Source organism: Nicotiana tabacum, chromosome 19, assembly GCF_000715075.1.
Source record: "Nicotiana tabacum cultivar K326 chromosome 19, ASM71507v2, whole genome shotgun sequence".
Lineage (NCBI taxonomy): Eukaryota > Viridiplantae > Streptophyta > Magnoliopsida > Solanales > Solanaceae > Nicotiana > Nicotiana tabacum.
In genome coordinates, this window is record NC_134098.1 from 46,444,155 (window position 1) to 46,516,243 (window position 72,089).

Here is a 72,089-nt window from a genome sequence, read left to right on the forward strand (position 1 = left end):
TAATTGTAGAAATCAGAGAGAAAATAGGCAATTTAATTTCTTAAACCTTTAAATTTTTAGTTTCCGTTAAATGCCGATAATTTGAGTTAGGGACCTTCGAATTCGATTCCGGGCATACGCCCAAGTCCCAAATCACGATACGGACCTACCGGAACTGTCAAAATACTAATCCGGGACTGTTGGCTTAAAACGTTGACCGAAGTCAACTCAGTTGAGTTTTAAAGCTCTATTTCACATTTTAATCAATTTTTCATATAAAAACTTTTCGGAAAAATTTACGGATTGCGCATGCAAGTCGAGGAATGCTGAATAGTGCTTTTCAAGGTCTCAGAACACAGAAATGAATATTTAAAATTAAAGATGACATATTGGGTCATCACAGATGATTTCAAGGTGCAATATATTCATTTAAGTTAATATGGCTGATTTATTTATCAAATCTCTACCAACGATCTTTTAAAGATGGTGCACAAGATTGGGATGTGAATGCTTAAAGATGTGAATTGATGCTCTCATTAGGAGGAGTTAATACGCGTTGTACTCTTTTTCCCTTACAAAGTTTTGTTCCACTGGGTTTTCCTTGCAAGGTTTTTAACGAGGCAATCAAAAGGCGTATTGTTAGATATGTGTACTCTTTTTCCTTCAATAGAATTTTTTTCCACTGGGTTTTATTTTAGTTAAGGTTTTAACGAGGTACATTATCTATTGAATGGATATTCAAGGGGGAGTGTTATAAATAGAATTGTATTTAAGGTGAATGTCTATATTTTAGAGAGATTTAGGATTTGTTACTTGGTGGCTAAGTCACTCTTTCCCTATAAATAGAGAGTTCTATTCCATTGTAATTCATCTCATATCAATAAGTATTCTCTCTCTACTTTTCTCTGTAATATTCTTTTTCTTCTTTTATTGTTTTATAACAGTATACATTTTGATAGTCTCATTTTCTATTTAGCATTGTCTAAGAGAAAGTTAATATAAATGAAGTGCTAACGTTGTTGACTACAGGTATAAAAGTTGCATTTTTAATTATATTGAATTTATATTCAAATTGTCTTTCTAAATAACTTGTTCACCCTCAATACACAAATTACATAAAACCCTAAGAAGCTCCTGCAAAAGTATCTAGAAATTTGCAGTCGAGATAACTGAAACTATCCAAATTAATTTTGAAGATCAGGTATTTTTATTTTATCAGTCAACCATTAGAATTTATTTTCTTTCTTGCACATCGCATGAAACCATAATTAAGGTAATATATTACGCGGAACATTTGAAATTTTCGCAATACTTATATGCCAAACCTGCTAACGTAGAGTAAAAAAAAAAAAAGAAACTGCTAACGTCAAACCAGCTTTAATACCAACCTGCGTCAATGTGAAAATTGAATTTAAATTATAGACAATAACAAAGTAAAGAGTTTTTCATTATCACTAAATATAGTTGTTAGAAATTTTCCGTCTCTTTTAGAGACTTCTAGTATGACCCACATATAAAATAATAAATTATTGACCTTATCTCCCAAAGGAAATAATATATCAAATAATATTCTATAATTATGCATATATGATAGTTTCTTTGATGGAAAGAAATTACTATATATTAGTAGTCCCTACTGTAATTATAATTTAAGGAGAAATCATTAGGGCTAAAGTATTTGCCTAAGAGTCCTTAGCCTACCTATAAATACGTCTGTGACTCCATCAGTCTGGCATTCAACGATAGACACATATTAGAAGGCTCTCTAGGTTTCTGCTAAAGGTATTCCCTACAACGTTTGAACAACAATGGCTGAAGGTATGTTCCTTGTATAATTTCCGCTGCGTTGGCTCTGTGTATGTGCTTAAATTTCAACAATAGTATCTTAATTTATTTTCTATGTTGCATATTATATTTGTTATGAAAAACTATTTCTTGTTACAAGTAAACGGACGTGAAAAATCTATGCACCGTCAAAGCATAAATTTATATTGTTTGAAAATTTAGTCTATAGTTGACAAATCTTTGAGTCTGATACTTGCATATTAAAATAGATATTAGATGATTCCTTAGGAGCAACGGATGGTACACAATTTTGGACATAATCAAACATTCTTATCTCTAACTATCCGATTACGTTGTCCCTCTTTTTGTCTGCTAAAGTGGTCTTGGCATTCATCTTGACTTTAAATTTGTATGGTACTCAACATAATATGAGGCATTAATCACGAGCTATGTATGGCGTTGAGTTTATTTTAGTTTATCAATTATTATTGTCAGCTATAGAATAGCCTTATACAGCAGCCTCTAATTGATTTCTTTCTTACATTCGCAGTTTCATTGTGTTAATCATTTACCACAGTTTTTTAATTAAGTTAACTCAAGAGATGACAGATCTAACATTTTATTTTAAGTCGGAAGGCTCGGGCTCGCCGGTCCATTGCACCACCAAGCCTTCTGTATAATAAGTGAAAATAGAACGGGCTAGTCAGTTTTCGGACTGGTAATTAAAAAATAGATGGCATTTGCAAAGTCATTGAAAAATAGCCATTATTTTGCTGCAACGCGGAAAGTTCTAGCATAATATACTGGAGATTGGTGCACCTGTGTATGAACTTCCAACATATTATGCTGAAGCTCCATTATATTATGTTGGAACTCCAGTATATTATGCTGAAACTCCAGTATATTATGCTGGAGCTCCAGTATATTATGCTGGAAATTCACATGTAAAAAATTCGAACTCCAGTATATTATGCTGGAATATTTTCCGGATTTTAAACAGTATTTTCGTTCAGATTTATCTTTACATGAAAAGTGGCTAAATTTCGATTATGACTATTTTTCAATTACCACTTATAAATATGACTATTTTTGAAATTCACCCAAGTATTTAACTATATGTACTGTTTTTTATAAGAATAGCGTTCGGATTAATTCGTGCACACTTCAATTGTTTCACCACTAGGATATTAATCATATTCCGGTCGTCAGCTCCATATCTTAAATTTATTAATATAAGATGATTAATCAGGCAATGCAATATTTACTCTCCTAAAATTGGAGAATATGACCTCCCTGGCCCAATGTGCATCAGAAAAAGCGAGAAGTTTGATTTGATGAGTACTATCTGGTGTAACCATAATGCAGATTACTGAAAGTGACATCCTAATTTGATCCTCAAATAACTCCCCCACACCAAGAACATGACTTAATTTTTAAGTCAGCAGATATATATACATACAAGATGAATGTTTGATGAATGCTGATAACCATGCGTTAACTTACCAGTGCCTACCTAAAAATTATTGTGTCAACATTTTAATACTAACATTCGAGAAACCATGAAAAAAATATGGCAAAATCCAGTATTGAATATAGAAAGAGGAAGTATGACGAAAAGGATATAAAATAGGTTGCTTGTAGTAATTGCCATTGCCAGCTTACTTGCTTAATCAAAGTAAAAATAAAAAAGGGAAAGTTCTCGTCAATTGCTACATGTCCACACAAATTGAAGAATCCTCCTACCTTCGATTTGACCTCTAATGAACATAAACTTTGATATTAAAACTGTATTTGTAAAATAATTCTGGAGGAGATAAAATAACATATAAACAAAAATGTAAAAGAAACAGAATTTAATCCGAACCCACTGAATTCACAGTATTTTCTTAAGGAATTTAATCCCCTCCTAGTACCTAAGGTTGTGGATTATTTCCTCCCAGGATAGAACGAATTACACACTGGTGTAGCGATACTTCAAACACCAATGTTTCAGCGAACACAAAGATCGGTAGCAAATCACACTTACTGATATTTTGTTTGTAGTTAAAACAATGCAGAATAAAAGAGGAGAAGTTAGAAATTCGTATGGAAAATCTGAGAGAATGGACTGGTATTTATAGCCAATGTTGAGCTCAAACTGAAGAGGTGCAACTCTTCAAAACTTAAGAAGTGCAACTCTTCAAATCCGAAGAGGTGCAAACTGTTTCTTCAAATCTGAAGAGGTGCAAACTGTTCTTCAAATCCGAAGAGGTGCAAACTGTTTCGGCAAGGTTTTGTAATTGATATGACCCAAACGTATATGCCACAATTCATTTGACTCAAGTAAGTAAGAAGAAGCTGAAATTTTATTATTATCCTCAATAACCATTACATTTAGGTTGAAAAGGCCCTCACTGAGATAAACTTTTCCTACAAACATTTCATTCTTACTTATTACAACCTTATCGGATACAAAAACACACTTAAACCTATTCTTAACAAGAAGTCCAGCAGAGACTAAGTTCTTTCTAATCTCAGGAACATGAAGGACTTTGTTCAAGGTCACCACCTTACCATAAGTCATTTTCATAAATATCTTTCCAGTTCCTTCAATTTTGGCTGTTGCAGAATTTTCCATAGAAAGCGTCTCTTCGGGTCCAACAAGAACATATATAGCAAACGCTTCTCTAACAGCATAAACATGGCAAGTGGCTCCAAAATCAATCCACCACTCCTTAGGATTTTCCACCAGGCTGCATTCAGAAAGCATAACACACAAGTCATCGATATCTTCGTGCTTTTTAACCATGTTTGCTTGACCCTTCTTCTTGTCTTTCTTTGGAGCATGACAATCTGCAGATCTGTGTCCAGCTTTTTCACAGTTGTAGCAATTTCCGTTGAACCACTTCTTGCTTGGGTTGCTTTTCGGTCCATAAGCCTTCTTCCTCTTTCTATATTCAACAATGTTTGCTCTCATTATTGTTGAGTTTCCACGGCCTTTCTTTTCAGCAGTTTTGTTGTCCTCTTTGATTCTCAACCGAACAATGAGATCTTCAAGGGACATCTCCTTTCGTTTGTGTTTCAAGTAGTTTTTGAAGTCCTTCCACAAAGGAGGCAACTTCTCAATCATTGCTGCAACTTGGAATGCTTTATTGATGACAAGACCTTCAATGAAAATTTTGTTAGTTGAAACAATATAATTAATACTTTCAACATTAGTATTAATTTGACTTATACCTTCAGCAAGGAGATCGTGAATAATCACTTGCAATTCTTGGACTTGGATAATAACAGACTTGCTATCTACCATTTTATAGTCTAAAAATTTAGCGGCAACGAATTTCTTTAACCCGACATCTTCCGTTTTGTATTTCTTTTCAAGTGCTATCCACAGTTATTTTGACGTCTCCGTATTACTATAGACGTTATACAGATCGTCCTCTAGTCCGCTAAGAATGTAATTCTTGCATAGAAAATCAGAATGCTTCCACGACTCAGTCACGAGAAAGCGTTCATTTTCTGGAGTTTCGTCGGGCAGAACAGGAACATCTTCCTTAATGAACTTCTGCAGAGTTAAAGTCGTCAAGTATAAGAACATCTTCTACTGCCAGTGCTTGAAATCAATCCCGGAAAATTTTCCGGATTTTTCTGTCGGTGCCAATGCCAATGTTGTTCGGCTTGTCGATGCATTGGCAGTCACCATAGGAACAGTCTGGTTCCCGTTGTCATTCGTCATTTCTGTAAAATAATGACACAAACAAACGTTAAAATCACGTAGATTTTAATCTCCACTGGAGTAGAAAACCACACAGGTTTTAGTCTCCAGAAGCAGTGAGTATAACACAAATACAGAAAATATTAAATTCCTTAAGCTTGTTATTAAAACTGTATTAATAAAATAATTCTGGAGAAGATAAAATAACATATAAACAGAAATGTAAAAGAAACAGAATTTAATCCGAGTTCACTGAATTCACAGTGTTTCCTTAAGAAATTTAATCCTCTCCTAGTACCTAAGGTTGTGGATTATTTTCTCCCAGGATAGAATGAATTACACACTGGTGTAGCGATACTTCAAACACCAATGTTTCACCGAACACAAAGGTCGGTAGCAAATCACACTTACTGATGCATTATTTGTGGTTAAAACAATACAGAAAAAAGGAGGAGAAGTCAAAAATTCGTACGGAAAATCTGAGAGAATGAACTGGTATTTATAGCCAATGTTGAGCTCAAACTAAAGAGGTGCAACTTTTCAAATCCGAAGAGGTGCAACTTTTCAAATCCGAAGAGGTGCAAACTGTTTTTTCAAATCTGAAGAGGTGCAAACTGTTCTTCAAATCCGAAGAGGAGCAAACTGTTTCAGCCATATTGTAAATGTCTTTTACAAAAAGCAAAGGGCATATACTATTCCGTTGGATTCAATACTAATATTTCATTTACAAAAATCGGATATTTACTATTTACTATTAACAAATAAATTTGGTCCAAAAAATTAATCAATCAATCGATCATTTGATCAAATCCAAATCCAAATCCGAATCCGAAGCCGAAGCCGAGCGAGCGACGACGACGACGGCGTGAGGTTTGCCTTCTTTTTAACTCTTTAAGAGCTACAAGAAGTAAAATTGTATATATACCCATCAAAACCTTTTCCTCTTCCAATAATGGGCAATGTCCCTTTGTCAAGGAGGGAAACTCAAATATTTTTAATTTTCCTCCATTTCCCATTCATCCTCTTTTAAGCTATATTTAAGCTTAAAAACCCAATAGTTTTAAGCTACATTTAATCTTAAAAACCCAACAATTCCCCACATGAATGGGGAATGGCTATATCACGAAAATATGCATGAAAAACTGTGTGATTCGCAAGCAAAGATTAATTGCATCTGAAGTAGGTTTCCCTTTGAACTTTCCGTAGTGAACTTATGTCGGATATACTCAGTCAATCGGTAGATTTGATATCTTTGAACCGTCGAACTTTGGTGTATACCTAGACAACCATAAGTAATACAACCAACCCTTAACCGTCTTTGGCTCTCATTGTTGTGTTCGTTTCAGCCATGAACATCGCCTGGTTTAATAAGTGCGTAGAGAATTGGCCTTACAAAATTCCCCTTGAAGCGGCTAACACTTCACACTTACATAGGTGATTCCTAAATGTGTCATCCCGTAGATACACTATTTGATATACCCCGTATCAAATTTAAAAATCATTAAAAAGCCTTAATGCTTTATCTTTGGTACTGAACATTGTCTCATCACGAGAATGGACCAAACTTTTAGTTGACAATGTTGAACCGTCATTAATGACTTTGTTTGATCTCCTTGAACCTAGATCTTGGGATCTCCAGTCTTCTAGGTAGAGTTACCGCCACAATGGCTTGTTCTTGACCATAGTTCATTCCCCTCGATAATTTCTCAACTACCTCTCTAGTTAGGCCTTTTGTAAGTGGATCCGACACATTATCGCTTGACTTTATATAGTTAATCGTGATAATTCCTCTAGAGAGTAATTGCCTAACTATTTTATGTCTTCGTCGTATATGACGAGATTTACCGTTATACATCACGCTTCCAGCCCTTCCAATTGCCACTTGACTATCGCAATATATGCATATTGGTGCCTACGGTTTGGGCCAAAATGGAATGTCTTCCAAGAAATTCCGGAGCCATTCAGCTTTTTTACCGGCTTTATCTAAGGCTATGAACTCAACTTTCATTGTAGAGCGGGCAATACAAGTTTGCTTGGACGACTTCCAAGATACCGCTCCTCCACCAATAGTAAATACATATCCACTTGTGGACTTAGAATCAGTTGAACCGGTGATCCAAGTTGCATCACAGTATCCCTCAATCACCGCAGGATATTTACTGTAGTGCAAAGCAAAGTCCTGGGTATGTTCTAAATATCCCAAAACTCGTTTCATTGCCATCCAATGAGATTGACCTGGATTGCTCGTGTATCGACTCAATTTACTTATAGCACAAGCTATATCTGGTCGTGTACAATTCATGATATACATTAAGCATCCCAACACACGAGCATAATCCAATTGTGATATGCTTTGGCCTTTGTTCTTTGCTAATGCAAGATTCACGTCAATTGGAGTCTTTGCAACTTTAAACCCTAAGTGCTTGAATTTTCCAAGTACTATCTTAATATAATGAGATTGTGACAATGCCAGACCTTGAGGAGTCTTATTGATCTTAAAACCATTTGACAACATTGTTTGGTCAAATTTCGCATGCCATTGTTTGGGTGCTTGTTTATGTTGTCAATGTCATTACTCATTATCAACATATCATCCACATATAAGCAAACAATGACTATGATTTGGAACATTTTTAATGTACACACATTTATCACATTCATTTATCTTAAAACCATTTGACAATATTGTTTGGTCAAATTTTGCATGCCATTGTTTGGATGCTTGTTTTAGTCCGTAAAGAGACTTAACAAGTCTACATACCTTCTTTTCTTTACCTGGAACCACAAACCCTTTAGGTTATTTCATGTAGATTTCTTCCTCCAAATCTCCATTTAAGAAGGCCGTCTTAACGTCCATTTGATGAATTTCAAGACCATAAACTGTAGCTAATGCTACTAACATTCGTATGGACGTAATTCTTGTAACTGGAGAGTATGTATCAAAATAATCAAGACCTTCTCGCTGTCTATATACTTTGACTATAAGTCTTGCCTTATATTTATCAATAGTGCCATCATCTTTCATTTTCCTCTTAAAAATCCATTTAGAACCCAAAGGTTTATTTCCAGGAGGAAGATCAACCAATTCCCATGTATGGTTGTTCAATATGGATTCTATTTCACTATTGATTGCCTCTTTCCAAAACAATGATTCCGAAGAAGACATAACTTCTTTAAATGTTCGAGGCTTATTTTCCAATAAGAAAGTCACAAAATCTGGTCCAAATGAAATAGACGTTCTTTGACGTTTACTACGTCTTGGATCCTCCTGATTAAATGTACTTTCTTTTGTTTCTTCCCGAGGTCATTTAGATCCTTCACCAATCGACTCACATTCCTTTTTATACGGGTATATATTTTCAAAGAATTCAGCATTATCTGATTCTATAACCGTATTATTATGAATGTCGGGATTTTCTAATTTATGAACCAAAAATCGATATGCTTTACTATTGGTCGCATATCCTATGAAAACACAATCAACGGTTTTCGATCCTATTTTTACTCTTTTGGGTTTAAGAACTTGCACTTTTGCCAAACACCCCCACACTTTAAAATAATTCAAGTTGGGCTTTCATCCTTTTTATTTTTCATATGGAATGGATTGTGTTTTGCTATGGGGTACTAGATTTAGTATCCGGTTAGTCGTAAGAATAGCTTCCCCCCACAAGCTCTGTGGCAAACCAGAACTTATCAACAATGCGTTCATCATCTCCTTTAATGAACGATTCTTTCTTTCCGCAATCCCATTGGATTGAGGCGTGTAAGGGGCCGTTGTTTGATGAATTATTCTATATTCTAAACATATTTCTTCAAAAGGAGATTCATATTCCCCACCCCTATCACTTCTTATCATTTTAATTTTCTTGTTAAGTTGCGTTTCAACTTCATTTTTGTATTGCCTGAATGCATCTATTGCTTCATCTTTACTATTAAGTAAGTAAACATAGCAATATCGAGTACTGTCGTCAATAAAAGTTATGAAATACTTTTTTCCACCGCCAGATGGTATTGACTTCATGTCGCAAATATCTGTGTGAATTAAGTCTAAAGGATTTGAATTCCTTTCAACTAACTTATAAGGATGTCTAGCATACTTAGATTCTACACATATTTGACATTTTAAATTGTCGCATTCAAACATAGGCAATACTTCCAAATTAATTATTTTTCGCAAGGTTTTGTAATTGATATGACCCAAACGTATATGCCATAATTCATTTGACTCAAGTAAGTAAGAAGAAGCTGAAATTTTATTATTATTCTCAATAACCATTACATTCAGCTTGAAAAGGCCCTCAGTGAGGTAACCTTTTCCTACAAATATTTCATTCTTACTTATTACAATCTTATCGGATACAAAAACACACTTAAACCCATTCTTAACAAGAAGTCCAACAGAGACTAAGTTCTTTCTAATCTCGGGAACATGAAGGACGTTGTTCAAGGTCACCACCTTACCATAAGTCATTTTCATAAATATCTTTCCAGATCCTTCAATTTTGGCTGTTGCAGAATTTTCCATAGAAATCGTCTCTTTAGGTCCAACAAGAACATATGTAGCAAACGCTTCTCTAACAACACAAACATGGCGAGTGGCTCCAGAATCAAACCACCACTCCTTAGGATTTCCCACCAGGTTGCATTCAGAAAGCATAGCACACAAGTCATCGATATATTCGTGCTTTTCAACCATGTTTGCTTAATCCTTCTTCTTGTCTTTCTTTGGAGCATGACAATCTGTAGATCTGTGTCCAGCTTTTTCACAGTTGTAGCAATTTCCGTTGAACCACTTCTTGCTTGGGTTGCTTTTCGGTCCATAAGCCTTCTTTCTCTTTCTATCTTCAACAATGTTTGCTCCCATTATTGTTGAGTTTTCACGGCCTTTCTTTTCAGCAGTTTTGTTGTCCTCTTTGATTCTCAACCGAACAATGAGATCTTCAAGGGACATCTCCTTTCGTTTGTGTTTCAAGTAGTTTTTGAAGTCCTTCCACAAAGGAGGCAACTTCTCAATCATTGCTGCAACTTGGAACGCTTTATTGATGACAAGACCTTCAATGAAAATTCTGTTAGTTGAAACAATATAATTAATACTTTCAACATTAGTATTAATTTGACTTATACCTTCAGCAAGGAGATCGTAAATAATCACTTGCAATTCTTGGACTTGGATAATAACAGACTTGCTATCTACCATTTTATAGTCTAAAAATTTAGCGGCAACGAATTTCTTTAACCCGACATCTTCCGTTTTGTATTTCTTTTCAAGCGCTATCCACAGTTATTTTGACGTCTCCATATTACTATAGACGTTATACAGATCGTCCTCTAGTCCGCTAAGAATGTAATTCTTGCATAGAAAATCAGAATGCTTCCACGACTCAGTCACGAGAAAGTGTTCATTTTCTGGAGTTTCGTCGGGCAGAACATGAACATCTTCCTTAATAAACTTCTGCATACTTAAAGTCGTCAAGTAGAAGAGCATCTTCTGCTGCCAGCGCTTGAAATCGATCCTGAAAAAATTTTCGGATTTTTCTGCCGGTGCCAATGCCGGTGTTGTTCGGCTTGTCGATGCATTGGCAGTCACCATAGGAACAGTCTGGTTCCCGTTGTCATTCGTCATTTCTGTAAAATAATGACACAAAGTAACGTTAAAATCACGTAGATTTTAATCTCCACTGGAGTAGAAAACCATACAGGTTTTAGTCTCCAGAAGCAGTGAATATAACACAAATACAAAAAATATTAAATTTCTTAAGCTTGTTATTAAAACTGTATTTGTAAAATAATTCTGGAGAAGATAAAATAACATATAAACAGAAATGTAAAAGAAACAAATTTAATCCGAGCCCACTGAATTCATAGTATTTCCTTAAGGAATTTAATTCTCTCCTAGTACCCAAGGTTGTGGATTATTTCCTCCCAGGATAGAACGAATTATACACTGATGTAGCGATACTTCAAACACCAATGTTTCAGCGAACACAAAGATCGGTAGCAAATCACACTTACTGATGCTTTGTTTGTAGTTAAAACAATGCAGAAGAAAGGAGGAAAAGTTAGAAATTCATATGGAAAATCTGAGAGAATGGACTGGTATTTATAGCCAATGTTGAGCTCAAACTGAAGAGGTGCAACTCTTCAAAACTTAAGAGGTGCAACTCTTCAAATCCGAAGAGGTGCAAACTGTTTTTTCAAATCTGAAGAGGTGCAAACTGTTCTTCAAATCCGAAGAGGTGCAAACTGTTTCGGCCATATTGTAAATGTCTTTTACAAAAAGCGAAGGGCATATACTATTCCGTTGGATTTAATATTAATATTCCGTTTACAAAAAATCGGATATTTAATATTTACTATTAACAAATAAATTTGGTCCAAAAAATTTATCAATCGAATCCGAATCCGAATCCGAAATCGAAGCGGAGCGACGACGACGACGCGAGGCTTGCCTTCTTCTTAACTCTTTAAGAGCTAGAAGAAGTACAATTGTATATATACCCGTTAAAACCTTTTCCTCTTCCAATATGGGACAATATCCCTTTGTCAAGGAGGGAAACTCAAATATTTTCAATTTCTCTCCATTTCCCATTCACCCTCTTTTAAGCTATATTTAAGTTTAAAACCCCAATAATTTTAAGTTACATTTAAGATTAAAAACCCAACAAACTCCGTAATACAATCCACTATTTTTGGGATGAATTCTTCGCCCCCAAAATCCTCCTTCTGGGAAATCCCCACCTTTTTAAATCTTTTGGGAACTAATCATTAAGTATTTCATTTCTTTACTTGTGAAGAAGCTTGATTAGTTCTTTTTAATTGCACATTTTTATCATATTTAGCTTCTCACTCTTCTTTTCTGTATCTTAAAGTATTTCTTCTGATATCCGTGAAATCGAAAACCTAATCAATTTTTTTCTTCCTTATTCAGTAATTCAATTCTTATTTGAAGTATACGAATAGGACTACTTAATGTAAAATCATGAGTACTACTGAAACAAGTCTCTTTCCATCCTTGTTTATTAGAAGCTCCAAATTAACCTCATTGGAAAGTCAGGTTAAAAGCAGTTTGATGTTTCCTCCCTTAGCTTGCCAACCCCTCTAATTAAATGTCAAAAAGGGGGCCAACACATTGTTTACGTTATTTATCGCCTTTCGTATGGTCAAAAGCTATTTTACATAGAAAGTTCAAGATGATTCAACACGTTTTACACTAGTCGAATCATTTCAGATGATCAAGAATTATGTTTTACAAACCATGATAACAATATTATTTCTGCAATAACAATCCTAATGAATGAAATAATTTCTCTTATCACTATAATATAAGTATTGATTATTTAATTTATTCATATCTTCATTTTGGTTCCATATGGGATTTTTCTGATTCCTATCCAAAAAAATAAATATAGAAAAACGGACTGAACCTCCTCATACTTTGAAGTTTGAAATTCTAATATGAGGTAATCCCTTTTCTTTTTCCAACTACAAAGACAATTCATCTCGAATACTTATACAATATTTTAACTTAAAATTTACTCCATCAATCAAAAAACTTTTGTCACTTTTCCTCTTGAGAGAGTCGAACAAACTACAAAGTGTACTTTTAACTAACATTTCAAAAGTATTTTATCATTATGATATGAAAAAAATTACAATTTAATCTTTTTATTCCTAAAAGGATGACATAATTTAAAGTACAAGAGTCAAAATATTTAATTTTCAGTATGACTTCCGCCATAAATTAAACTAGAATACTTAAAATAAAATTATTTAAAAGTTACACAAAAATACTGCACATCGCAGACATTCTATAGCTAATTTACATATTTAGACCTAGATGAAAAGTACTACGATCACAAACTTTTTTAGCTCAATTTTTTTTTGAAGTGTTTGAAAAACTGTAATCAAACAAAAATTTGTTTGAGTCTCCCAAATAATACTAGTGTTATAAAAAGACAAAGAAAAAAAATGCTGTCTAAGTATAATTCCTCAATACCTAAATTTTAATTTAAAAAAATAAATTAATTTCACCTAATCTTTCTTCCCAATAAGTTCCATCTTCCAGGAAAAAGAAAACGAGTCAGAATAAGATAATTTTGGAAATTTGAGGAAACAAAAGAATACAGCACCACCAAGGCCGGCTCTAACGTTATAAGATTTAAGGCTTATGCCTTAGACCCCCAAATTTGGGAGCCCCATTTTCTAAAATATAATAGGTTTATAAGTATTTAAAAAATAATATTTAGTACTTTTAATACAAAAGTAGAGTTTTTAGTGTAAAAGGAAAGAAAGCTCCTTGTATATATAAATAAAATAATAATTTGACTTGCTTAAAAATGGGTAGATGAATAGTTTTTCAATGAAACTTTTTACTCCTTCATTAGATAACGTGTAAAATATTTACTCTCCCTTTCTTAATTTATTCAAGTCAATCTTTTTTCCCCAATCTCTTCATATTTCAAAAACCCCTACATATTTTTTGTCTTTCTCTTTAATATTCTTATTCACATTCTTTCTTCAAGATTTTATTAGTTTAAGCGTTCAATAATACTTTTATACTTTCAATACTTTTATAAAATCAACAATATCTCAAGAAAGACTAAGTGAGTTGACTTTAATATTAATTGAAAAAGAATTGTTAAAAAAATTGATTATAAAAAAGATTATTAACAACTTTATATCTCAAAAATCTAAAAGAATAGATTTCAAATAAGAATATATGTTATTCCTTCCGTTGACTTTTACTTGACACGTTTTGACTTTTCACGCCCCTTAAGAAATAATAAATGAAGTGCATAATTTACCATAATACCTATATTAATTGATACATATTTTATTGAATTTGAGAAAATGATTTGAAATGAGTAATAAATACTGTGGGTATAACATAAATTTTTTTTGTTATTCTCTTTATATACGTAAAGTGACAAATAAAAATAAAAATTTATTTTTAGTATCCCTGCCAAGTAAAATTGAACTGAGAGTATAACTTTTTTCTAAAAACTTAGGCCTAATATTTAATTTTGCATTTAGGCCCGCATGTACTTGAGCGACGCCTGACCACTGCATGTCCACAAAGCAGGAGAAACCCATCCGAGAATCAATCAATCGGATCTGGAAGTGAAAGCCAACTTCCAAGAAAAGAGGAAATATGAGTCGGGTAGTTCCAGCATCCTCATCCTCCTCCCTACTTTATTCTCCTCCTACTCAATCTAAACCTCGTCGGCTCCAAAGTTGGAATTCCTCTGCTCTTCTTTTTCCAACTACCCATCCTTTCTCTTCCCTTAATATCAAGCTCACCACCTCGGCAAAAAGTGTTACAGCGCACTCTTTCACTTGTAATTGCAGCTCAACTCCTGGCGGCCCTTCTCCCGGTACGTCCAATCCCTTTTGCGGATCTATCTTGGTCGAGTGTATAGTTGAACAATTTGTTATATTCATACTAAGTTACTGTCACCCACTAAATGTTTGTGGTATTGCCCGCTTACTGATTTATATAACATTTATTGATGTGGCATTAGTGACTTAAAAGGTACTGACTCAAAATCTTGGATCCGTCTTTTGTTTCTGTGATATCCGTGGTAATAATTTTACAGTATCCCCTTTTGCAAACTGTCTAATTGGTTAGTTGGGGGTTCGAATCATAAGGAGTAATTAGGAATCACTATTGATCCTGGAGAATTAAGGGGGGGAAAAAGAATAAAAGAAGGATTTAAGTTATATACAATGACAGTGTAAACCTTTTTTACACACTCAGTGTTGTTTGACAGGTTACGTACCATTTTTAACCGGTTACGAGTTGATGCTTATGATAATGATTTAGTTGTATAAAGATTTTTTACGGTGCCCGTTCATAAAACTTAAAACTCAAAAAACATAACTTTGTGTGTCCATATTCATCCGTTGACTCATGGTTTCTGCTTTTGAAAACTGTCTTAGCTAACTTGAATTGTTTCATGATGATCATTTGCCATCATCTGTTTGTTGCTACTTCAGTATAACTTTTTAATTTTCAGCGGGAATATCACCTCTTACTCGAATTTGGCTATATCCTTCGTCCTCGGAAGTAACTTGGCGTTGTGATGTACTACTTGTTTGCTAGAAATTATTGTTTAGCGAAGGATGATTGAAAGAGTTACAGGATTTCCTGCCTAGCCTTTGGACTGTTTTACTATCCATGCCCTATCTTGTGTTAAACTAGTTCCTATGGGGTACTCACATGATTGGTCATAGAGAAGTTATTGATTAGAAGCTATGAGTATGTGATTATAGCTGGGATGATCAGAGAGTGACCAAAGGAAGTAGCAAGTATGACCAATCATCAGATATTCAACACAAAAAGAGAAGCACGTTCAGATCCAGCCTCCTCCCTTTTATTTTATTTCTGCATAATGATCAGTTAGAATTAATAGGTTAGCGCATTCTTTCATTTCTGTATCTATAGTTCTTCTCTTTTGGAGATTTCATTTTTCTTTACAATTTCTTCAGTTTTTTTCTTTTTAAGGGTAAGTAGTTTTTCAGTTTTCTTCTCTGCCATTCCTGGATTTTCTCTTGGCTCCATTTGAGGAGTCCCATTTTTTATGATTTGTAGTAGTGTTTAAAAGAAACTTGGTTTGTAGCGTGAGATTGTGAATACACCTTTCTTTAGCTCTTCCCATTTCTTTTTGGCTTGTCTTAAGACTTTCAACTTTCTTTTTCCACTTGCTTTTGTCTTGGTTGGTTGGGGAGGGAGGAGTCTATGGGGGTTGGCTTTTGGATTTCAACAGTAAATTTTAACTAATTTTGTTGTTTCATCACAGTCTCCTCTAGATTCCCGCATATCTTTCACTCTTGAACCATTGAGCTAAAAACATCTCTTTTGCAGGTGAAAATGAGAGTAAGAATATCCTTGATGCATTCTTCTTAGGAAAAGCTCTGGCAGAAGCAGTTACTGAGCGCATAGAGTCTACAGTTGGGGAGTTCCTAAGTACAGTTGGCAGATTGCAAGCAGAGCAACAAAAGCAAATTCAGGACTTTCAGGTATTGAGTAGTTCAAGTAGGAAACCTAGAAGCTATAAGTTAACATGAATATTATGAGAGATTGGTTTTAGTTTTCTTCAGGAGGCCCTTATTCAATGACATTTAATAGTGGCATATGGCTTCACCAACAGTATCAAGGAAACTTGTTAAAAATTAGATAAAGCTGAAATTTAGCATAACCTGCAAAGAGAGCCCAATGTTTCCTTTTGGTCTACACATAATTAGGTTTTTAAAGATATTTTTACTAAAGTTATGTGTCATAACGACTACCTTCCAATTCTTCAGAAAAGTTCTAGCTTTTTCCCGTAATCCAAACAACCAGAGGACTTGATAGGAGAGGGTTCAAAAAAATTTATGTTCCTGCTTGTTATTCAGACATATCTTGTTGAAGAAGCAGCGTATTTTCTTGGTCTTCCCTGTTAATTTTGGGACTGCTGCAGCTTATGGGCAACGTATACGATTTGATGCTTCACTTCCATTTCTATGCTGTTGAACAACTCCAAACCTGTATGAGTGTATTCTCCTTCCGTTTTCTCCATTAGAACACATTTTTTATTTACTTAATTATGTTTTCAACACGCCTCCTCATGTGCGGCCTTTTTTATGGGATAAGTACGTGAAAATTATTTTCTAATAATGTTGATGGTGAGACTCGAACCCAGGAGTTCTGCTTGCTCTCATGCCATGTTGAAATGTGTGACCATCTCATCTAAAAACTTAAGCTGTTAGAGAGTGTGCACTTCTTTTATTTAGTTAACTATGTCTTCAACTGATATAATTAAACCTCAATTAACTGAAGTCCCAGATGAAGGTAAAATATATCGTGAACGCTTTTATATATTTTTACCGGGAGAAGCTTGCTAGAACCACTTGAGTTTGTATGCAATTGAGCTCCCCTGAGATTATGAATTGCAGAACCAATTTCTTGTCTCTTGAGAAGCCATGACTCCCTTATACAGTACAGGAAAATATTATACACAGGCTAAGCATGATCACTATGAAAATTCTTTTCTGGTTGTCTAGAGTTGTTCCATCCAGAACAAATAGTGGATGAAGTTTATGCACAACTTTAGTAGAAATGTCTAACCTTAAAAGGTTTGTGCAAAACAGGAGGAGGTTCTTGAAAGAGCAAAACAAGCCAAAGAGAAAGCAGCACGTGAAACAATGGATACACAGGGACTTATTCCCAACTCGTTTGCAGCAGATACATCGACAGTTGGTACTAGTGTTAATTCAGCAACTAGTCCACAAACAAGCATAAATTCCCAACCTGCCAAGATTGATTCAGAAGATGGAAGCAAGGACTCTAAGCTAGGGCTGTCAAACGGAGACTGATGTTTCTGTTTATCATCGTGATGTAATCTTGTTATAGCTACACCCTAGCTTAGATTATATATTCAATGAAACAATATGATACACACTCAATATAATTCCTTTTCCTTCTCATTATCTTTTCTGGTCACAAGTGATAACTTTGCTTAGGAACAAGAACAAAATGCAATTAGCAAAAATGCCTCTCCCGTGATATATAATTGCCTCAATTTAGCAACTTAAATGAAGATGGTCTCTGGTATCAAAATTTTTACAGGACAAACTAATTTAAAAACCACAAAAATAGATTTTTAAGATGGTCCTATAAGGGTTCATTCATTATCCAAGTCAACCCCGGATGGTAGCTCAAATCTGTTATTCTTACTTCTTTGGGAAGGCTATAAGATGGACAGCCACCAATAGGTGGTACTCTTTGTCTAGGGTGAGGTGCTTTTATGTCAGCGATTGAACTTTCCTAGAAAGGATAATATTGATAAAAGTGGGCAGGCGGATTAGACCGATCATAGAGATCACACTACGATAAGGTAGGATGTAATTAGTAATACAAATACTGCGAGTACAATTTGTGTATCCTTTACTCCCTCCGATTTTACATTTTATTTTTGTTCAAAATAAGTGTCCATTTACGTAATCAAGAAGTAATTAATTTTTTTTCCAAAATTTGCTCTTATTTACATATTCCAATGTGTCAATGTAACAATTAATTAAAGTTAATTTAATAAATATTTTTTTTTTATCTAGGAGTTCGTATTTTTTTAATTGGTGTGCCAAAACTTTCTTTTCTCCAAATTACTTTGTTTTGATCGAGGCCAAAATAGTGTGTTTCTCAAAGTAACGACGATGTCGACTTCTTCTTCGTGGTGTATATGTATTTGATGTCCGAGAAAGTCATGTAGAACTAGTTGAGGTAAATATTTTGTGCATTTTCTGACTAGAAAAATCCTTTAGAAGAAATGATAGAATTTAAGGGTCCACCAAACTATATAGAGAACCATGTTCTCTATTAGTTCCCACAGAACACACGCACACTGCAGTAGGTAAATGGCACAAAGAAGTTTTACGTGGAAAACTCTCAGCTCACGGGATTAAAAACCACGACCTACCCCTTGTAGGATTTCAACTTCACTACTGAGCAAACTTTAGATTACAACGTATTGTAACCTAGGAATTAACCTCTTAATCCCTCACTAACTTGTAACAACTCTATTGCAAGCTACTTTGTAATAACTCTATTACAAAGACTTACAACTCGATTAACTCTAGCCAAGACACAAACACAAGGGTTTATAATTTACAAAGGTTTCCTACACAATGCTTCTAACTAAGCTAAGTAGAAATTACAAGTGAAGAACTTTAACAAAGATGCAACACAACTAAGGACATGTAATAACTCAATACAGGGAACTGGTCCGTTGCTATGTTGTTCTTTGTTCTTGATGCTCTTGAGAATCGCTTGCCAGATTGATTGGTCACTTGAGAGAGTACTTGATCGATTCTGCAAAAGTTCAAGTGAAGTTTTTGTCTTTGGTTTAATGTTAATATAACATTGATGACATCACTTGAATGATGCAAGCATGGATGGTACAGGATCATTCCCAATAAAGTTGACTGCTGCACTGTTTCGCACTGTTGCGTGTGCAGGCAACAATTTTATAGCTATCGGAGAGTTGACTAGAACGATCACCAGGAGAACTAATGTCCACCTGTTCCCCTTGTTGATTCTTTGATTCCTGAAATGTTGATTTACAATTCCAGCTTAAGTCTTGTTTCCACATATTTGTGAATGTGTATCAAGTTCATTATCTGATTCTTGTCATTAAGTTTGTTACATCATCAAAACATAACAAGGTACATTTAGCCTATCAAGAAACAATATGGACTTTCCACAAAAAACATCGAAAAAGAAATAAATTGCATTGTGATTTTGGAAATATCTATAATGGTCAAAGAAGGGTGAGTTTGAGAGAGTTGAAACTTTATGAAAGATAAGGCATCTACTTAACTCAACGTAGTTTATTATCAAGGGTCAAGGAGTGCGGTAAGATGATTAGAGTTTCTGTATTTACCCAGAAATTTCAAAGGAGGACCTTTTCATAAGGAGTGTTTTATCCAATTTAGTTGGTTTTATGGAGTCAATAGCAAGTGTTTGAACCAACAATGAAAGGAGTGTTTTATCCAATTTAGTTGGTTTTATGGAGTCAATAGCAAGTGTTTGAACCAACAATGAAAAGTAGAGCAATTCATTTCCCCAAACTTTGTCCAAAGATCTCATTTACATCACAATTTACACATATCATACCTCTTAGTTTATTTATTTTCACCTAACTTGAATGACTAAACATATTTCAAATCCTACCTAAATCATGAAAATCATCAACAAGCCAATTGATCTTTGAAAGTAGAGATCTCCTCAAATATTGGTAGTCTTCTTGATTTTGAAGGGGCCCATGCATTTATTAGCTGCTCAAGCCCATTAACAAAATCATCATCCAAATTTAGGCCCGGAAGGTTTTGCAAGAATGGTGGAGGTTGCCTCGAGTCCAATTCCAACACCAATTCCTCCACTCGGTTCTTTGTCTTTGGATCATAAGAACCTGCATAATTGGCTCTCCAAACATCTTCAAGAATATTGCGGGCCTCATCATACCGGGCTTGCTTGATTAGGCAATGGGCCAGATTACAGGCCTTATTGCTGTCTGCATCAATCATTTGGGCTTTCTTATATATAACTTCCGCTGCCATAAAATTCCCTTTTTGCATATATGCCCACCCCAAATTTCCCTGTAAGAGTCAAAAGGGTTTGTATTACAGCCTGTGAAATTGTATTTTTAGTACGAGAATTCTTTACACTAGTGCATAAAACTTTGGGTTTTCTTTATGTTTGAACATTCTATTATGGAGTACTATTTTAAAGTTGGATTTAACTTTTATATATTTACAGTGCAATTTTTATTTATTTATTTAACTTGTTATAGTGACTAACTTGTCTTATTTTTCAAGTGACCAATTTCACTTTTATGGACCATTAGCTATAGCTATCTTTTAAATGCTTTGATAATCTAAAATTTCTTCTTACACTATCAATTAAACTCTTTTACCTATGTGTATGCATGCTTTGACATTTAAGTTAGGGGAATATTTTAGATTAAAGAAATAGTAAAAGGTGGTAGTATAATTACCAGAACTCTGGCTGTCTCTTGCCTGACAGAAACTTGAAACTTCTTTCCATGAGAGCGAGCAGTTTTTGTAGGTTTACCATTGAAGACTTGCCCTTGGTATATCTGTCTCAACTTCTGTTTCAACAGCGCTATTTGTTCATCTACTTTTCCAGATTTCTACATACACATGAAAAGTATATTACACAATTAGTCCATATAATAGCTGGCATGTATAATACGCCTTTGGTGACTGCTAGAACATCTCATGTCTATGAAAAAGTACGTACTCCAATCTTGTATATCAATTATTGTCACTGTATATGGTTAAAACCGATCCTCGGTCATGAAGATCGATCGAGGATGGCATTTCAATCAAGGGGTATCTTCATGGAGACCCCGAACGAATTCCGAGATGGGGGCGTCGAGCTCGGGGCGTTCGAATCGACCGATACAGGTCCCGAACATCGATGCCCGAAAGTGATCACCTAGCTTGAAACCAAGGCCGAGGTTCCGATCCGATACCGAGCTCGAGTCGGTATCGAGTTCACAGACAAAAAGCTGTTATAACTGCACCAAAGGAGAGAATCTCTGCGGAAATTAAGGAGGAGACACACCATCATGGGTCCTCCACTAGTAATATTATTCCATCATGTTGCTATAGATAAAGTAGTGATCCTTGGCTATAAAAGGCAAGATAGATTGTAATAGAAGACATCTTGGCTGGGATTAAGAATTCATTGTATTTATCTTTCTAAAGCTCACTAAATATCTTTGTTCATCATCTTCTATTTTTGCACCATAAATACGTGTATTGTTATTTTCAGATCAAAGGAATCTACTTGCCCTTAGAATCATACATAAATTCAACGTTATCCGATTTTTCGGGTAAACAGTTTGGCGCCCACCGTGGGGCTAAGGATAACAAGTGATTATTTGATACAAATATACAGTACACTCCAACTTACAACTTCATACCAGCAATGGCTCCGCCAATCGACCTCGAAGCCGGCCTTCAGGATGAAACCAACAACTTGGTGCCCGTGGCCGAAAGGCTACCCAACAACGGCAACGAGGCTCGAATCGAGGAACCCGAAATTCGAGCCGAAGTACCATTAGATATCAATTCACGAATAGCTCTAGAAGCGAATCAACGTTCCGAGCAGGAAAGAAGCGTTCAGGGTGGCGCTCGACCCATAGCCCGAGACACCCACAGCACGGGGGAAATCGGGGTCAGCTTGCGTATGATTTTCGAAATGCTACAAGCCCAACAAGTAGCGATAGCTCAGTTGCAGAGCCAAACTCATATGCGAAATAATCCAAACTCCAATCCACTTCTTCGAGAAGTAACCCCCAGAACGGAGCCCGACACAGTGAAACCGAACGAGTGAAAATCAAGAACCGCTCCTGAAATTGCTAAACTGCTCGAGGAACTCACAAAACGAGTCGAAGCCAACAACAAAAAAATTGAAACATATGATGCTAGGATCGATCAGATCCCGGGGGCTCCGCCCATGATGAAAAGGCTGGATTCGAAGAAATTTTTACAAAAGCCTTTTCCATCGAGCGCGGCCCCGAAACCAATCCCAAAAAAGTTTCGTATGCCCGTAATCCCCAAATATAACGGTACGATCGATCCTAACGAACATCTCACCTCCTATACATGTGCCATCCAAGGCAACGATTTGGAAGACGATGAGATCGAGTCCGTATTATTGAAAAAGTTCGGAGAGACCCTCGCAAAAGGAGCAATGATCTGGTATCACAACTTGCCACCGAATTCTATCGATTCTTTTGCCATGTTAGCAGATTCGTTCATAAAAGCACATGCTGGTTCCATAAAGGTCGCAACGAGGAAATCAGATCTATTCAAAGTAAAAAAAGGGGTAACGAAATATTGAGGGAATTCGTATCCCGGTTTCAAATGGAACGCATGGATTTGCCACCAGTCACGGACGACTGGGCCATACAAGCTTTCACCCAAGGGTTGAACGGACTGAGTTCGACAACATCACGTCGGCTGAAACAAAGCTTGATCGAATACCCTGCAATAACTTGGGCGGATATACACAATCGGTATCAATCGAAAATCAGGGTCGAAGATGATCAATTGGAATTTCCGTATGAACCCACGGGTCAGAACCGCGCAACCACTAAAATTCTTAAGGAAACCAACAGAGAACAAAGGTCAAACAGAGATCGACACCAGCCGTACGTCGCAGATCGGGTGAACCACGGTTCGGCACATGAGACAGTTAGGAATAACCGTAGGTATGATCGGGGGCAAAATTCTCGGGGACTTATGAGCAAGAGAGGCTTTGATAAATATGTCGATCCTATAGAAGTTCCTCGATTATCGGAATATAACTTCAACATCGATGCATCCGCCATCGTATCGACTATCAGACGCATCAAAGATACCAGATGGCCTCGACCCATGCAGACCGATCCGGCCCAAAGGAATCCCAATCAAGTATGCGAGTATCATGGCACCCATGGTCACAAAACGGAAGAATGCAGACAATTAAGAGAGGAAGTAGCCCGCTTGTTTAACAAAGGGCACCTTAGGGAATTTTTGAGTGATAGGGCGAAGAACCATTTTAAAAACAAGGACTTCGGCAAGCAAAACGAAGAAGAAGAACCACAGCACATCATTCACATGATCATCGGCGGCGTCGATACCCCTCAGGGACCTATGCTCAAACGCGCTAAAACGTCGATTGTGAGGGAAAAGCGATCTCGAATTCAAGATTACACTCCCTTAGGGACTTTATCGTTCAATGATGAAGATGCAGAGGGAATCATCCAACCCCATAATGATGCACTGGTAATATCCGTACTCATGAATAAAATTAAAATTAAGCGTGTGTTAATTGATCCAGGTAGCTCGGCCAATATCATCAGATCGAAGGTCGTAAAACAGCTCGGCCTACAAAACCGGGTCGTATCCGCAACTTTGGTTTTAAATGGATTCAATATGGCATGCGAAACCACCAAAGGCGAGATAACCCTACCGATAAACGTCGCCGGATCAATTCAGGAAACAAAGTTTCACGTGATCGAAGGCGATATGAGATATAACGCCCTTTTCGGAAGGCCGTGGATCCACAACATGAGAGCTGTACCTTCGACCCTACACCAGGTCCTCAAATTCCCAACACCGACAGGTGTCAAAATAGTGTACGGAGAACAACCAGCCGCAAAGGAAATGTTCTCCATCGAAGAAGCAAAACCAACATCTTCGTCTCCGCCAATGAATGGATCGGGTTCAAAAGGAGGCACAATCGAAGACCGGAACGCCAAATAGCAACCAAAGACATCGGCCCCGACCCAGCCGGATAAACAGAGCATCGAAGAAGATAATGATCAGTGGATCCCTCGATCCTTCGTGACTCCCGATGACTCCGATGCCACCGAATCAACTATTGAGGAATTGGAGCAAATCATTTTGATCGATCACTGGCCCAAACGAAAGGTATACCTGGGAAGGGGTTTGAAACCCGAACTCAGGAAGAAAATCATTCAATTTCTTATCGATAACATCGATTGCTTTGCTTGGTCCCATTTAGATATAACAGGAATCCCGCCGGACATAACGACACATCGACTAAGTGTGTCCCCTAGATTCAGACCGGTGAAGCAAAAAGAAGACCCCAATCGGAGGTGAAGCACGCATTCATAAAAGATGAGGTAACAAAACTGCTCAAAATAGGATCCATTAGAGAGGTAAAATACCCCGAATGGTTATCCAATGTGGTCGTAGTGCCTAAAAAGGGAAACAAACTTAGAATGTGTATAGACTACAAAGACTTGAACAAAGCATGCCCCAAATATTCTTATCCACTGCCCAACATCGATCACTTGATCGATGCCACGGCCGGCCACGAGATCCTTACCTTTCTCGATGCCTATTTCGGGTATAATCAAATTCAGATGAACCCGGAAGACCAGGAAAAGACTTCGTTTGTGACCAGATGTGGAACATATTGTTATAACGTAATGCCTTTCGGGCTAAAAAATGCAGGAGCTACTTATCAACGCCTAGTAAATAGAATGTTCGAAGAACAAATAGGTAAATCAATGGAAGTCTATATTGATGACATGCTAGTCAAGTCCCTGCGCGCAGAGGACCATTTGACCCATTTGCAGGAAACATTCGATATCCTGAGGAAATACAACATGAGGCTCAACCCTGAAAAATGTGCTTTCGGAGTCGGCTCGGGTAAGTTCCTCGGCTTCATGGTGTCAAATCGGGGAATCGAGATTAACCCAGACAAAATCAAGGCTATTGAAGACATCACCATCGTGAACAGCGTGAAAGCTGTACAAAGGTTAACAGGAAGAATAATAGCCTTAGGCCGATTCATTTCGAGATCATCAGATCGAAGCCGCAAATTTTTTTCTCTCCTAAAAAAAAAAGAACGACTTCGCTTGGACACCGGAATGCCAACTAGCGTTACAAGAACTGAAACGATATCTATCGAACCCACCACTGCTGCACACTCCAAAAACCGACGAAAAACTTTACCTGTACTTGGCAGTATCAGAAGTCGCCATAAGCAGTGTCCTGGTTCGAGAAGAGGAAGGTACACAATTTCCTATTTACTACGTAAGTCGGACCTTAGGGGAAGCGAAAACTAGATATCCGCACTTGGACAAATTGGCGCTTGCACTGGTTAGCGCCTCTAGGAAGTTACGACTGTACTTCCAATGCCACCCCATAAACATATTAACCACCTGCCCACTTCGTAATATTTTACATAGGCCTGAACTATCGGGCCGATTGGCCAAATGGGCCATCGAACTCAGCATGTATGATATCGAATATCGACCTCGAACGGCCATCAAGTCTCAAATTTTAGCAGACTTCATGGCCGATTTCACATCGACCCTCGTACCCGAAGTCGAAAAAGAACTACTGTTAAAATCAAATATATTGACGAGGGCATGGATCCTCTTTACGGACGGAGCTTCGAACGTAAAGGGGTCCGGGCTAGGCATAGTTTTGAAATCTCCCACGGGTAACATTATTAGGCAAGCTATTAAAACTATCAGGTTAACTAACAACGAGGCCGAGTATGAAGCCATAATTGCAGGTCTCGAGCTAGCTAGAAATTTGGGAGCGGAGGTCGTTGAGGCCAATTGCGACTCTTTGCTGGTGGTGAGTCAAGTAAACAAAACCTTCGAAGTCCGAGAAGGCAGAATGCAAAGGTATTTGGACAAACTGCTTATCACTTTGAACCATTTCAAACAATGGAGTCTACGACATGTTCCACGAGAACAGAATAACGAGGCTGATGCGCTTGCTAATTTGGGATCATCGGTCGAGGTGAATGATTTGAACTCGGAAACTGTCGTTCAACTTTCAAGGTCTATAATCGAAGAAGGGCACGCCGAAATAAATTCTACTAGCTTAACCTGGGATTGGAGAAACAAGTATATTGAATACTTAAAAAATGGAAAGCTCCCTTCAGACCACAAAGAGTCCAGGACCCTTCGAACTAAAGCTGCTCGATTTACTTTGGCTGCGGACGGAACGTTATATCGAAGAACATTCGATGGAACGATGGCGGTATGCATCGGTCCGGGAGATACCAATTACATCCTCCGGGAAGTACACAAGGGCACTTGTGGCAATCACTCCGGTGCCGACATGTTAGTTCGAAAAGTGATCAGAGCAGGGTATTATTGGATCGATATGGGCAAAGACGCAAAAGAATTTGTTCGTAAATGCGATAAATGTCAAAGGTTTGCTCCAATGATCCATCAGCCCGGAGAACAGTTTCACTCGGTCCTATCGCCATGGCCATTCATGAAATGGAGAATGGACATCGTCGGCCCCCTACCATCGACCCCAGGTAAAGCCAGATTTATTTTGTTTATGACTGACTATTTTTCTAAATGGTTTGAAGTGCAGGCGTTCGAGAAAGTAAGAGAAAAAGAGGTTATCAACTTTTTGTGGGATCATATCGTATGCCGATTTGGGATACCATCCGAAATAGTATGTGATAATGGGAAGCAATTCATTGGCAGCAAAATCACAAAATTCTTCGAAGACCACAAAATAAGAAGGATACTAGCAACCCCATACCACCCCAGCGGAAACGGACAAGCCAAATCAACAAACAAAACTATTCTTCAAAACCTGAAGAAGAGATTGAATGATGCTAAGGGAAAATGGAGAGAAATCCTGCCCGAAGTCCTTTGGGCATACCGAACAACATCGAAATCCAATACAGGGGCGACCCCATTCTCCTTAGTATATGGCTCCGAAGCATTGATACCAGTCGAAGTCGGAGAGCCTAGTCCCAGATTTAGATTCATGATGGAAGAATCAAATAACGAGGCTATGAACACCAGCCTTGAATTATCGGACGAAGGACGAGAAGCTGCCCTCATCCGGTTGGCCGCACAAAAGCAACAAATCGAAAGGTATTACAATCGAAGAACTAAACTTCGCCACTTCAAGCCAGGGGACTTGGTGTTACGGAAAGTCACCATCAATACTCGGAATCCAAACGAAGGAAAATTAGAACCAAATTGGGAAGGGCCGTACCAGGTGCTCGAGAACTTTGGGAAAGGATCGTACAGGCTCGGCATCATAAACGGCAAACAGCTATCAAGCAGTTGGAATGTATCACATCTAAAATGGTACTACTGCTAAGGTCCGATCTTTCCCATATTTATTCAACTGTCCCGTACAGAAGTTCGAACGAAGAACAGAAGTATTCTTTTACTCAAAAGCACGTGTTGCACTATTTTTTCCTTAGACCGATTTTTTCCCAAAAGGGTTTTTTGCGGCAAGATTTTTAATGAGGCAACCATCGATCGTGCTGCGCTTTCAAAATAGTATCCGAGGCTTTCAACCCTTAGCCCGAACGGCCTCGAATACCGGGGGGGGCACCAGGGCCTCAAATACATCGAGTTCAGACGCAACAAAGTCTTCTCACAACAATAGAGGAAAAATTGTAAGAGCCAAAATGGTCAAAATGAACCATGCTCATATTAGATTGCCCCAAAACATATGTACAATGACTTGGGATTTATTATGTAACCAGAATTAACGATCACTCGAATATTAAGCCTACGGGCTACCACATTATCTCGAGTTCGAAATAAATAAGCCTACGGGCTACTTCTATATCAAGTTCGAAATACTCAGTCAACCGTTGAGCCTACGGGTTATTTCAACATCGAGCTCGAAATAATCACTCGAATATTAAGCCTACGGGCTTCCACATTATCTCGAGTTCGAAATAATCACTCGAATATTAAACCTACGAGCTTCCACATTATCTCGAGTTCGAAATAAACACTCGAATATTAAGCCTACGGGCTACTTCTATATCAAGTTCGAAATACTCAGTCGACCGTTGAGCCTATGGGTTATTTCAACATCTAGTTCGAAATAATCACTCGAATATTAAGCCTACGGGCTTCCACATTATCTCGAGTTCAAAATAATCACTCGAATATTAAGTCCGTGGGCCACTTCTACATCGAGTTCGAAATAAACACTCAAATATTAAAGCCTACGGGCTGCCGAGTTCGAACAAGGATCCAATCGAATTCGAAACATTGAAAAAGCTACGTTTACTCAGAGTTTACGTTAACCACCACATTATCATCAACTCAACAAGCAAAACGTCACTCCAAATCTGATTGATCAAAATCGACCTTGTTATATATATAAAAAATTGCCTACGTAATTAATTTACAGATAATGAGAATTAGACTCTAAGCTTATGGGTTGGGGTCTTCCCCACCCTTGGACCCGCTTTTGCTACCATCATCGTTATCATCATCATCATCATCAGAAGCCAAGGCTTCAGCTTCCGCTTCAAGCTCTTTTGCCTTTCTTACCTCTTCGATAAGATCGAAACCTCGAGCATGAATCTCCTCGAGGGTCTCCCTCCGAGATCTACACTTAACAAGTTCGGCAACCCAATGAGCTCGAGCATCGCAATCTTCGCCGCTTCCCGGGCCTCCACCTGAGCGGCCTCAGCATCAGCTCGATATACAGCAATAGACTTATCCGCCAAAACTTTCGACGACTCAACCTCCGCCTTAGCCTCAGCAAGTTGTATCTCAAGCTCATCAATTTTCTTAGCCTGAACCGACACCTTTTGCTTGACGTTTCGAAGCTGAACGTCGGCTGATAATAACTTTGTTAAGATGGTTTCTTTCTCCGCTGCCAGGCGGTCAATAGTCTCCTTCCACTGGTTGCATTCGGCCCGGATTTGATCGACCTCCTCCCGAAGTAGCCCGATCTTCTCGATCTTTTGCTGCAACTGAGACAACGGAGGGTTAACTTCCACAGTCGAGTCGAATCCATACTTTAACAGAACGAGGCTCACCTGCTGATCGAGCTCGACCCTTTCTTCACGAACCTTAGCCAAATCCGCTTGAAGATCCTTTATAGCCTCCTCCTTTTTGCTACAAAGAAGCCGAAGGTCATCTCTTTCACCTAAGACCTTCTGGAGTTTGGCCTCATACTGGCTAAGATCAACTCGGAACTTACCGATGGCCTGCATAGTTAGAAACTGTCATCAACACCAATAAAGCAAAAAAGGATCACCGATATCGGAACCGTCAAGTATGGAAAAGAACAAAGAAGTCAAGTATGGAAAAGAACAAAGAAGCCAAGTATGGAAAAATCATTACCCGAGTAATAAAACGCTGAGCTTCCTCTAACAAAAGAGAAGCATCACCGATATCGGAACTGTCAACAACACCAGTAAAACAATCCTTAAAAGGATCCGCTGCACCTGAGCCAGCACCAATATCGGGAGTCTTCAGCTCTCGAGCCTCCTTCAACGCCTCCTCAGAAAAAGACGGAAGGGAAGGTGAATGACCCATTGCCATTGCCCCGAGCAAATCACTCGGAGTACTCCGATCTAGACTTAGGTCTTCGGAACCAACCCCGATGGGCACGACCGCCATCGGCTCAGCAACTCTAGCAACATCGACTGCCTCCGTAGGTCGGACTGCCAAAGCAGAGGAGCTATCTTCTTCTTCTTCTTCCTCCCTCAGTCGATGGACCGAGTCGATCGAAAGGGCAATGATTTTTCTCCCCACCTTTCGAGTTTTGGGCTTAGGGTCCTCCGGCCGAGAGGAAGCCCTTCGTTTCTTTTCTTTTCCCTGTTCCAGGACCGGGGGCTTGTTTCCTTCATCACCGCTCGAAGGCCGCAAAACGGCATCCCTAGTTACACCTATATACAAGGGAAAAATCGATAACGAAATGAACGCAGAATATACCTCGAGGGAAACAGGAACCAAACCTCACCATGATTCTTGGCCTCCCATCTACCTTTAGCCAAATCACGCCAAGCGCGTTCGGCATAGGATGAAGTCGAGGCTAACTTTCGAACCCAATCCTCGAGATCAGGCACAGCTTGTGGCATCCAAGGTGCAGCTGGACATCAGAAAATAATATTAACAAATACGGAAAAAGACACGAAAAGCAAACATGGATCACTTACGGTCGAAGTTTCATTTTCCAAGAAATGAGGGGGCTATCTGTATATGGTTAAAACCGATTCTCGGTCATGAAGATCGATCGAGGATGGCATTTCAATTAAGGGGTATCTTCATGGAGACCCCGAACGAATTTCGAGATGGGGGCGTCGAGCTCGGGGCGTTCGAATCGACCGATACAGGTCCCGAACATCGATGCCCGAAAGTGATCACCTAGCTTGAAACCAAGGCCGAGGTTCCGATCCGATACCGAGCTCGAGTCGGTATCGAGTTCACAGACAAAAAGCTGTTATAACTGCACCAAAGGAGAGAATCTCTGCGGAAATTAAGGAGGAGACACACCATCATGGGTCCTCCACTAGTAATATTATTCCATCATGTTGCTATAGATAAAGTAGTGATCCTTGGCTATAAAAGGCAAGATAGATTGTAATAGAAGGCATCTTGGCTGGGATTAAGAATTCATTGTGTTTATCTTTCTAAAGCTCACTAAATATTTTTGTTCATCATCTTCTATTTTTGCACTATAAATACGTGTATTGTTATTTTCAGATCAAAGGAATCTACTTGCCCTTAGAACCATACATAAATTCAACGTTATCCGATTTTTCGGGTAAACAGTCACATCAACCTTTTTCTAGTATAATGAATAGTCGACATTATCTATATTCATCAAGCTTTTGCCCATAATGTTATAATACGTTCCCATGTTCATTATATGAGGTGACAATCTAAGTGAATTAGTTACTGGGAATTGGAACGTCACTTCCCTTATCCCTTTCCCCTAATTCTTTTTTGGTTTTATTGTCCAATATTCCAAAAATTTGGATTCTCATCCAGTAAACTTACTAAGAGTAAAGTGCTTTACCGGCCTATCTAATGGTGACAAAAAAAGAGAAAAAAAGGCAACCCGATGCACAAAGCGTCCTACGTTCACGCAGGGTTTGTGAAACGGCCGCGCCCCAGGGAAATGTGTTATAGATCGACAACCTACCATAATACAAGTATTAGTGACTGCTTACACATCTCGAACTCGTGACATATATATGGATTACACGGAGACAACTTTACCGTTCTAAGGCATGGCAAAAAGGAAAAAGATAATATATAGTAATTCAATAGGGATACCTTTAGAAGATCGAGGAGAACATTATCGAGGGACTCTTGAGCTTGTTGGGAGCAGAGAGATCTGAAAGAGTGGATGGCTTCAATAGCCTCTTCAGTTCGATGAAGTTGCTTCATGACCACACACATGTCTTTAAGGGCACTATCCACTCTGTCTCCTCCATTTATTGCCTTCCAAAACCATACTATTGCTGCTTCTGGCTCCTTCTCTACCAGCTGAAAATTAGGATATTGTATAATAGTTTTACAACGTTATTATTGTTTAATTTTTAATTTTTTCCACAAATGAGAAAACGATTAATGGATGAAAGAAATGGAAAAGGTAAGAAAAAGAACAAAACGACACGTAAAAGAGGAAAAGTGCTATCTCCGTCACATGGTTCACGTATTAAGACATGCATAGAAATTGTTAAAAAGAAACACTTTTTTTTGCTTCAAATTCGCTAATATATAATCGAAGAAGTCGCCGTAACTAGGAAGAGACGTCAAAACTCAAAACATCCATAAAAGGCACGGGGCGGTTCTAAGAATTTCTAACTCCATGAAATAACTAAAATTACACCTCAAGTATAAGCTAATTGTGGTCAGATGTGTGTATCCCTGTATATTTAAATCAGTCTTGATCAAATTTCTTTACGTCTTTAATGACATATAAATCTCTAACAAGACTAAAAGCTCATAGCAAACATTGAAGCTAAAGTGAACATAGCAACGATCAGGGGCGAAGCAATATATGTTGGCCCAGGGTGGTCAAATGAACATCCTTCGCCGAAAAATTATACTACGTATGAAGTAAAATATTACTTGCTATTGATTAAAAAATAGACTTTGAACACCCTTGCATATTGAATTTTCTGGTTTCGCTACTGGCAACGATGTATGGATCTTTTTCTTATATTGTGCTCTATTTCTCGCTAATTCCCAATTTATTACTAGAGATTGTGGGTGTTTCAACATAATTTCCTTCCATCTAATTTTAGGTGTACCTCGTCTCCTTTTTTTAACTCCTAAAGTTGCATAATAACAGATCGGTGGAGGTCGATATAGGACATAACAAGATTATCATCTCAGGCGATTTTAATTTATCCTCATACGTGATAAGTTTCAGTTTCTGCTGAGCATAAATCCTTTGAATATTTTCTAATATTGGAGCGATTATACATTTGAACATAGAGTATCGTGGAACTAATTTTCTTTTTTTAGGATTCAGCAAACTAAAATCATCTTCGCGTGCGCATATATTTGGACCTATTTATTACCAATATTCATCTAACTAGATATTTAATTACGATCTAAGAAAGCTATGTGGCTAGAATAGGATGCATTATTCTCGCAAGTTGTGTTCCATCTTTGGTAAAGAAATTAAGAAGGAGCAATAATAGAGGGGAAAGAAGAACAAAAAAAGACAAAAGAGAAAAATCCCTGGATCTCATGTTGAAACGGTGAACAATTTTGAGCATATATTTCAAGGAACGAAATTAATTTTGAGTTCATAATAAAGTACTAGATTTAGCAGCTTTGACCAAGCATTGGTTTTTTAGCTATTCATTCTCTCTTGGGTAAGTCAATCTTGCTCTCTCTTGTCGGTAACCATGAACGTGCAACTAAAATAGTTGAGCTAATTAATGACATTTTAGCCTTACTTCGGACCTACTAATTTGTTTAGTTTTCATGGGTGGATCTAACTGTTTTAGCCGTGGCGGCCTATAATACTCACTGACTCTAAATCATGAATCTGCATAATTTAGCTTGATGAAATACATTTACAGCAACAACGGATCGGATTACCAGATTACTGTCTCATTCTCTCTCTCTCTCTCTCTCTCTCTCTCTCTCTCTCTCTCTCTCTCTCTCTCTCTCTCTCTCTCTCTCTCTCTCTCTCTCTCTCTTTTTCCAATATATCAAGAAACCAGTTTGTAAGTTTCTTAAACCTGTTTAGTTCTGCAAACATAAGTAGAGTAATAACATATTTAAGGGGAAAATAAAAATAAAAAACCTGAGCATGCTTGGCCCGAACATAAGGGCCATCACCTGAAGGAACCTTATGAACAACATGAAAGAGCTCCTTGTTTTCTTTATTCTTCATCATTTCCATTTCTCTAATACAAGGGAATTAATTAAGGGAGTATAAAAGTTGAATCTGGAGACGAGATTCAGAAAACAGATAGAGAGATGCAGTTGTAGAAATGTACTTATATGAATATGAGTGGAACAGCAACTAGTAATGCATCATTGTTGAACCTAGACGAATATCCGTCTCTATTAGCTAACTAATAATTTTCTCTGCTTAGGTGTAGAGAGAGTATCAAGTGCCCACGTAAGATATGTCCCACATTTCTTTTATCTTCTCCCTCCCCCCTCATTAATTTATCCTCTCTTCCCCCTTTTATTGGGTGGTGGCAAGAAATGAACTTCTATGCACAAATAATATTTAGATACTAACTAACACACAAATAAAATAATCTGGTTGAAGAAAAACAATAAAAGAATTACATTTGGTTAAAACTAAAGAAACCGGGCAAAGAAAAGGAAGACATATATATGTGGAAGAGATGGCCCACGCGGGAATCGGATGTTCCTTAGGAGTATATTAAACAACTCCTTTTAAAAAACAAATTGTTCTTCACTTGTTTACGAACAAAGTTTTGTCACTAAATATTATGGTGGAATGATGTTTACCTGGGCAGTTCACACACACATGGCCCATTTACAATTGAGACAGATCCAACATGAGGCCCAACTACTTTAGTTACTTGTATTTACTTCAAAGTGGTTTGGATATATTTACTTCCTTAAAATTTGAAGGATATGCTAATGATTTAGCTGCATATTTTCTGTTGCAAGAAATTTCTAGTGGTTAATTACCTTTAACAAGAAAAGAAGAAAAAGAAATTTCTAGTGGTTAAGCTGAGGCCATTAATAGCAAATAGTAGCCTGGCAACTGCGCTGTCGAGCAATCATTTGGCTATGTTGTTTTACATTACTCCATATGTTTTGAGGATCACTTAGTTAAGCTATACTTCCTGTGCAATCCATTAGGTCAAAGGCTAGTGGCCTCCTTCCCTTTAACTTTATAGGAAACTTGGTAAAGGTTTATTTGCTCCAGTGGACTGAACCCTGTGAGGTGTTGTTACATCATTACACCTAATTGTTCCTTTACCTTCTTTCTGAACTTGCATTGCTGTTATTGTTTTTTTTTGTTCCATCTGAACATGAAATATTTAAGTGAAATTGTTGTCTTATTGCAGGCACAAGATTTCAGGACACAAGGAACAACAATGAGGAGGAAGATGTGGTTGCAGAACATGAAGATCAAGCTTATAGTCTTGGGAATTATTATCGCCTTGATTCTGATCATAGTTTTGTCAGTATGTGGTGGTTTCAATTGTCATTAGTGTGGTTCCTCATCCTTACTAGGCTGGATGTTGATTGAAAATTGTGACACTTAATCTTTGTAGCAGTGGCATGTCAGTTCCTTATAATTCTTTTTTTCTTTTGTTGTGACATCTTTTGTTCTATGCTCTGTATCATGAGACACTGCCTGTATAGCTTGTAATGCTGAATTCTTTTGAGTATACTATTGAATGAGTCTCCCTCGTTCACCAGGTCACATAGTGATTCTTGATTTTGTTGGTTCTGAATTGGATGGAAAAGACTCTGAAACAAAGGAACCAGAGGAGAAATAATGTGAACTGTGTCTTTCTTTTCCTCCTCTCTATTTGAACGGGCTTCATTATTATGCTATCATTTTTTCTTGCGCTCCTTATATGTGAACTAGTTTAAATCTTGTGCTATGATTGGACTTTTAAAAGCTGTTTTGCAGGGAAAGTTAATAGCACACTTCAATTTTAAACGATAATGTGAGGGGCGCTTGTGATAAATTCACTATGGGTGATTTCATCATGTTTCTTCTATATTTTGTTGGTTTTTGTGTGGCTGCAAATATGCTTCTGTCGAGTGTGTTGAGAATTCGAAAGCCTTTTATTGATATCTCTGGCTTGTTTTGATTGAGAGATTGAGACAGCATTATCCTGTGGGCTTATTCCTTTATCCTTGAGTATGATTGTATGAACCATCTTGTATTGTGGAAAGGTGCCCGGACAGAATTCTAGAGCACTGCCTGTTGGTAATTCTTTATTTGGCTTGTGATATATCTTCTTTTATCTGACAAACTGTTCTAGACCGGTCCTTATATCCATGTTACTGCTAATTAAGGAACAAGATGTGAAATGCTCTAACTAGAGGGAGTAAGGTTTCTGTCTCTTTCAAACAACAAAATGTAACTGAACACTGTCGAACTTTGCACCTTGTACCAAACTATGGACATCAGTCTCTTTTTTTCTTGTTTGGGGTGCCATTTTCTGAAATGTGGTGGTAATAAATTTCTTTTGGAAAGGAATTTATTTTAGAAGTTTTAGCATTGTAGGACTTGATCCTGATGTACTTCAAATGCTACTTTACGTCAAGAAAGGGAGAAAATGGGCAGTAAAACGTCCACAACGAACAAATGATTTATTTACCCTGGGGGGGGGGGGGGTCGGTCCGGAGAATGATCAGACTTCTCGAAGAATCAGTAAAAAATATATGGTTCTAGTACTACTCAGCATGAATAAACTAGCTAAGTGATCCATATTCTACATGCAGTAGGAAAGATGATTCCTCCTCTTGAAGCCATTTCTTCTCCAGTTGGCTTCCTTTGAGAAAAGTCATTTTTAGATGGCTTTTACAAACTGCAAAAGCTTCTTGCAAACCAGGGACTTGTACTTCACCTCAGTTTTTTTTTATATTTGGTTATCGTATATTTGGTGGCTCCATCTCATATATTTATTTCCATGTTGTCAACGAGCCTGACCTTCCCAAACCATGCTGCTACACAAAATACAACTGGCCTCTTGATTGTTTCCACCGGCTCTAAACTTTCTTGCTCCACAATCTGATGCAGGAGAAGGTGTCACCAATGTAAAACAACATAACTAGACCAAGAAATTATTTGAAAAGATTTTTTTTTGTATTGATAACCTTTTATGTTGTTAAGCGAAAATATTATGGAACACTGGACAGATACTGTCACGGATAAAGCTTCTGAGACGCTAACCATACAAAATATTGCTTATACATCTCCGGGTTCAAGAGGAGAGTAAAGGAAACAGTGGTGTAACTTTTATGTCATTGGAATTTAAGTGGTGGAAAGGTAACTGGAGAGAGCTTTATCATGTTACTCACTCCTTAAAAAAGCCACTTTGACACACATCATGATTCATGACAGGTCAATAGTACTCGCAACTTACAGCTAGAGGACCTTGAAAGCACAATTGACAAGATTATACCATACTTCCTAAAGTAATTGAGACATTAGTTTTTGTTTAAGTTCTCACCTCAGCATAATCAACCCTTCCACCGGCTTCATCTATGGTTTGAATGGCTACATTTATCAGATCTCTGCAGCTTACCTGGCCCTTTTCTGCTTCAACTTTGGCTTTAGACAATGCGCGGCTAATTGACAAAGCCTGCAGCATAGCAGAAAGAGCAAAAAGTTTCAATTAGCACAAATGCCAGAAGATATTAACGAGAGAGCCTTGCCAGGTATATCAACTTTTGCATATGTATTGTCCTGGACATTTGATCTTCAATAAACTAATTTTTGCCATAAGCATATAGGGCAACAGAAAACCAAGTTTCCTTTTCGGTTCGTGCTCCTAGAATTGACCAGAGCAGTAAAAGAAGCAGGTTTATCATCATATTAAGAAATATGTGGCAGCAGAAGAAGCACCTTTTTTCTGTCCTCAGGCGAGAGTTTCACATTACGGGAACTCATTGCTAAGCCATCATGCTCTCTTACTATTTCAGAACCAATCACCATTATGCCAAAATCAAGATCTCGGACCTGAAACAGAATTACTTTGAGACTATCGATTAAAAATCACATCAGACTTCAGCTTTACGGTATACCACTTGATTAGACTAGCAAAGTAACAAAAATCAAGTAACTTTTCAATAACATTTCCCACCTAGCACTTCTATTTTCAGACGGGCAGATTTGGTAATATTGGATTGCTTTATCCACAAAAGGAAAAATCTCATTCGCACTTGTGTTTGCACCAAAACAACATATGCATAACATGCATCTTTTAACATAAAATTTTATCACTAAACTAAGGTTAAACATTACCTCAATTTGTGAGTAGTGCTTTTCTCAAAGTTAAATTTCATTAATTTGATAGAAACACCGAGCGCAACTAAGATCATCTACAAACCAATCCAACATTTCAAAACAAAACCAAGAGGAGCTTACCATTCTTTGAATAATCCTCCACTGCTGATAATCCTTCTTGCCAAGTACAGCAACATCAGGCTCAACAATATTGAACAACTTGGTGACAATAGTAGCAACCCCTCTAAAAAAAACAGGCCTACTCTTTCCACACAACCCTTTTTCCAAATTTTCAACTCTAACCCAAGTTTCATGCCCCATCCCTTTATCTTCAACACAAGATACCACCTTTAAACCCTCATTCTCTTTTTCATTAATCCTCTCAGCTGACCTAATTAGTCCCATTTCAGAATTCCCATAGTCATACAAATTCTTGGGGTGGAATACAACATCAACACCATTAGCAACAGACTTGAGTTTCTCAATATCGCCTTGAAAATCAGAAGGGTATGTTGAAAGATCTTCATTGGGTGAAAATTGACCTGGATTTACATAAATGGACACAACTATAAGGTCAGTGTGTTTTTGTGCTTCTTGCACTAGAGAAAGATGGCCCTCGTGGAGGTAACCCATTGTGGGTACAAAGCCAATTGTATGGTTTTGGGATCTCATGGTTCTTGTCCATTTTCTCATCTCTTCCTTGTCTGTGATGATGATTGGTTCTTTACCTGCCATTTTCAATTAGTATTGTGGATGATTTTTGCTTGATTGTGTTTATTGGAGCTGTCCAGTTGGAGTAATTAATTGACCAAGATTTTGACCGACTATATTTATGCCGATCGATTCTATGTATAACTATAGGATTGTTTGGGAAGGTTATAAGATGGACAGCCGCCAATAGGTGGTACTCAGCAAGTTTCAGGTGAAGAATTTGCTTTATGTCAACGATTGAACTTTCCTAAAAAGGATAATTTGGTAAAAGTGGGCCGATGGATTAGACCGAGATATAGATCACACTATGAGGATGTGCCCGGCGGCTAATAGATTCGCATCATAAATTCATAATTAGGAAATATATATATATATTTAGAGCTTGTAAATAGCAGATCTAACTTGAAGTAATGAAATTGATTTTTTAATTAAATATTTATATATTTGGATAGACGTGCTGAAACTGATAATAAACAGTCAATATATTTAACAGAAAAATGCGGATAAACTGTTCTTTTATTAAAATGACTAAAATACCTTTAAATTTTTTTTTATAAAAGATTATAAATTAAAAAATTTCTTTGTAAAGAAAAGGATGAACAACGAATATGCAATGGCGAGAAAGTTCGGAAATTTATTTTGGGAAAAGTATTTTGTGAATTGAAAAATATTTTTAAGGATAAACTAGTAAAAATCTTGGTCAAACTAAAAGTTTATAAGCCGAAAAACCATAAGTTGGGTGTGATCAACTTATGACTGATTTTAGCTTATAAGCACTTGACTGATAAGCACTTTGACTGTTTGACATATACGCAAATAAGTCAAAAGGTACTTATAAGCCAGTTGACCAGCTTATAAGTTTAGCTAAACACCCTCATAGTTGTTCGCGACGAATTGAGAATATGTAAATTAAACGGCTGCAATTACAAACAAATATAATGAGAGGTAATTTTATTAATATAGGGAATGTGAGTACAAATTGTGTATCATTTAATTCTTTTCTCCAAATTATTTTGTTTTGATTGGAGGGCCGAAATAGTGTGATTCTCAAGTAACGATGACGTCGACTTCTTCGTGGTGTATATGTATCTGATGTTCGAGAAAGTCGTGTAAAGCTTGAGTTGAGGTAAATAATTTATGCATTTTCTGACTAGAAAAATTCTTCAGAAGAAACAATATACACTTTCCACAAAAGGTCGAAAAAGAAATGAATGAATGTATTGCATTGTTAAAGAAGGGTTTGTTTGAGAGAGTTGAAACTCTATGAAAGATAGCACACCCATTTAACAGTTAACTCAGAGTAGTTTATTATCATCAAGGGGGGTCCAGGGGTGTGGTAAGATGATTAGAGTTTCAGTATTTTAACTAGAGACTAGAGATTTCAACGTAGGACTTTGAGTAAGGAGTGTTTTAAAGGAGCAACGAAAAGTAGAGCAATTCATTTCCCCAAACTGTTTCCAAAGATCTCATTTACATCACAATTTACACAGATCACAGCTCTTAGCTTATTTATTTTCACCTAACTTGAATGACTAATAAATATATTTCAATCCTACCCAAATCATTTGAATATTGACAAATATTGGTAGAGATCTCCTCAAATATTGGTAGTCTTCTTGATTTTGAAGGGGCCATTCATTTATAAGCTGTTCAAGCCCATTCATGAAGTCTCCATCCAGGTTTTGCAAGAATGGTGGAGGTTGGCTCGAGTCCAATTCCAACACCAATTCATCCACACGACTCTTTGTCTTTGGATCTTCAGAGCCCGCATAATTGCATCTTCAAGAATATTTCGGGCCTCATCTTCAAGCTGTAGTTAATTGCTTAATGCTTTGACATTTAAGTCAAGGGAATATTTTAGATTAAAGAAGAAAGTAAAAGGTAGTAGTATAATTAATTACCACAACTCTAGCTCACTGGCTGTCTCTTGCCTGACAGAAACCTGAAACTTCTTCCCATGAGAGCGAGCAGTTTTTGTAGGTCTACCATTGAAGAACTGCCCTTGGTATATCTGTCTCAACTTTTGTTTCAACAGCGCTATTTGTTCATCTACTTTTCCACATTTCTGCATACATTACATTACAATTAGTCCATATATATAATATTGTTGGTGTAATTCATTCCATGTCTATGAGCAAACTCCAGTCTCGTGTATCAATTGTCACATGAACCTTTTTAGTATAATCAATAGTCGACTTTACCTATTCATCAAACTTGTGCACATATTATACGTACAAGCCTATGAGGTGACAACATAATTTAACTGAAATAGTGATTGGAAATTGGAAACACACTTTGTGAAATGTTAGTGAAATCCGTGGTTGGTATTGTATACGGTCGAAATCGGGCATACCCGATTTCGTTGGCAGGGGAGTTACCTCGAGGGTAATCTCATAATAGATTGGGCTCGAGCTCGAAGATAGAACATCACGCCTGGAGATCGAAGTGTTTATCGAGATCGAGGCTAGCAATAATCGAGATCGAGCATGACTGACTTTGAGTAAGGCGTAATAACGGAATAGCGGGATATCAGTAACCGGTCGAAAGTCATGGCGGAAATCCCGAAACAGATCAAATCAAAGCGGTTACTAGCGCCAATCATGGGATCTACTTCCGTTATTAGAGTTGTACCTTATTTAGAATTCCTCTATTATATAAAGAGGGATCTCATTCACTTGTAGGACACCATCATTATTCACTGATAAGAATATACATATACATTATTTTCTTTGTTCATCATTGTTCATCGCTGTTTGTTCTATTCTCTATTGTTATTATTAACTAACCTCGAGACTATCTCGAATCGAGGTCAAGGCATCATTTGCAGACCGGTTTGATTTATTTTATTGTCCAATTTATCTATTTAATTCGTTGCTTATCAATTGGTGCTGGTTTAAATCACATATCCTTAAAACCACAATATAAGTTTAATTGTTACTCAATTTTTAGGGTAAAGAGTTTGGCGCCCACCGAGGGGCTAAGGATAATAGTGATTGTTCAGTACTGATTCTGGTAAAACACACTATTTTATGCTTGTTCTTGTCAAGTATCTTTGTTTTCAGGTTAAAACATGTCAAACTCACAAAACGCATCCACACACGGTGACAATGGCCTCGGATTCCACGGTGAAACGAAAATGTGATTGCTCCAGGAGTCGAGGTGCCACAAGCTAATCTCGGGGAAGCACCGGTTGCCAACCCGGTCAATGTCAGTTCGCACGTTGCTCTAAATGCGGACCTAGGCGCAAGTCTCGATGGGAGCGTACGCAAAGAAGGTCGATCTAGTGACCAAGGAACACATGGCAGATGAGACGAAGGAGTCAGTCTCCAAGTGATATTCGAGATGCTTCAGGCTCAGCAAGCCGCTACTGCTTAGTTACAAAATCAACATAGAGCTCCGAATAGGGTCGAGTCGGAAATTACTCGCTGTATCGAACCAGTACCGGAAAGGTCGAATGGTAACGAATCTGGGACTAATCCTGCGGTAATGAAAATGCTCGAGGAGCTCACCAAAAGAATTGAATCAGAAAAGAAGAGAATCGAAGCCAACGATAAAAAAAATGGAGACATACAACTCTCGAGTTGACCAGATACCGGGAGCACCGCCAATCTTGAAAGGGATGGATTCGAAGAAGTTTGTACAAAAGCCGTTTCCTCCAAGTGCGGCTCCGAAGCCTATTCCAAAAAGGTTCCGTATGCCAGACATACCCAAATATAATGGGACCACCGATCCTAACGAGCATGTTACTTCATATACATGCGCCATCAAGGGTAACGATTTAGAAGATGATGAAATCGAATCTGTGCTGTTGAAAAAATTCGGAGAGACCCTTTCGAAGGGAGCAATGATTTGGTATCACAACCTGCCGCCAAATTCCATTGACTCATTTGCTATGTTAGCGGATTCTTTCATAAAGGCACACGCCGGGGCCATAAAGGTCGCAATGAGGAAATCAAACCTTTTCAAGGTAAGACAAAGGGATAATGAAATGCTGAGGGAGTTCGTGTTCCGATTTCAAATGGAACGCATGGAGTTGCCACCGGTCACAGATGATTGGACTGTTCAAGCTTTTACCCAAGGGTTGAACGAGCGGAGTTCGATAGAATCACGTCAGTTGAAGCAAAATTTGATCGAGTATCCAGCTGTAACTTGGGTAGATGTGCACAATCGATATCAATCGAAGATCAGGGTCGAGGATGACCAATTAGGAGCCCCTTCCGGTTCAGTACATCCAAACAGGTCGGCAGTTAAAAACCAGAGGGACGTCGACAGGGAGCCAAGGTCGAACAGAGACCGATATCAACCATATACCGCAAATCGAAGGAACAATGGTTCAGGATGCAATTCCGCCCGGAACGATCGACGAAGTGATCGAGGACAGAATTCTCGGGGACTTATGGGCAAAAGTGGTTTTGACAAGTATGCCGATCCCACAGAGGCACCTCGGTTATCGGAATATAACTTTAGCATCGATGCATCGGGCATTGTATCGGCAATCGGAAGGATCAAAGATACTAGGTGGCCCAGACCCATACAAACCGATCCTTCCCAAAGAAACCCAAATTTGATGTGCAAGTATCATGGCATGCATGGTCACAAGACCGAGGATTGCAGGCAATTAAGGGAGGAGGTAGCCCGTCTATTCAATGAGGGCTACCTTTGAGAGTTCCTCAGCGATCGAGCCAAGAATCATTTCAGAGAAAGGGACGCCAATAGGAAAAATGAACAGGAGGAACCCCAACATATCATTCACATGATCGTCGGTGGGGTCGACATCCCACAGAGACCTATATTTAAACGCACTAACCTATCAATCACTAGGGAAAAACGAACACGAGATTATGTGCCCGAAGGCGCTTTATCATTCAATGACGAAGAAGCAGAAGGCATTTCTCAGCCCCACAATGACACTCTGGTAATTTCTATCTTTTTAAATAAAGTTCAAGTTAAGCGTGTTTTGGTGGATCCAGGTAGCTAGGCGAATATCATCCGATCGAGGGTTGTGGATCAGCTCGGCCTACAAAATCAAATCGTGCCGCAACTCGGGTCTTAAACGGCTTCAATATGGCCAGTGAAATAACTAAAGGGGAGATTATTCTACCGGTGAACGTGGATGGAACCATTCAAGATACCAAGTTCCACGTAATCGAGGGCGACATGAGGTACAATGCCCTATTCGGAAGGCCTTGGACCCACAATATGAGGGTAGTCCCTTCGACTCTCCACCAAATGACGAAATTCCCGACATCGGCCGGTGTAAAAATAGTATACGGGGAGCAGCATGCCGTAAAGGAAATGTTTGCGATAGATGAGGTAACGCCGATATCGACACTATCAACCTCGGAAAGGTCGAGCATCAAAGGTAAACAGGAAGTCAAATAGCAATCACAGCCACCAGCCTCGACCGAATCAGGGAAGCATGAGATAGAAGAAGAAGAGGAGGATTTTCTGACCCCTCGAACTTTTATTGTTCCCGAAGATTCTGACGCCACCTAATCAATGGTCGAAGAGCTGGAACAGGTCATATTGATCGAGTATCTGCCCGAGCGAAAGGTATACCTGAGAACGGGATTAACCCTCGAACTCAGGAAAAAGCTTGTTCAATTTCTTATTGATAACATAGATTGTTTTGCTTGGTCCAATTTAGACATGACAGGGATCCCACCGGAGATAACGACGCATTGGCTAAGCTTGGACCCTAGGTTTAAACCGGTGAAGCAAAAGAGAAAACCCCAATCCGAAGTAAAGCACGCATTCATAAAGGACGAGGTAATTAAACTTCTCAAAATAAGGTCCATTCGGGAAGTGAAATATCCCGAATGATTAGCTAATGTAGTTGTAGTCCCTAAAAAAGGGAACAAACTTAAAATGTGTGTAGATTATAAGGATTTAAACAAAGCGTGCCCCAAAGATTCTTTTATACTGCCTAACATCGATCGCATGATCAATGCCACGACCGACCACGAGATCCTTACTTTTCTCGATGCCTATTCCGGGTACAATCAAATCCAAATGAACCCAGAGGACCGAGAAAAGACTCTATTTATCACCAAGTATGGAACATATTGTTATAATGTAATACCCTTCGGGCTAAAAAATACAGGAGCTACTTACCAACGCCTAGTAAATAAAATGTTCGAAGAGCAAATAGGTAAATCAATGGAAGTTTATATTGATGACATTCTAGTTAAGTCCCTGCGCGCAGAGGACCATTTGGCTCATTTACAGGAAATGTTTGAGATTTTAAGGAAATACAACATGAAGCTCAACCCCGAGAAATGTGCTTTCGGGGTCAGTTTAGGCAAGTTCCTTGGCTTCATGGTATCAAATCGGGGGATCGAGATCAACCCCGATAAAATCAAGGCCATCGAAGACATCATCGTCGTGGACAGTGTAAAAGTTGTGCAGAGGCTAACTGGATGGGTAGCTGCCTTAGGCCGATTCATTTCGAGGTCGTTGGATCGAAGCCACGGATTTTTCTCTGTGCTCAAAAAGAAAAATGATTTTGCCTGGACCCCGGAATGCCAACAGGTATTAGAGAAATTGAAGCGATACCTATCGAGCCCACCACTGCCTCACACTCCAAAGGCAGATGGGCAACTTTACGTATACTTAGCAATCTCGGAAATCGCGGTAAGTGGTGTCCTAGTTCGAGAAGTGGTGTCCCTAGGCATCGTTTTGAAGCTGCCCACGGGTAGCACTATTAGGCAATCTATCAAAACTTCTAGGTTGACTAACAATGAGGCCGAGTACGAGGCCATGATTACAGGTCTCGATCTAGCTAAAATCTTAGGAGCAGAAGTCATTGAAGCCAAGTGTGACTCTTTACTGGTGGTGAACCAAGTAAACAAAACATTCGAAGTTCGAGAAGGTAGAATGCAAAGGTATTTGAACAAGCTGCAGGTAACCTTGCACCGTTTCATGGAATGGACTTTACAGCATGTACCTCGAGAACAAAACAGTAAGGCCGATGCACTTGCAAGTTTAGGGTCATCGGTTGAGGAAGATGAGATCAGCTTGGGGACTGTCATTCAACTCTCGAGATCCATGATCGAGGAAGGTCATGCCGAGATAAACTCTACAATCTTAACCTGGGATTGGAGGAATAAATATATTGAATACTTGAAGAATGGAAAGCTCCCATCGGACCCTAAAGAGTTGAGGGCCCTACGAACCAAAGTTGCTCGATTCACATTGGTTGAAGATGGAATATTATACAGAAGGACATTCGATGGACCATTGGCAGTATGCTTAGGACCAGGAGACACATTATATTCTACGAAAAGTCCATGAAGGCACTTGTGGGAACCACTCCGGCGCCGAATCACTGATTCAAAAATTCATTAGAGCAGGATACTATTGGGATAGCATGGAAAAAGACACTAAGGAGTTTGTTCGAAAATGTGATAAATGTCAAAGGTTTGCACCGATGATCCATCAGCCCGGAGAACAACTTCATTCAATCCTATCTCCATGGCTGTTCATGAAATGGGGAATGGATATCGTCGACCCTCTGCCATCAGCCCCAGATAAAACTAAGTTTGTTTTACTTATGACTGACTATTTCTCTAAATGGGTTGAACCACATGCGTTCGAGAAAGTGAGAGAGTAAGAGGTTATAGACTTCATCTGGGATCATATCATATGTCAATTTGGGATACCCGCCAAAATAGTTTGTGACAATGGAAAATAATTTATCGGCAATAAAGTGACGAAATTCCTCGAAGACCATAAAATAAAAAGGATGTTATCAACACCATATCACCCTAGTGGGAACAGACAGGCCGAATCGACGAACAAGACTATCATTCAAAACCTAAAGAAAAGGTTGAACGATGCTAAGGGGAAATGGAGAGAAATTCTACCCGAAGTACTTTGGGCATATCGAACAACATCAAAATCCAGTACGGGAGCAACCCCATTCTCCTTAGTATATGGCTCCGAAGCCTTGATTCCAGTCAAAGTCGGAGAACCCAGTGCCAGGTTTCGACATACAACAGAAGAGTCAAATCATGAGGCTATGAATACTAGCCTCGAATTATTGAATGAAAAATGAGAAGCCACACTCGTTCGAATGGCTGCACAAAAGCAACAAATCGAAAGATACTACAATAAGAGAGCCAACCTTCGCCACTTCAGAGTCGGGGACTTAGTTCTGAGGAAAGCCACCATCAACACTCGAGATCTTAATGAAGGGAAGCTCGGCCCAAATTGGGAGGGACCCTACCAAGTTCTCAACATCATCAGAAAGGGATCTTATAAGCTCGACACGATGGACGACGAAAAACTACCAAATAATTGGAACATATCGCTTCTCAAACGGTATTATTGCTAAGGTATGACTTTATCCCTTTTTTTCATTTATATATTCGACACTAACTCACTGCAGGTGTTCGATCGAAGACATCGAGACCTCAGGTTTTAAAGCACGCGTTACACTCTTTTTTCCTTAGATCGGTTTTTATCCCAAGTGGGTTTTTCCGGCGAGGTTTTTAACGAGGCAACAATTATGTGCTACCTGAGGATAATTCAACAGTATCCAAGACTTCTTTACAATCAACCTCGAATACTAGGGGGCATCACCCTCGGATGTTACGTTGTCGAAGAAATTACTTCGTGTCAAAGGATCTCGATAGAGAAACTTTGTAATGGGCCAAATGGTCGAATGAACCGTGTCCGTATAGATTAGTCGAGCCCCGATGGAAAAACATGCATGCATGTATAAATTATACAAAGAAGCATTCTTTATATATCGAACATCTTGTGTCTCAAAGAAAATTTTCTACTACACAAGCTCCATACTTATGATTTTGTGAGAAATGACTCAAGGGCCAAGTGCAAATATACCTCGTACACTCGGGGACTGCCATCGATGATCGACATATTCGAGTAATCTAAACTCAAATTCATAAGACCTCAAAGAGGCAACCCTCGATCTATAGGCCGATGACATCACTCTCGGGGACTAACACTTCGAACAAGTTCGAAGTGTTATTGGGAAATAAGCCCAAGAGGCATACTCAAAGGCTACGGCCAAATTAAGGCGGCTCGGAGACGTCCGAATCCCGTAATAAAAATAGGCCTTCGAATTCTTTGAAACACCGACTAAAAAGGCTACCCTTGGCAAAAGGGCTTCGATGAAATCAGTCCTAAAAAAACCTTAAGAGATATCAACTTATCTTAACACAAACGTGCTAAGGCACAAAAAGCAAATGGGTTTCAATCGACATCGAACCCTCAAAAAAACCAATGGGTAAAGAATACGTGTTAAGGCATTTTTACTAAGTCTTCTAAGCTGAAAAAGGGAAAAAGTAGCCATCTTTTAGAGGCCATGCCCAATCTAAAGAGTCTAAGGGCCAATACACTTAGAGTTCGAGATTTTGTTCTCACTCAATTCGGACCTAAGGGTTGCACTATTCCGAGCTCAAATAAAATTGACTTGAATATAGCTTAAAGATTCATCATTATTTGATATAAAACCTTAAGGGGTTTGTTACTGTGAGTTTGAAACTTACTCAAACTCGGCTACAAAAATAGTACAATTACGGCTTCGATCAAGCCATCTGAAATCAAAATCCCGGACATATTGTAGAGCTCGGGGACTCGCCTTCGCTTAACTAAAAAACCTAAGGGTTTGTTCTACACTGAGTTCGAGTTGTTGTTCACTCGATTATAGAGGCTACAGCAATCCGATTGCAACAAAGTTTTCACATGACAAAGGCAAAACAGAATTTATCATAAATCAGAAATCGGAAACGAAACGGAAAGAAAAGGAATCTTTCATATATGCAAAGTATTTACAAAGACCACACAGGGTCTTACATAAAAAACAAAAAGAGAAAAAATCCTAAGTGCCTAGTCCGCCTCGGGAGCTTCATCTTCATCTCCTCCGCTCTCGGATCCACTCGCAGAGTCTTCATCATCGAAAAGCAAAGCTCCGGCCTCATCCTCCAAAACTTTCGCACTCTCGATATTAGCCGTGAGGTCAAAGCCACGAGCATGTACCTCCTCAAGAGTATCTCTTCGAGACTGGCACCTAGCATGCTCGGCAACACGGGACAATCTAACCTCAGCAGCGTCAAAAATTTCCTTTGCCCGAATGTTAGTGGCTTCAGCGTCGACTCGGCAGGAGGCCACGAGCGCCTCTGCCTCAGATGTAGCCCTTGCAAGCTCAGCGGCCAACCGAGTCTCGAGCTCTTCAACCTTCTGGGCTCGGGCCAAGTTCTCCACTTTCACACTTTGGAGTTGATGCTCAACCGAAGACAGTTAGGCCCGAACCGCATCTTTCTCCGAGGCGAGACGGTACATGCTCTGCTTCCACCCCAAAATTTCTGCCTCTTTCATCTTAGCCTCCTCACGAAGCTGCTCAACCAATTCGGCCTTCTGTTGAACCTGCAGGATCAAAGTGTTAGTTGCCAATATCAAGTTAATACATAACAAGCTTCCAAAAATTTACATTACCCGTTCAATGAGCTCGGTTTGATCTCGATAAGTTCTTGTCAGCTCAACTCGAATGCTCATGATCTCCTCTTCTTTTTGCACATAGAGGAGTTTGAGGGCATTTTTCTCCTCCGTAAGCTTTTTGAGATCAGCCTCACATCGAGCCTGCTCAGCTCGGTACTTGGAAGACGGTTCTCAATGGAGCATTGTAGCCTGTATAAAAAGAAAGGAAATCAGACTTAGAGAAATAAGAACAAACGCACGCATGATAGCATGGGCTAAAATTCACTAGGTTCAGAAGCCACTGAGCCTTATCAAAAATGAGTGATGCGTCAAGGTCGAAAACATCATCGACCCCCCACGAAATAGCCATAAAATATATCATCCCCTTCGGGGGCCGTCCCCACATCGGGGGTCCCCATGGACCGGGCATCCCGAAACTACCCCTCAGAGAACGTGGGGCCGAGCGATGAATCGTCAATATTAGTTGCCCCGAGCGAGTCACTTGGGGCATTCTCTTCTATTTGAAGGGCCTTAGAACTAGACCCTTCGGGCACACCCGCCGGTTGCTCATCACGGCAGGAGGCATCATCAACACCCGATGATTCGGGGACTCTGCTCGGACCTTCCCCCGAGATCACCTCGGTCTGCGGCTGAACCCCCTCGACTGTCACCGGCTCAGCATTTCTCAAAGCTTAGATGCTTTCCCTCTTCCGAGCCACCAGCAGGCAGTCGATATCTTCTCCCTCCTCATCTTCATCTTGTAGCGTTTTGACTACATCGGCAGGTAGAACGGCGAGATCAGTCTTTGACTTTCAAACCCTGCTTTTCTTGGGCTTTGAGGTATATGGTGGCGAGGCCCTTCTCCTTTTCTTATCTTTGGTCGGCTACAGGACCTCCTCTTCCCCGAGGGGAGGCGCCCTCATAGCGGCATTATCTCCAAGACTTGTATGAGAAGAAATCAAGTTAAAATGAAGTATTTCAAAGGAAAGCATCAAACATGAACAAGGGAACTTACCATAATTTTTGGCCTCCCATCGACCCTTGGCCAAATAATACCACGAGTGCTCAACATACGATGAGGTTGAAACTAGTTGTCGAACCCAACCTGCAAGGTCCGGGACTGTACCAGGAAACCAGAGGGAAGCTGCACCATAAAGAAGAATATAGATGAGAAGAGGTAAATGAAACATAACAAGTAATCAAACGTTATCGGTGAAGTTCTACTTACGCTTCATATTCCATTCTTCGGGGAATGGCATCTTCTCGGCGGGGATTAAGTCGGAGGTCTTGACTCGGACAAATCGGTACATCCATCCTTGGTCCTTGTCCTCGTCTATGCTCGAGAATAGCACCTTCGTGGCCCGGCGCTGAAGCCTTATCAGTCCGCCCCGATAAAGACGGGGGTTGTATAGCCTAATGAGATGATCGAGTGTGAAAGACATCCCCTCGATCTTGCTCGAGAAGAATCTGAGCAAAATAACAATGCGCCAAAAAGAGAGGTAGATTTGGCCTAGGGTTACCCGGTATTGGCAGCAGAAGTCGATTATGATAGGATCGACGGAACCCAGTGTGAAAGGGTAAGTATACACACTTAAGAACCCTTTCACATGAGTGGTGATGTCCTCTTCGGGGGTAGGGATCACCACCTCCTTATTCTCCCAGTGGCAGTCCTTTTTCATCTGCTCGAGATCGCCTTCGGATATCAAACAGATGTATCTAGATATAGGCTCGCATCGGCCAGGAATCGAAGAGGGTTTTTCGACTTTAAAGTCGGAAGTAAGTTCACATGGCCCGGGGATGCACTCTTCGATACGTAGCTCCACCGGTGTTTTGTCACCGGCCGGCCGCGATGAGGAGGCCTTTTCTTCTTGAGGAACGGTCTTTGATGTTTTTGCCATTGCTATATGAGGTTTAAGGAAGGAAAGGCGGAATTTGCATTTTAATAAGAGATTGGCAAATGAAAACCGACAAAATTGATGGACTTGAAGAGAATAGAAGAGCTTTTGAAAGTTAGAAGAAGTTTGAAAGTAAATTTTGAAAAGATTATGAAGGTGGTCTATTTATAATAGCCATTTTGACGGTTTGAACTATGATACAGATTAAAGCTATCAAGCTTATGAGGCGGAGACCAACCAACATTGACCCCGAATCAATTCAAGGGTTCGAGTCAGAATCGAGCTTAAGCCAAAGATCGAGAGCTCGAGTTAGAATCGGGCTCAAGCCGAGATCAAAAGCCCGAGTCAGATCGGACTCACAGACATAAGCCGTTACAATCCCACTAGATGAGGGAATCTTGACAGGAATTGTGAAAAAGCTGATTTATCATGGATCTCTCATTGAGTATTTTTTAATTATATTTAAAGTAAGGTCCCTCTACTATAAAGAGGGGTTTTATCATTTCTGGAAGAGAGAGTTTTTTGGGATAGAGCTCACATTGTTATTCAAGCACCATATCCTCTTATATTCAAGAGTTACTATTTTAAACCTAAAAAAATGATCCATCTTACTTAGTCCTAAAAATCATCTTCTTTACAACTTTGTCTATTTTACATTCTTTGTAGTCCATATTTGATATTCCCTTTTATCCTTACGATTTGTATTGAGCTTTATCACATATCCTTATAACTACGTATAAATTCAACTCTATCCGTTTTTCGGGTAAACAGTTTCAAATATCATTAATACCTTAAAATGTATTTCTAGACTTTCATATGGGTGGAAATTGCACAACATAAAACAGATTTAACATGTTTAGATACTAATTAACATACAAATAAAATAATCTGGCTGAAGAAAAACAATAAAAGAAATACATTTGGTTAAAACTAAAGAAAACGGGCAAAGAAAAGGAAAAATTATGTGGAAGAGATGGCCCACGCGGGGGATCGCATGTTTGTTAGGAGTATATTAAACAACTCTTTTAAAAAACAAATTGGTATTCATTTGTTTTCTAACAAGTAAGTATCCGAACTTTAAAAACCAAATTACCTTGAATTGAGAGCACTCTATCCCAAAGTGAGACTTTTCAGTACAAATTCGAATTAATCAAACCCTAAATCAACTATCACCGATTGAAGGGGAAAAAAAACAAAGTCTTGGAAAACTTCTTTGAAAATTTGGAACTTCCTATCAATTTTTGTACCTAATGAATCACTCCTATGCGTACATAAATAAATATATACATTTATTTTTAATTTATTTGCTTTAAATTTTATTGGTACAATGTTTAGAGAATAAATATTTTGAGTAACCTTGAGATTAAGCTTTCCTTCCTAATTACGTCGACCATTCATTTATGGTTGATTGTCCAACTTAGAGGTCTCTTTTAAATTTTATCCCAAAGTGCGTGTAAGAGTATCCTATCCAAAGATTCATGACTGTTTATGTTAATTAATGTTCGAATAATACTTCCAAAACTGATCCACCATTTTTACCAACTTCCATAAACTTTATTAGTTGTCAAAATATAATACTATTAGTTGTGTCTCTCTTCAGAGGCAGAGTATGGAAATTATAACAAATGGTAAGGTATATGAATATAGAATATTTGGTTAAACCTCCATTGGGCTGTTGGCTTATCAAGCACTTGCCCGCTGGCGGAGCGCTCGTTATCCTGACTTTTCTCTCTGCTGGGCCCTCCAATTGCTATAGCCATAAGTATTTTTCACGTGGAATGAATTATGAAAATAGTATGGCAGAATGGTATGATTATATGACTAGAGAACAGATAACCAGGAAAGAAAGGAGAAAATCATGTATTGGTTAAGATAAATCCATTTTTTATAAAAAATAAAAAGCGAAGAGTTTTTCAATTTTTTATGACACTTCTTAATTGTTAATTGAATAAAATTATTACGGGTCTTTCTTCCCACTCATGAAGAACAATAAAGTGAGGGGGAGGGCTTCCGTGGAAAAAGAGTAAGATTGGGATGAGAGGGTGAACACTAAAATAGTAGTCACCAAATTTGACTATTTTTTTTATGAAGGCGAATTGATAAGAAAAGGTACTTCCATGTGTATAAAATAGTAATTCGAGTGAGATTGTCATGGCGCAAAATCAGATATTGTCCGGTATTCCATTATTTCCTGTATTGTTATTTATATCTCGTCAAAAAATATACGTCATTTTGGGACACATGCACATAGCCGTCGCGCGTGGCTAAAGGTCAACCAAAAAAAAGAGCTCAACAGTGAGTTCCACTGTTTTTGAGTTCAACCAAGCTCTTTTTTTTGAGTTCCACTGAGAAAGTCAAAGTTTCCAACAGTGAAAGGTTGCCCCTGTCGGCGGGTTGCTTAGGTCCATGTAGTCCAAATCTTCGCTTAGGAAAGAAGTCCAAATTTACTTTTTGCGAAAGGGAAAATGGCTTTCGTTTGTCTCTTGAAAATGGTTTTATTTATTTATTCTCTTGAAGGTCTTTTTCTCTATTTTATTTCATGGTATCAAAGCCAACAAGAGAATTAGGGGTGCTTAAAAAGAAGCCAAAACCTGCTTGTTTAAAGAATATTTTGATTGAGTTATTGATATAAGGAAAAGGAAAGTAAGTAAGATAAACAAAAAATACTTCTTTTTCTTTGAACCCACCCAATCAAAAATCTTCATTTTCTCAAAGTATCCTTGGAGACTCAAGTAGATGCCCGTTTACTTATTGTTTCTCATATGAATCTTTTGTCTCCGACTATTGGGGATCCCATTTCCGTACCAACACAAGATATTCTTTTTCGACTCTATGTATTAACGAGCGAAAATTATCGAGGTATTTGTGTAAATAGATATAATCCATATAATTGCAGAAACTATCAAAATCAAAAAATAATAGCGCAAAAGTAGGCGGCGGAGATCCGCAAAGGTAACTAGATGCCTGGGGCTTAGGACAAGGAGCGTCTGGGGTCTCTTAAGAAAGGACAAAGACTAATTAATATCATATTTATACCGATCGGATTTAAAAAAGATAGATCGATCATAGGCTTGACTGTGCCTTCAGACGAGAAAGAAAGAGTAGAAAGATAGGTTTTCCACCGATTAGTCAAGCAAAGCTAACCGAAGTTAAGGTATTCATTCAAACAATAATGACATACCGATAAAAAAGGATCTCCTTCCGATTTTGATGAAGCAGATAGAGAAAATAAGGTTGTTTCCGGGCGCCTCGATGAATCGAGGAGAAAAGCATTTACCCTTTCGAAAAAGGATGGAATGACAACCTGTGGTACGAGAGCCTTTAGCACAAGAGCGAAGGATGACGACTGATTCAATTGCCCTCTCTACTCAATTGATTGAATATAGTTGCGTGAAGCAACATAAGTGCTAACCTGATCTAAGGAAAGAGGGGGAATGCTAAAGCAAGGCTATTCCGGGGTGTCAAGCGTCTGTAGGCCTATCAGCCATGAAGTACGCATAAGCGGGAATAGGCTAAAATGATGGTTATAAGGCATCTAGAGGGCCTGTTCGCAAGCCTTTGTCATTGTTAGTCAACTAAGTAAGGTATTTTCCTTTTTGTTTGAATAAACCATTCTCATTATCTTTAATAAGTAAAGTAGGCAAACCTATAGGTCCTTAGTAGCGTTGACAAAGAAAAATGAGCCGGTTAAAAGAAAGCGGATCTTTTTATTTTTCTTATAATTATATAATAATATAAAATAGAAAGAAATCCACCCCCAACTAGAAGGAGTTCCCTTTCGGCTAGGATAAATAGCCGAGTTCAAAGGAGAGATTTATCTCGCGCCACTAGGTATTCTCTACCTAGCTACCTGTCTCGCTTTCGGGTAGAGGTAGGCTCTTATAAGATACAAGATGCTTAAAGCCTTTCAAGCTGATGTCGCTCATTCTTTCGTTGTTGCTAGCTTGCAGTCACTCGTCTCTTTGTTGCTAGACGAGTCTTTTCCTTCGCTCATGTCGCTTTCCGGTCACTCTTCCTCTTTATTGGTTGCTAGCCGGTCGCTAGTCCGCCTCACTCTTGATTGGTTTGAAGGCTTCTTTAGCGGCGTAAGCAGAAGACTGTTGAAAGTTGACGAAGGCTAGACAATGTATAACACTCTGTCAGTGAAGCCCCTACTATGAATGAGCCTCCATTTGAGCTTTCAAAGATATACCGACCTACGACATCTAACCATCAGATGTCGTAGGTCGTCTTCTAATATTACCGACATTTCGGGTTTTCATAAATTTCACATAAGATAAAAGCTTTTTTCATCATCAGAAACAAACCTGATTTCCGACCTCTTGCATTGCATTACCATAACGAAAAGAAAAAAAGAATTCAAAAAAAAGAGAGATTGCTCTTAGGTACTCACAAGTTTTATTAGAAAAAGAATTTTTCTTTACATTTGTTTCGTGATTGCCCTTATCTCTTTGTCTTCGAGGAAGGGTCTTTTCCCTTCTCATTACTTTCTCCAGTGTGCGCAAATAGAGATGCCACTTTCAATGATGGACATCAGCCCTTGTGTTAAAGGTGCTATTGCGGCTACACCTCCCGCTTTGTCAGGTATACTACGAAGAATGGCATGGATCGATAGGAAATACCATTCTGGCGTTCAGTCAATCTACGCAGAGTGAATCGGTCCCTAAGGAACCCCCGAAAGGGCTGCCGTCCGATGGGTACCCAAGGAGCTGTAGCTTTACTTAGATAGGGCTTGACTGCCTTACCTTCTATTATATTAGTAAAGGGCCTTTAGGCCGAAGAAATTAGTTCATGCCACGACGATCTATATGGAAGGGAAGTTTTGTTGATGCATTCCTCTTGAGAATGAAGAAGAAGGCCAGCCAGTTTTTCATTAAACATGCATGATATTCTTCAACTGCACAAAAGTTATGCGGAGAACTAGTAAGAATTGTGCCTGCCATCCAATTTTTGACCGCGGTCAAAACAAGACTTACGGATAACAATCATACCTTACCAGGGACATGGACCAGACTATAGAGCCTAATTAAAAAGAAGTGCTTTTAAGCAAAAAAAAATAAACGGGATTACCAAACTTATACTTTTTGACTTGTTTTAAGCACTTTTAACTTGTTTTAGCACTTTCTTATTTTGTCAAAGATTTTAAAAAGCTAAAAAGAAAGTCGATTTGATCGGCTTAAAAAGCCAATCTAGATATCCTTTTAGGACCCTATTAGGCTTTTCTTTTCCCTTCCCCGTTATGCCAATTGAAAGTATCTTATCGTAAGTGTCAATTAAGTTTTGGAATTCTTATGTTCTCTACCATACGTAGAAGCCCCTATTTTTCAACTGAATTCCAACTTGGTCCATTTTTCAAAATTCCAACTTGGTCCATTTTTCAAAATTTAAATGGTTTACTAGGCTAATCCCAGTTCAGGACATCTTACCAAATACAAAAGCAACAAAACAAGTTTCCTTAAGAACTGTAATCGGAGTAATCTGGGTTTGTCTTAGTTTAATTTGTTAAAGAAATTCTTTTGGCATTTGCTTAATGAAAATCTTCATACCTATCCATAGCAAAGGAACGACCAGTTCCAGAGTAGTAGAAAGAGAAGAAATATTAATTGAAAAAATCATCTGCACGGCTGAAACTGGTCTATAAGACGCCAGGTAGATTATTCTGAAAGCACAATAATATGTTCTACAATTCTCCATGTCACCATTTTATCATTTCTTTTACCAATTTTTCCTTGCTAGAGTTATGAAGCTGGACATCTTAAGCGACATTGTTAACTTAACCAAACATGGAATAAAAGTTTTGGCATTTTATCAAGTCTTTCAAATTGATGGTCCACCAGGTATAGTCCTTAAGGGAAAGATACCAAAAAATCAAATCTCCCAAAGACAAGGAAAAAAATAACCTATACTTGTATAAATACAGCCACAACAATGCAACCACAGTGAATGAATAGACAGCAATCAGAAATTGGCTACTTGACCTTGGCTTCATTAAAAGCAAATAGAGGATATAAGCTTTTCCCACATTCCACGATGCTGAAAAAACAACACAATCACTGCTTAACCCAAGATGAAACAACCCACAATTTCATGCTTTTCTTTAGACATACTTTTGGACAGAAAGAACCACTAAGCCAAGGCAAGTGTGCAAAAAAACAGAGTGCCAATTCCCAACTAAGCCTGGTTGCCACCTCCTCTTGGACGGGGGCCCATTCGTCCACGGCCACGGCCATAACCTCTGCCACCTCCACCCCTGCCTCTTCCATAATCAGAGCCTAAGTTCATATGTATAAACAAAGATTCAAAGCAAATACATAATATAACATTGTAAGAAATATCATAGTTAAAACCCAAGAAAGTATTCATGCAAGCAGTACTATATGGACACTCAAGAAGTGCACTTACCAGGATATCCCCATCCACCACGGCCCCCACCTCGACCCCAGTTTGAGTAACCACCATTTTCCCGGCCCCAGTTCGAGTAATCACTATTTTCTATTAAAATAAAATTAGCACCGGTTAGGTATCACATCATCCCTGCATTTAATGAGCATATTACTTCCCAGAGATCTTAAGCAACAGAAGAATACCTTGATAGTTTCCATATCCACCTCTGCTCCAACCACGTCCCCTCCCTCTACCACGACCTCGTCCTTGTCCTCGCCCATATGAATCTAAAATAAAGGTGTAGTAATTCAAGATGTTACGCAATTTTCCACTTAAGTTGAGTTTAATTCTGCAAATATCTTAATCTAGTGATTTTGTCTGGTTTCTCATTACCTTCATTACCAGCATAGTAGACTGCCCGTGTTTGTCTAGGTGGTTGCTGCTGCAGTTGAGGCTGGTAATTTCTGTACTGTGGCTTCATTTGTTCAATCTCAACCCCGGAAGGAGCTTGATACCTATGAACATGAAGTTACATTTTGAGCCAGGAAAAGTACGATAGTAATCAGTTACAGCCACAATATTTCGGCGATAAGACACCAAAAATATACAGTAACTATCATAGGAAAGAACAATTCAGACAAAGATCATTGATTAGTTGCCAGAATGCATGTTGAACAGCAAGAGGAGCAAACTTCATAGAATCAGACAAAGACAGAGAGTTACCCAGGAGAATTCGTGTTCAGTTCCTTTGCTGACAAGGTGATCGAAATCATTGACACATGGCGGGTCTGCTCTACACTTTAATGCATATAAACCAATTTCAAGAAATTAGTACCACATGCATACTGTTCATGCTTAGGGATATACACTACAAAAAGAAAACATTATGGGAGTAAATCAGGATTGGAACTTACGGCAAAAGACCCTCTTCGAGAGGCTCCCATACATCTGTTATGCTTACTGAGCTGATAGCCGTGTCTTGATGCAGTTGAGACATTCTTCTCTGCAAAAGATTAAGATAATTGAGTTACATCTTATCATATAAAAGTAGGAGAAGGAAGAGAAAAAGTAGAGAAAGAAAACCATCTACGCCAAGCTACCTTAATGATCTCTGCTATAGCAACTGTTTTACTAATTGCCTGACCCATTGCTTTCAAGACAATCTCTTTCCCACGCCTCTCCTGAACAGTCAATTATGTTTAGAACTTTGTATTAGCAACTAACAGAAAAATGCTGGTTTTACTATTGCAAAGGCCAAATGACCAAGAAAATCGTCCCACCAAAAACAAAGGGATGAAAAAAACTTAATCTACATATAACCACTCCTTAAAACCTCTGCTTGTTTCCCAGTAATGGATGAGCTGACCAATAATATTAATGGTGAAATTCCATAAAATGGATGCTATTTGCATGATACTGTGTTAATTAAAGAAACTAGCGATATCATGTAAGATTAAATATTGAGCCTTAGAAGCACCACATATCAATAAGATGGGTGTCACAGAACTTTGGATGTTAAGACTACCATGCGGTCACGCAAGAACATATGATATTAGAACACATCTGACAGATGGCTCAAATAGAACATATAGATGATAAAATGAGACAAAGCTGCCTGAGATGGTTTGCAATGTTCTAACTAGACCTCCAAATACACAAATGCGACACTATGCTGATTGAATGTTAAAAGAGGATATGGAGAAAAGTTGTCTTAAAAAATTCAAAATCTCTCACAATTTCATGTTGTTTAGCTAAGAGCATAACATAACGTAAGTGCCGAATCTATATAAATGTGTTATCAATTAGATGAGGTTAAAGTTTTGATATTCTATACTTACATTAGGTCCGAAGTAAGATGCAGAAAACCAATAATTTCATATTTTTATTAAATGACAAATTACTTAGTATTGGAATGAAATGATTTGAATAGAATTAAATGAATATAGGGAATTCATATAGCCACTCCAACTGATGTAGCATTGAAGTGTAGTTTATAGATTGATTGGTTATAACCACTCATGTTAGTACTTGAAACAATCATATTTTCAGGATGTTAAATTTTAAAAAAAAGTTGCTCAGACCAGCAACTTCTGTCAAACAGTTTATCGCATCTTGATTCAAAAAGCATATTTTTGAATTAGCAGAGAACATATTTTGAAGTGTAGCTAATTTTGGTTGCTTGATGTAAGAACACAACAAAAAGCAGTCCAAAGACAAATACTGGAAAAATTATAAAATTTTTAGAAGAAACCAGCAGTATTCTAATCTGCATCATAAAAAATATCAAGCAATTACAGAAACCCCATTTTCCTCCACCTTTTCATTATTTATTTGCTGTAGCGTAGGAAATTTACAGCTGTTTGATGCATCAAATTAGGCAAGCAGGTTGCCTATTAATGCAAAAGTTACCCTAATATTTCACATTGTAAAGCAGAGTCACATCTGTGGTATATTTCAAAACGTCCACTTAACCATTTTATATCCTAGGTGCGTTCACTTGTTGCTAATCTTCTCCTACATATGTACATATCAACACAGCCACTTTAGAATTTGCAGAGCCTATCACTTTTCCCTACTCTATCTCCACCCCCAACCACCACCACCAACATCACCCAATCACTTTTTTCCTTTTATTATATTTTAACTCCTATAAAGTTTGCAATCTGTAATATAACTTAACCTAACAGATATATGATAAAGCTGAAAGGTTAATGCAGTTACGTAAACTACATTATGTCCATGTGAGCCCCTTAGTCACATTTTAATTCCACAATAAAAACAAATATCAGAAGCATCGTTCCAATCCAATACAACAACAAAAAATTTATAAGAAGAAGAAGAAGAAACAACACACAGGATCCATTACAAATATTTGGTTATGAGAAAACAAAAGTGAAACGGGAAAAATTGAGAAAAAGGAATCGGAATGGTGAGTACCTGAAGAAGAGTAGTGGCATAGGTGATGTAGTTACGAACCAAACCCTGTGAAGTGATTCGGATCTCGTTCTCATTTATGGGTAATTCCTGCTTCGGTTTTTCTACTTTTTGGTATCTATCCATTTGGAACCACAACAACAACCCTAAAACCCCAGCTTCTCTGTTTGTGTGTGAGAGGGAGGGAGAACTGAGAAAGAAATGAAATAAGCTAAACCCTTAACAACTACAGTTACAGCCACGTGGATTACATTTTAAACATGGAGTTTTGGGCTTTTGAAAGGCCAATGTATTGGGCAGTACATTGGAATCAGGACTGTATGTGAGCCTTCAAATCAGGCCTTTTTGAGATTTGAAGAGTTTGAGCCCAGTTAATTTCCTATTTTTCTTTTGGGATTTTTATCGTATTTATACGACGTTTTAAACTTATTTACTCAATTTTAACTAGATTTTTATATTTATAAAAAGTAACTAAAGTATTTTATAAAATATATACATAAATCGGGTTAAAAGCTATAATGTATATGCAGATTGAATGCTCCCCCGGTCCATAATAAGTAACCATTTTGCCCTTTTATTTTGGTTCAAAATAAGTTTTCTCTTTACATAATCAAGAATGAATTAACATTAGTTTTTTAAATTTTTTCTTATTTACATATCACAATGTATCAAGTTAATAATATGCAAATTTTAATTAAGGTTATTTAGTCAAAAAATTCTTTTTTATCTAGGAATTAGTATTTTCTTAAGGGGTGTACCAAAGGTCAAAAATTTACTTATTGTGGATCGGGGGATATTTAACTTTTTATATATACAGAACATGATCAAAAGCTATAATTTACATACAATTTATATATAATTATGTCATTTGTATGAATTTCATATGTCGTTTGTACTCGCGACCTACAAAATATATACAATTTATTTATATCGTCTTATTCGAGTTTTAGTCTAAAATTTCAACAAAAATCAACTTAAATCTTCACAAAATTCTCTGAAAATTGAGATATAAGCTCCAAATGATATTCTCAATCATTCAAAAACACATAATCTAAATAAATAATAATTTCACAAAATTCGATTTCCGAAATCAAAGTTTCAAAACTTTTAAATGGTCGTCAATGGAGTTTTTAATGAATTAATAGAGTTTGAATCCAAAATCTTTCTTCGAGAGGCGAACAAGCTGAACAATTTGATCAATGATAATGATTCAACAGCAATGACAATAATCCAATAACACATAGCATAATTTTATTTCTTTAAAAGAATCCAGAAAGGAAACCTCATGAAATAAATATTTTTATTAAGTCATGTTACTCATATATCTACTAGTTTAAATAGTTAAAATCAAAATTTTAAAATATAGGTATGAACTAACTAAATATTTTATGACGCATCTTGCTTCCAGTAATATCCAATGGATATCACACTCACAATGGAGTTGGGTATTGGAAAAATCAATTATGGAGTACCCAAATTTGTCCTTTTGATTATGATTGTTGCATTTAGTGAATTTTAAAAGAATAATTTGATTGAATAATCAATCATGCGTGAGAAAGAAAAAGAGAAAGAGAAAGAGAAAGAAACGAGAGAAAATAGGTAATATTGGAGTCTAATACATTATTTTATATATAAATAGTAATTGTATATGTTAATATAATTAAATAAAAACATCTCTAAGAGAAGTAAATATGTTTATAATGCAGCATAAATAGGTAAAATTTCCTCTTTTAAGTAAAAGGAACACACTAGACTTAAACTTGGCAAAAGAAACCAGAGTACCCACACCAATACTTACATTAAATTATATTACTTAATCGTAACTAAGTCATTTATTGAGATAAAACTATAGATCAATTAATCATGATTATAGTGATAATATGTGTTTAATAAAACACGTGTTATGTATTCATCACTTTGTATCAGATGTGAATAGTTTTTTTTCAAGATTAGGAAGTATAATTTCACTTTGTGAGAGTATGCGATAAAAAGAAAGTCTTAACATTTCTATATGTGAAGCGGTAATGTTAGTAGAATTTAATTTATGTTATTTTTGTATAAAAAGTGTTAAACATAATTTAACCAACTCTAATAGGTTATCTATCTTTTTGCCAGGATATCATTCCATACAATAATGTAATATTTTTCTGCAATTAGTCTTTGAAACCTAATTATGTAAATATATTTTCACATAGTTAGCATATGAATACAACTTAAAGGCTCTCAGAAAAAAATTACGTACTAAACATTTTGCACCACATTTAGGTCATTAAGATAACATGGACTGATGGACGGTTTTCACTTTTCAGTATCACAAGAAAAGCTGCGTAGAAATAAAAATAAATAAATAAATAAAGGTTTGCATAATTATCAAAAAACTCGTTGCATGTAGTTGAAATTCTTATCGATTTTTAAAATTGTTATGAGTCGACCCAAAAAAATTATTACGAACACTTATTCCTCATATTTAATTGAGCTATTTCCGTTTTAAATCTTCATCACATGAAAGCACGATTAGCATATGGACTCTTTTTGGTCTGCGCATTTTCCAACATAATTAGTATAAAATAATAATGATAAATGACCAAAAAGTGCATATTTTTAGGGCGTTTTCATCTTATTTGTCGTGTGTGTTGCGAGAGATTACATGATTTTAAAGCAAAATATACTCATTACGTGTTTCTTGTGTGTAGGAGTGAGTTCGGATGATAACGGATTAAAAGATATTAGATTGTTCCAAAAAGGAAAAAATGGAATGAATGATGGGAGTTACGTCTATTCTCGTGCATGGCACGAAAACGGACGCGAAAAAAGAGACAATTGAAGGTACAAAACAGTGAAGTGAAGCAAATGTATGAATCGCTTCTCGAAGTGGAAGAATTTCAAAAGCTGAATCCACGTCCATGGGCGCGCGACGCGCAACCATAGACGCGGATTCCGGCTTTTCCCATTCGAGTTTGGATTGATTAGTTCCGTCCCATACCAACTCTAAGTGATATAAATATATCAAAGAATGCCCTTTTAAGGGTTACATAATATCTTTGAAGGCAAGAACAAGCAAGGAGCAAGGCGGAAGATTCAGAAATAATTTTTTTATCTTTTTTCTTCCTTTTTCTATTATTGGTGATGAATTCTAATATTGTAGTTGTGCAAACAATTGTGAGTAGCTAAACTCTTTTATCTAGGGTTTGATGGAACCTCTTGGAGGATGATTTTTTATTGCGTTTAATATAAATTTTTTATTGAATTTTCTCTACTTGTTCAACTATGATATTATTGTTGTTGATTGAAGGACCCTCACTTGAGTGTGTCTATTTAGTGTGTATTGCTTGGAAAATGGTATATATTTAGGTAGTTATTGAACATCATTACTCCTAATGTATTTGAGGAATCAATACGAAAGGTTCAAAGGTGGTCTTAGGAATAACGAAACCTTGGTGTGATCTTAGTGGAAGGTAAATTAATGACAGTTAGTGTAGTTTGGGAGAATACGTCTAGTAAATTATGATAGTTGCTCGAACGAGAATTACTACACCCGAAGTGCTCACGGTCGGTAGAGAATACTTAGGCGAATTTATAGGAGACGTAGCAGGGAGGATTTCAACAATTGGGTAAATCATAACTCTAGACTTTTTTAATCTTGTCTGCAACCTTTGCTTTATTAGTAATAAAATTACAACATTTTAATTGTTTGACTTTTAGTAAGTAAACACTCAACTCTTTATTCAATATTTTTGGAAGTTGATTACTTGAATTCTTGCGAAACTAGTAGTTGTGATTAGTAGGTTAATTCCTGTGGAATTCGACTCCAGATTTATAAACCATAGTATATTTACAACGATCGCTAGACCTTTAGGAGGTATAGTTGGCGTGATCAAATTTTGACGCAGTTGCTGGAGAATTAACGGTGTTATTAATTATAGCTAGAAGAATTTCTAGGATTCTTAGATTAGTCAACTTTCTTGATTTTTTTTTTCATTACATTTAAATTATAATATTTGTAGTCTTGTGTGTTACAGGTGCATGCCTTTAAACTACTCGAGAACTGGTGAATTGTTTGAAATATTATCGAACCCTCAGAAAGCTTTCAAGGCATTAAATCGTGCAAATAAGAAAGACAAATGACAACAACATCCAAGAGAATAAATTGAACTAGATATGGGTGACGTTTTAGACAATCAAAGTAACATAAATAATGAGAATGACCTGAACAATTAGGGTGTGGCATCTCTTGTGCCAGAAGTAGCCGTTTATGATTGGAGATAACCCACCGGTGAAAATCTGGTAACCGCAATTGTAGTCCCTAAGATATATGCAGAATCATTTCAAATCACAAATAACATGCTACATCTGCTGCAAAAAAGGATTGTTCTCCGGATCTTACATTGAAGATAAAAAACAACATCTGAAATTTTTTTTGTCAATCTGTGTTACTCAAAGGCAGCCGAATGTGACACCAGAAGCAATCAGACTATTATTGTTTTCATTCTCAGTGACTGGGGAGACTCAGACTTGGCTTAATTCGCTCTCCATAAACTCCATTTCCACCTGGGAGAAATTAATCAAATAATTTTTGAACAAGTTCTACCCATCTAATAAGACTGCAAAGCAAGTTGATGAAATATTGAGTTTTAGATAGAAACCAGCTGAAACATTGCAAGAAACGTGGGAGAGGTTCAAAGGGATGTTGCTTAAGTGTACACACCTGTCATTCTAGATCAGATGTTGGGATAGAGGTTTTACATCGGATTGGCAGATATCTTGAGGGGCAACATTGATGCTTCAGCCGGTGGAGCATTTTTTAGCAAATCATTTAGAGAGTGTAAAGTCATACTTGATAAACTAGCTCAAAACTCACGATGGATGACAAGAGACACTACAATCACTCATCTAGTTCACTCAGTAGCCCTGGAACAAAACAAATCTATAGCCGAGAATATAGCTACTTTGATCACTCAAATGAGTATCCTCGCCAGGAAGATTGACGAATTAGGCTAGAATTAGGTACACATAGTTGATACAACTAATGGAGAATTATGCATACCATGTATTAGCCAACCATATATGTGCTCCTGGAGCGGTGAAAGTGACGGCCAAAACTACTAAGAAAATATGAACTATGTGAGTAATTTTGGTGGTGTAAAAAATACAGATAGGAATATTTGCAGAATGATTGTTGCAGGTTTTACTGGCCAACTTCGTGGCTGGTGGGACAATTATTTGTCTGTCGACGAAAGGGCAATGGTTATTAACGCTAAAGCCGTTGACGAAGGACTTGATAACTTAGGCATGGCCCTAGTGGCAAATAGAGAAGATGCCGTTTATACCCTTATTCTTACTATATTAGAACACTTCAATGGTAGATTTACCAACCAAAATGAAACTGTTCGTACTCTCCTTAATAGCCTTAGATGTAAGACTTTAAGTGAGTTTAGGTGGTATAAAGACACCTTTATGAGTAGAGTGATGGAACTACCAGAAAATAAGTTTGAACATTGGAAAGCTAAGTTCATAGATGGCCTTCCCTCTTTATTTGCCGAAAGAGTTAGAAAGGTTTTAAGAGGTAGTTATGGAGAAATTCCTTACGCAGACTATACCTGTGGTAAATTAATAGGAATTTGCACACAGGAAGGATTAAACCTGTGCAATGAATTAAGATTGTCCAGACAACTTAAGATGGATAAGCTTAAAGAAAGAAACCAGTTAGGGGACTTTTGCGCCCAGTTCGGTTTACCCGAGACTTCTACTCATAGGAAAAAGAAACATAAGTATCATAGATACCCCAACCAAGACAGTCCTTATAGGAAAAAGAGATCTAGATATAGATCCAAAGAAGAACGAGAAGCCAAGAAAGCACATCGCAAGTCTACTAGATTTACCAAAAATAGGTCTAAGCGAGATCTTGCTGACATTAAGTGTTATAAGTGTGGTAAATTTGGCCATATAGCTCCAAATTGTAAGCTTCAAAAGCTGAAAACCTTAGGACTAGAAGATGAACTACGTGATAAGGTTTATAGTTTGTTATACACTTCTGGATCGGAATCTGATTATTATTCTGAATCAGAATCCGAAGCTGAAATTGATTTGCTTGATTTATCTGATAGTGATAAAAATATTGATAATACTTGTACAACTTGCAAAGGTGATACATGTACTTGTGATGATGAATTTTATAAATTACAATCACAGTTTCAAGACCTAAACATGAAAACTATTACTTCTGATAATGTAATAGAACTTTTAAAAGAAGTTAATGATGAAAAACTTCGTGAAAAAATTATTAATTTGGCTGCTAGTTCAAGTTCTAATTCAAGTTTTGGTTTTGCAAAACCTTTTGAAAAAGAATTTGAATATTCCCCGCCTTATTCCTTATTAGAGGTTAATAACCGTTTGTTAAACAAAAATGCAACTCCAGCAAGAGATTCTTCTTTCGATGATTTAAAAATTGAAGTTGATAACTTAAAACGAGAGATCAAATCTCTTAAACAAAATTAAATGATTTGTGATCATAGGATTACTCAGATTGAGAAAATCAATTCTCCAGCTGAGAAATCTAATAATAAAAATAAAGGTATTTTTGAAAATGATATTGAAGAAAAACCTATTAATTTTAATCCTAAACATGATATGTTTTTAGGAATGATGCAAATTATTACTGCTCATAAATGGTACATCAAATGTACTATTCTCATTGATAATAGTTTCTCAATTACAAACATTGCCATGATTGATAGTGGAGCAGATGTTAGCTGCATTCAAGAAGGTTTAGTACCTACGAAATATTTTCAAAAAACTACTCATATGGTTAGATCTGCATCCGGACATGCTTTAGATATAAAGTATAAACTTCCTAATACGGGTATTTGTCAGAATAAAGTCTGTATTCCTCACTTCTTTTTCTTGGTAAAAAAACCAGTTATACCCTCCAATTATACTTGGAACACCGTTTATCCTTTTACTAGCATAGACTCGAAAGGTTTTACTGCTACTTATAAGGATAAAGAGATAAGTTATACTTTTGTTACAGATCCAGTAACTAGAGATATTAATGCTTTAATTGATATGAAGCAAAAACATGTTGATTCTTTACAATTAGAAATGTTTAGTATGAATATATTTGATACTCTGAATTCTACTAAAGTACAGAAAAAAATCAAATTGATTTCCGAGCAGATTGCTATTGATATTTGTGCCGAGCATCCTAGTGCTTTTTGGAATCGAAAAAAGCATATTGTTACTCTTCCATATAAAGATAATTTCACTGAGGATGATATTCCTACTAAATCTCGACCTTGTCAGATGAATGCAGAATTGGTAGAATTTTGCAAAAAAGAGATTGATAGTCTGCTATCAAAGGGTTTGATAAAACCCTCAAAATCTCCTTGGTCTTGTACAGCTTTTTATGTTAATAACGCAGCTGAAAAAGAACGTGGTGTTCCTAGATTAGTCATTAATTATAAGCCCTTGAATAAATATTTGAAATGGGTTAGGTATCCTATTCCTAATAAAAGAGATTTATTGTCTAGATTATATGACGCCAATATATTTTCAAAATTTGATTTAAAATCTGGTTATTGGCAGATTCAAATATTTAAAGAGCATACTTATAGAACTGCTTTTAATATTCCATTTGGGCAAATATGAATGGAATGTTATGCCTTTTGGTTTAAAAATGCCCCTTCAGAATTCCAAAAAATTATGAATGATATTTTCAACCCTTATCTAGACTTCGTCATTGTATATATCGATGACATTTTGGTATTTTCCAAAATACTTGAAATGCATATTAAGTATTTAGATATTTTCAAAAGAATTGTTATACAAAATGGTTTGGTAATCTCAAAACAAAAAATGAGCTTATTTCAAACTAACATTCGATTCCTAGGACATTATATTTGTCAGGGGAAGATTACTCCTATTCAACGATCGATTGATTTTGCCTCAAAATTTCCCGATGTTATTACTGATAGAACTCAGTTACAAAGATTTTTGGGAAGTTTAAATTATATTTCACCTTTTTATAAAGATCTGTCACGTGATTTAGCCCCCTTATATGATAGGTTAAAAAAGAATTATAAATACCCTTGGACTGATAGTCACACTACTTTGGTAAAAAAATATTAAACAACGTGTTAAATCTTTACCTTGCTTAACCCTTGCTAATCCTACATGGCAAAAAATTATAGAGACTGATGCGTCTAATATTGGTTATGGAGGGATATTAAAACAGATAAATCCCATTGATAGACATGAATATCTGATTAGATTTTACTCTGGTAAATGGTCTGAAGCCCAGAGAAAATACGCTACTGTGGCACATGAAATGTTAACCATAGTAAAATGTGTTTTAAAATTTCAGGACGACTTATACAATCAAAAGTTTTTGATAAAAACTGACGCACAATCTGTTAAATATATGTTTAATAAAGATTTTAAACATGATGCCTCAAAAATGATATTTGCAAGATGGCAAGCTCAATTACCCCCTTTTGATTTTGAAATACAATATAAAAAGGGAATTGATAATTCTCTACCAGATTTCTTATCTCGTGAATATTTACAGGATGGAACCCCCTGGGGTAGGGGAAGAGGTAGAGGTTGGGGAAGATCATCCCCACAGTCCAAAGGAAGGTCATCACCTTCGGGATCGTCATACGGATCCTCATCAAACTCCCCAGTTATACAAATGGGAAGAAGGAGTTTAGTCAATGAGAGGATATCTCTCAGAGAAGAATCATCGATTGGACCATCCGTCCATCTGGAAGATATTCCAGAAGATAGTCCGTTATATGCACATTTGCAGGCATATTTGACTACTCAAAAACAGAAAGATACTTCTGTTAAGCAAAGCAATACTTTTGCTTCCATTACTAAAGATGACAATGATGATATCAAGTCATACGAGAAAGTGCCAAAAAGAGAAATGATATTTCTCTTAGAAAATTCTGACATTCAGAGAAAAGAAGAACCATGGAAGATATTCCAAAGGTATTTGATAAATGGGTTATATTATCCGGGTAAGTCATACAAAACCCGTTCCTACTATGAAACGATACAGACCAGTACTGGAAGTGCAGATTTTCAGCACTTTTCTGGGTATAGCACAGACGAGAACGTTTATAACTTCTCAAAGATTATAATTAAACAGATTATATCTGTTGAAGACTGGGATATATCCACAATGAAGGAAAGGCAGATAAGCCTTAACAAAAATAAAATGAATTTTACTTATTGGGATTATATCCAAGCTTTTGATAAAGTATTATACTACAATAATGATAGATACAAACATACTTGGTTTATAAAAGTATGTGCAAAGATATTTGCAACAACTGTTCCTAATTGGTTTCTAAACTGGTGGTCATACCACGGTCCAACAATAAAGATTTTACCAGATCTATTTCTCATGTTATACAAAGAATGGATAAAAATTTCTCCTTTTATTAATGATTTATATCACGCAGATCATATCTGCTACCCAGAAAAAATTAACCAAATATATTTCTTTCTGGAATTTTCTATCCCTTGGATACACAAATGGAATCCAGAAGTCGGATTCACTGAAGAACAAGTCCCCTGCTTATATAGGACTTTTTACAACAATTTTTGGGACAAGTTAATGAAGAAGGATCCCAAAACAAAGACCTTATATGGTCAAGATCTCTTGGATTCAATCGAGATGAAGATCCAAGAATATTCCAGTAAACCTCAGAAAGAGGTAATTGATGACAGTTCAGTGAGGCATATTGCCAGAAGGATCTCCTTTCAAGAAGGAGATAAAACAGAGATGATTAACAGTTACTTGGAAGAGGTTAAAAGAAATTTACTGTCTTCCATTAATCAATATGAAAAGTCAGATACGTCAATGCAAAGTGAAACAAGCAACGATGATATTGCTGAAGATTCTCAGCCCATTGAAGCAGAAAGGATATTATCTGAAGAAGACTTACGTGATACAGAAGAATTCATCCGCAAATTGAAAAAAGCGAAAAAGAAACCAGCACAGTGAAACAGCTGGACCCCACTCAAACAGTGAAGCCGCCGGACCTACAGCATAGTGAAGCCGCCGGACCCACTCGAACAGTAGATACACTGTTCATCAACAGTAAATACACTGTTTCAACAGTAGAAACACTGTTACAGGGACCCACGGGGACCCACTTTTACTGTTCATAGATTCCTTTTCTTTTTCTATTTATAGAAGTCATTCGTTCATTCTTAGGAGGCAGACGTTAAGACTCCCTCTCTCTAGAACTCTCTCTCTCTCTCTCTAAGTGTAAGTAAAGAGTTAGTTTGAAGTTTGTAGATTGTAATAGAAGAACAAATAAATAAAAGTTTTCAGTTCTTCATCTTCAGGGCCTTGCTTCTTGGCCACAAGGTACATACTTCTGTCTTTCTTAGTTTAGATTTTCTTCTAGTCTCTCCTCTCTGGCCGTGACGATGTCCGGCTAAGAGACTTCATATCTATGTTGAGTATCTAAATTCTCTCCTATATACACTATGAAAGCGACGGCATCTATTAAAATATAAATGAGTTTTATATATAGAGTTTTGACTTGGTGTCAAGATGGTTGGTACAGTCTGATATAACACTACTCTTATTGGCTTTGCCTTAGTGGCTCCGTCTAGCCAGCCGTGAACCTCAGCCCGATAAAGGAGTTAAAAGGGCATCTTCTTTCACGGTTAGAACTGCTAGACACATGGGCTCAATAAAAGTATGTATTATATTATGACAGACCCCTTGCTTGAGTAAAGGTTTTTAACCTTCCATACAGTCATTAAACTATATATAAAATTCAAGTATATCTCAATTCTTATCCTTACTGATTGTGCGGATTACCGCCAGTCTTTAAATATAAGGGTACTGAATTAGCTAGATTAAGAATTCTCAAATATGTTAAAATAGAAATCTTTAACTGGTGGAAACCTTCCAGGCATATAAAAGCCAGATGTGAGGTGTGAAACAAGTCCAGTTCCCGGTCAAACGGTGATTTCTGTTTTAATTTAATTGAGAAGGCATGGCGGATTACCGCCCGCCACTTGATCCTGTTAAATGGTATCAGAGCATTTAGTGGCTCCGTCTAGCCAGCCGTGAACCTCAGCCCGATAAAGGAGTTAAAAGGGCATCTTCTTTCACGGTTAGAACTGCTAGACACATGGGCTCAATAAAAGTATGTATTATATTATGACAGACCCCTTGCTTGAGTAAAGGTTTTTAACCTTCCATACAGTCATTAAACTATATATAAAATTCAAGTATATTTCAATTCTTATCCTTACTGATTGTGCGGATTACCGCCAGTCTTTAAATATAAGGGTACTGAATTAGCTAGATTAAGAATTCTCAAATATATTAAAATAAAAATCTTTAACTGGTGGAAACCTTCCAGGCATATAAAAGCCAGATGTGAGGTGTGAAACAAGTCCAGTTCCCGGTCAAACGGTGATTTTTGTTTTAATTTAATTGAGAAGGCATGGCGGATTACCGCCCGCCACTTGATCCTGTTAAATGGTATCAGAGGTAATTGATGACAGTTCAGTGAGGCATATTGCCAGAAGGATCTCCTTTCAAGAAGGAGATAAAACAGAGATGATTAACAGTTACTTGGAAGAGGTTAAAAGAAATTTACTGTCTTCCATTAATCAATATGAAAAGTCAGATACGTCAATGCAAAGTGAAACAAGCAACGATGATATTGCTGAAGATTCTCAGCCCATTGAAGCAGAAAGGATATTATCTGAAGAAGACTTACGTGATACAGAAGAATTCATCCGCAAATTGAAAAAAGCGGAAAAGAAACCAGCACAGTGAAACAGCTGGACCCCACTCAAACAGTGAAGCCGCCGGACCTACAGCATAGTGAAGCCGCCGGACCCACTCGAACAGTAGATACACTGTTCATCAACAGTAAATACACTGTTTCAACAGTAGAAACACTGTTACAGGGACCCACGGGGACCCACTTTTACTGTTCATAGATTCCTTTTCTTTTTCTATTTATAGA

General features: G+C 37.6%; 4 protein-coding genes across 7 annotated transcripts; 1 reads left to right on the forward strand and 3 right to left on the reverse strand.

Annotated features, from left to right (window-relative positions):
• The first annotated feature begins 14,499 nt into the window (after positions 1–14,499).
• LOC107825241 (uncharacterized protein At4g13200, chloroplastic) lies at positions 14,500–17,923 on the forward strand. Its single transcript, XM_016652073.2, has 3 exons — positions 14,500–14,832; positions 16,323–16,477; positions 17,588–17,923. Exons 1-3 carry the CDS (start codon positions 14,610–14,612, stop codon positions 17,810–17,812), a joined length of 603 nt encoding a protein of 200 aa, XP_016507559.1. The 5' UTR covers positions 14,500–14,609; the 3' UTR covers positions 17,813–17,923.
• Positions 17,924–20,033: 2,110 nt separating this feature from the next.
• On the reverse strand, positions 20,034–33,765 carry LOC107794032 (protein SULFUR DEFICIENCY-INDUCED 1-like). Of its 4 annotated transcripts, XR_012702667.1 has the most exons (7): positions 31,570–31,706; positions 30,275–30,379; positions 29,629–30,176; positions 29,322–29,492; positions 28,828–29,255; positions 20,989–21,144; positions 20,034–20,590 (listed from the first exon to the last, which is right to left on the reverse strand). XR_012702667.1 is itself a non-coding variant. In XM_075237709.1 (5 exons), the coding sequence occupies exons 2-5, from the start codon at positions 30,366–30,368 to the stop codon at positions 21,129–21,131; spliced, it is 1,323 nt and encodes a 440-aa protein (XP_075093810.1). In that variant the 5' UTR covers positions 30,369–30,379; positions 31,570–31,706; the 3' UTR covers positions 20,995–21,128. The 4 variants fall into 4 exon arrangements, 3 of the variants coding, with proteins under 3 accessions (XP_075093812.1, XP_075093810.1, XP_075093811.1); XM_075237709.1 differs by lacking the exon at positions 20,034–20,590 and having other exon boundaries at positions 20,995–21,144; positions 28,828–29,492; XM_075237711.1 differs by lacking the exons at positions 28,828–29,255; positions 29,322–29,492; positions 29,629–30,176; positions 30,275–30,379 and adding an exon at positions 33,563–33,755 and having other exon boundaries at positions 31,570–31,782.
• Positions 33,766–36,057: 2,292 nt separating this feature from the next.
• LOC107794024 (pantoate--beta-alanine ligase) lies at positions 36,058–38,636 on the reverse strand. The gene is made up of 4 exons (XM_016616478.2): positions 37,859–38,636; positions 37,337–37,450; positions 36,942–37,073; positions 36,058–36,499 (listed from the first exon to the last, which is right to left on the reverse strand). The coding sequence occupies exons 1-4, from the start codon at positions 38,450–38,452 to the stop codon at positions 36,383–36,385; spliced, it is 957 nt and encodes a 318-aa protein (XP_016471964.1). The 5' UTR covers positions 38,453–38,636; the 3' UTR covers positions 36,058–36,382.
• A 17,990-nt stretch (positions 38,637–56,626) lies between these two features.
• LOC107794017 (uncharacterized) lies at positions 56,627–60,312 on the reverse strand. Its single transcript, XM_016616467.2, has 8 exons — positions 60,088–60,312; positions 58,251–58,331; positions 58,065–58,153; positions 57,874–57,948; positions 57,544–57,665; positions 57,354–57,437; positions 57,169–57,258; positions 56,627–57,038 (listed from the first exon to the last, which is right to left on the reverse strand). Exons 1-8 carry the CDS (start codon positions 60,208–60,210, stop codon positions 56,938–56,940), a joined length of 765 nt encoding a protein of 254 aa, XP_016471953.1. The 5' UTR covers positions 60,211–60,312; the 3' UTR covers positions 56,627–56,937.
• Between the last annotated feature and the right edge of the window lie 11,777 nt (positions 60,313–72,089).

Bases quoted from the DNA above. Each gene is read 5' to 3' on its own strand.
- LOC107825241 (XM_016652073.2), top strand. From the start codon at position 14,610: ATGAGTCGGGTAGTTCCAGCATCCTCATCCTCCTCCCTACTTTATTCT. The intron at 14,833-16,322 runs GTACGTCCAATC...TCTCTTTTGCAG, and splicing joins TCCTGGCGGCCCTTCTCCCG to GTGAAAATGAGAGTAAGAAT. The intron at 16,478-17,587 runs GTATTGAGTAGT...TGTGCAAAACAG, and splicing joins AGCAAATTCAGGACTTTCAG to GAGGAGGTTCTTGAAAGAGC.
- LOC107794017 (XM_016616467.2), bottom strand. From the start codon at position 60,210: ATGGATAGATACCAAAAAGTAGAAAAACCGAAGCAGGAATTACCCATA. The intron at 57,949-58,064 runs GTAAGTTCCAAT...TATGCATTAAAG, and splicing joins CTCGAAGAGGGTCTTTTGCC to TGTAGAGCAGACCCGCCATG. The intron at 57,438-57,543 runs GTAATGAGAAAC...CCTTTATTTTAG, and splicing joins CTACTATGCTGGTAATGAAG to ATTCATATGGGCGAGGACAA.
- LOC107794032 (XM_075237709.1), bottom strand. From the start codon at position 30,368: ATGCCACAAGCTGTGCCTGATCTCGAGGATTGGGTTCGAAAGTTAGCC. The intron at 30,177-30,274 runs GTAGATGGGAGG...CCTTGTATATAG, and splicing joins TTGGCGTGATTTGGCTAAAG to GTGTAACTAGGGATGCCGTT. The intron at 29,493-29,628 runs GTAATGATTTTT...CTAACTATGCAG, and splicing joins CTCAGCGTTTTATTACTCGG to GCCATCGGTAAGTTCCGAGT.
- LOC107794024 (XM_016616478.2), bottom strand. From the start codon at position 38,452: ATGGCAGGTAAAGAACCAATCATCATCACAGACAAGGAAGAGATGAGA. The intron at 37,451-37,858 runs GTAAGCTCCTCT...ATTCTGTTTCAG, and splicing joins GGAGGATTATTCAAAGAATG to GTCCGAGATCTTGATTTTGG. The intron at 37,074-37,336 runs GTGCTTCTTCTG...GCTATGCTGCAG, and splicing joins CGCCTGAGGACAGAAAAAAG to GCTTTGTCAATTAGCCGCGC.